The following is a 72,089-nucleotide window of genomic DNA, read 5'->3' as shown; positions in this document are numbered from 1 at the left end:
GTGTGTGTGTGTGCGCGCGCGGGGTGTGTGTGTGTGCGGGGTGTGTGTGTGTGCGGGGTGTGTGTGTGTGCGGGGTGTGTGTGTGCGGGTGTGTGTGCGGGTGTGTGTGCGGGGTGTGTGTGTGTGCGGGGTGTGTGTGTGTGCGGGGTGTGTGTGTGCGGGTGTGTGTGCGGGTGTGTGTGCGGGCAGACATAGGCCGATGTGACACTACTACTCCCATCGGCCTATGTCTGTCCCCCGTCCACTCCTGCCAGCAGGATCAGCTCGATGGGAGCAGTAGTTCCCATCAGCCTGATCCTGCTATATAAATTGCCCTACTGTGTCCCCAATAAATGTTAGATACATGTCATTGGTGGCCAGTGGTTACCTAAAAGAAATTAGTTCATACATTACCTGTCCCCGCCGATCGCCACCTGAAATAAAGTAAAAAATAAAAAACTGCACCTATACTCACCTAGACACCTAATTCCCCGAAGCCATCGATCTCCTGTAATAAAATATAAAATAATAAACCACAACCTTATCCTTACCCCTCCGTAGCAGTCCACGAGTGTCCCACGAAGATCTCCAGTTCAGAGCAGCCACATAGAATGTGACCGCTCTGAACCGCTGCCGCCGCTAGAATGACGGGGCCGTAAGGGTTCACCGGAGTTCAGGCAGCGCTGCTCCGGTTAGCTCCTTTACGGCACTGCTGTATCGTGAGAAATTCCCACGGTACAGCACTGCCGTAAAGGAGGTCTCCGGAGCTGCGCTGCCTGAATGCACTCCGGTGACCTCAGTCAGTGGCTCCCGCTGCCGGGAGCGGACGTGTTCCCGGCAGCGTGAGCTTACAGCAGCCATGCACAGCTGTCACCATCTCCAGATGTGACAGCTGTGCATGGGAGATCAGCGCAGGAACGTGGACAGGTAACTATTTTTTTTTTAGTAAACTAAGAATTAAATAAAATGGTGTTTTATTTCAAATAAATTATTTTTTCTGGGTGTAGTGTGTTTTTTCTTTTTAACACTTTGTAGGTTAGTAATGGGGGTGTCATATAGACGGCCATCATTACTAACCTGGGCTTCATGGCAGCTGGCGCTGACATGAACCCCACCACTATTACCCCCTGCCACCGCACCAGGGCAGCGTGGAAGAGCGAGGCTAAGTGCCAGAATTGGCGCATCCTATGGATGCGCCATTTCTGGGGCGGCTGACGGCTGGTGTTTCTAGCCTGGGAGGGGGCCAATATTCATGGCACCCTTCCTGAGCTATTAATATCAGCCCCCAGCTGTCTGCCTAGCCTTTGCTAGCTATTAAAATAGAGGGGACCCCACGTCATTTTTTTTTGGGGGGGTCCCCCATTTTAATAGCTAGTAAAGGCTAGGTATTCAGCTGGGGGCTGATATTAGTAGCCTGGGAAGCTCCGTGGGTTTTACCCCCTTCCCAGGCTTCAAACATCTGCCCCAGCCGTCTGCTTAACCTCCGCTAGAGACTAAAATTATGGGGGATCCCACGCCATTTTTTTTTTAAATAAATCCTTTATTTTAACACTAAATGACATTTGAGGACTTAATAAAGATGCAGTCCCTAAATTATTATTTATTTTTTAATAAATTTTTCCCAAAACTTTTGACGTGGGCTTCGCCATATTTTTGTATGCCAGCCAGGTACAGCATCCAGCTTCTATGAACGCGCCATTTTCCGGGGCGGCCGCGGACTGCAATTTTCAGCGGGGGGGGGGAGGGCAAAAAGCTTGGGCCTCCCTGCGCTGCAGATTCCATCCCCCAGCTGCCTAGTTGTACCTGGCTGGACACAAAAATAGGGAGAAGCTCCACGTTTTTTTTTTTTTAATTATTTCATGAAATTCATGGAATAATTAAGAAAAAAAGGGCTTCCCTATATTGTTGTGTCCGGCTAGGTACAAATAGGCAGCTGGTGGTTGGGGGCAGCCCGTTCCTGCCTGCTGTACCTGGCTGGACACAAATATAGTGTGAAGCCCCACGTCAATTTTTTTTTAATTATTTCAGGAAATTCATGAAATAATTAAAAAAAAATTATGTGGGGCTTCGCCCTATAATTGTGTCCAGCCAGGTACAGCAGGCAGGAACGGGCTGCCCCCAACCACCAGCTGCCTATTTGTACCTAGCCGGACACAACAATATAGGGAAGCCCTTTTTTTCTTAATTATTCCATGAATTTCATGAAATAATTAAAAAAAAAAATGTGTGGCGCTTCGCCCTATTTTTGTGTCCAGCCAGGTACAACTAGGCAGCTGGGGGCTGGAATCTGCAGCGCAGGGAGACCCAAGCTTTCTGGGTCCCACCCGCTGCAAATTGCAGTCCGCAGCCGCCCCGGAAAATGGCGCGTTCATAGAAGCGCCATCTTCTGGCGCTGTACCCAACTCATCCAGGGCCCTGGTGCGGTGGCTCACTGGGTAATAAAGGGGTTAAGGCCAGCTTGGCATTATCAGCTGGCCCTAAGCCCGAAATTCATGGGGTCACGCCAATATTAGACATGACCGCCATGAATTTCTAGTAAAGTATTTAAAAAAAACACAAACACCCAGAAAAAAGTCCTTTAATTGAAATAAAGACACAATTCTTTATTGTTCTAAATTAAACCATACTTACCGCCACACCCATTCCAGCTGAAGCCAACGATCTCCTGCAATAAAAGTAAAATAATAAAGCAACCTCATCCTTACCTTTCCATGGTTCCCAGGACAGCTTCAGCTCTGCTACATCGAGATGACAGGCTGGACCGCAGCAGAACGCTGCCATCCAGCCTGTCATCCCGCGGACACTGAGAAGCGCAGGCATGCTTGCGCTCCTCAGTGTCTTTCTGTGACGTCATCCAGATGAGCCGAGGTCATGTCCAATGAACTCAGCTCACCTCATGCACGTCACTGACAGCGTGGGAAAATTCTCCTGCACTCAGCGCTTCAGCGTGAGAATTCTCCCACGCTGTCAGTGACGTGCATGAGGTGCGCCGAGTTCATGGGACATGACCTCACCTCATGCACGTCACTGACAGCGTGGGAAAATTCTCACGCTGAAGCGCTGAGTGCAGGAGAATTCTCCCACGCTGTCAGTGACGTACATGAGGTGAGCCGAGTTCATTGTCGGCTCATCTGGATGCCGTCACAGCCAGACACTGAGGAGTGGAAGTATGCCTGCGCTTCTCAGTGTCTGCGGGATGACAGGCTGGATGGCAGCGTTCTGCTGCGGTCCAGCCTGTCATCTCGATGTAGCAGAGCTGGAGCTGTCCTGGGAACCATGGAAAGGTAAGGATGAGGTTGCTTTATTATTTTTCTTTTATTGCAGGAGATCGTTGGCTTCAGCTGGAATGGGCGTGATGGTAAGTATGGTTTAATTTAGAACAATAAAGAATTGTGTGTTTATTTCAATTAAAGGACTTTTTTCTGGGTGTTTGTGTTTTTTTTAAATACTTTACTAGAAATTCATGGTGGTCATGTCTAATATTGGCGTGACCCCATGAATTTCGGGCTTAGGGCCAGCTGATAATGCCAAGCTGGCCTTAACCCCTTTATTACCCAGTGAGCCACCGCATCAGGGCCCTGGATGAGTTGGGTACAGCGCCAGAAGATGGCGCTTCTATGAACGCGCCATTTTCCGGGGCGGCTGCGGACTGCAATTTGCAGCGGGTGGGGCCCAGAAAGCTTGGGCCTCCCTGCGCTGCAGATTCCAGCCCCCAGCTGCCTAGTTGTACCTGGCTGGACACAAAAATAGGGCGAAGCTCCACGTTTTTTTTTTTTTAAATTCATGAAATTCATGGAATAATTCAGAAAAAAAGGGCTTCCCTATATTGTTGTGTCCGGCTAGGTACAAATAGGCTGCTGGTGGTTGGGGGCAGCCCGTTCCTGCCTGCTGTACCTGACTGGACACAAATATAGGGCGAAGCCCCACATCAATTTTTTTAAATTATTTCATGAATTTCCTGAAATGATTTAAAAAAAATTGACGTGGGGCTTCGCACTATATTTGTGTCCAGCCAGGTACAGCAGGCAGGAACGGGCTGCCCCCAACCACCAGCTGCCTATTTGTACCTGGTTGGACACAACAATATAGGGAAGCCCTTTTTTTCTTAATTATTTCATGAATTTCATGAAATAATTAAAAAAAAAAAATACGTGAAGCTTCTCCCTATTTTTGTGTCCAGCCAGGTACAACTAGGCAGCTGGGGGATGGAATCTGCAGCGCAGGGAGGCCCAAGCTTTCTGCCCCCCCCCCTCCCCCCGCTGAAAATTGCAGTGCGCAGCCACCCCGGAAAATGGCGCGTTCATAGAAGCTGGATGCTGTACCTGGCTGGCATACAAAAATATGGCGAAGCCCACGTCAAAAGTTTTGGGAAAAATTAATTAAAAAATAAATAATAATTTAGGGACTGCATCTTTATTAACTCCTCAAATGTCATTTAGTGTTAAAATAAAGGACTTATTTTAAAAAAAATTGACGTGGGGCTTCGCCCTATATTTGTGTCCAGCCAGGTACAGCAGGCAGGAACAGGCTGCCCCCAACCACCAGCTGCCTATTTGTACCTGGCCGGACACAACAATATAGGGAAGCCCTTTTTTTCTTAATTATTCCATGAATTTCATGAAATAATTTTAAAAAAAAATGCGTGGGGCTTCGCCCTATTTTTGTGCCCAGCCAGATACAACTAGGCAGCTGGGGGCTGGAATCCGCAGCGCAGGGAGACCCAAGCTTTCTGGGCCACCCCCGCTGCAAATTGCAGTCCGCAGCCGCCCCAGAAAATGGCGCGTTCATAGAAGCGCCATCTTCTGGCGCTGTACCCAACTCATCCAGGGCCCTGGTGCGGTGGCTCACTGGGTAATAAAGGGGTTAAGGCCAGCTTGGCATTATCAGCTGGCCCTAAGCCCAAAATTCATGGGGTCACGCCAATATTAGACATGACCACCATGAATTTCTAGTAAAGTATTTAAAAAAACACAAACACCCAGAAAAAAGTCCTTTAATTGAAATAAACACACAATTCTTTATTGTTCTAAATTAAACCATACTTACCATCACGCCCATTCCAGCTGAAGCCAACGATCTCCTGCAATAAAAGTAAAATAATAAAGCAACCTCATCCTTACCTTTCCATGGTTCCCACGACAGCTCCAGCTCTGCTACATCGAGATGACAGGCTGGACCGCAGCAGAACGCCGCCATCCAGTCTGTCATCCCGCAGACACTGAGAAGCGCAGGCATACTTCCACTCCTCAGTGTCTGGATGTGACGGCATCCAGATGAGCCGAGGTCATGTCCAATGAACTCCGCTCACTTCATGTACGTCACTGACAGCGTGGGAAAATTCTCCTGCACTCAGCACTTCAGCGTGAGAATTTTCCCACGCTGTCAGTGACGTGCATGAGGTGAGCTGAGTTCATTGGACATGACCTCACCTCATGTATGTCACTGACAGCGTGGGAGAATTCTCACGCTGAAGCGCTGAGTGCAGGAGAATTTTCCCACGCTGTCAGTGACGTGCATGAGGTGAGCTGAGTTCATTGGACATGAACTCGGCTCATCTGGATGACGTCACAGAGAGACACTGAGGAGCGCAAGCATGCCTGCTCTTCTCAGTGTCTGCGGGATGACAGGCTGGATGGCGGCGTTCTGCTGCGGTCCAGCCTGTCATCTCGATGTAGCAGAGCTGGAGCTGTCCTGGGAACCATCGAAAGGTAAGGATGAGGTTGCTTTATTATTTTACTTTTATTGCAGGAGATCGTTGGCTTCAGCTGGAATGGGCGTGATGGTAAGTATGGTTTAATTTAGAACAATAAAGAATTGTGTCTTTATTTCAATTAAAGGACTTTACTCTGGGTGTTTGTGTTTTCTTTTAACTTTGACTATGGGGTTAGTAATGGGGGTGTCTTATAGACGCCTCTCCATTACTAACCTGGGCTTGATGTCAGCTGGCATTATAAGCTGACATCAACCCCAGCCCTATTACCCCCTGCCACCGCACCAGGGCAGCGTGGAAGAGCGAGGCTAAGTGCCAGAATTGGCGCATCCTATGGATGCGCCATTTCTGGGGCGGCTGACGGCTGGTGTTTATAGCCTGGGAGGGGGCCAATATTCATGGCACCCTTCCTGGGCTATTAATATCAGCCCCCAGCTGTCTGCCTAGCCTGTGCTAGCTATTAAATTAGGGGGGACCCCACGTCATTTTTTTGGGGGGGTCCCCCATTTTAATAGCTAGTAAAGGCTAGGTATTCAGCTGGGGGCTGATATTAGTAGCCTGGGAAGCTCCGTGGGTATTACCCCCTTCCCAGGCTTCAAACATCTGCCCCAGCTGTCTGCTTAACCTCCGCTAGAGCCTAAAATTAAGGGGAACCCCACGCCAATTTTTTTTTAAATAAATCCTTTATTTTAACACTAAATGACAAGTACAGTAATCAACACTGTCACTGTACTTCATATATATGTGACTGACATGTTTCTATCTATCTAATCTATGTGTGATTCTCTATTCCTTCTATTCTAAATTGTCGGGTACAGATGCTGAATTGCCGGCCGGCTTTCTTAAAGAGACGGTGCATGAAAACACTATTATTTTTTTAAATAAATCCTTTACACTAAATGACAAGTTCTGTAAGCAACATTGTCACTGTACTTCATATATATGTGACTGACATGTTTCTATCTATCTAATCTATGTGTGAAGCTCTATTCTGTCTGTTATAAATTGTCGGGTACCGCTGCTGAATTGCCGGCCGGCTTTTTTAAAGAGACGGTGCACGAAAACACTAATATTTTTTTTAATAAATCCTTTACACTAAATGACAAGTACAGTAAGCAACACTGTCACTGTACTTCATATATATGTGACTGACATGTTTCTATCTATCTAATCTATGTGTGAAGCTCTATTCTTTCTGTTGTAAATTGTCGGGTACCGGTGAATGCCGCTGATGAATTGCCGGCTTTTCATGTCATTCTACATTATTCTTAGTTGTTTTACTTCATGTAGAATTAACCTACAAGGAAAGAAAGGGTTTATTTTCATTCCGATATTTGTGTCCCATTGACTTGCATTGGTTTCCGGTATCGGAATCGGCGATATCCGATACTTTTTGGGTATCGGCCCGATCCAATCCGATACGATATTTCCTGATATCGGAAGGTATCGCTCAACACTATTCCTCACTAGTTTGGCTGCTACCATGCGCCCTGGTAAAACCATCTCCCCCACCCTCACATGCCTGCCGCCTTGGTGCTGCCGACCGTCTGGACCTTGCAGATGTTAGCCCTTCCGCATACAACTCCTCCTCCTCTACTTCCTCCACCTCCTCTTGTGCCACCACCTGACTCCGAATTCTGTTTAACATGTGCTCCAGCATGTAAATCACCGGAATAGTCATGCTGATAATGGCATCGTCAGCACTAAACATCTTCGTCGCCATTTCAAAACTGTGCAGAAGGGTGCATAGGTTCCTGATCTGAGACCACTCCTCCAGCGTGATTTGCCCCACCTCTGAATCTCGTTGGCCCAGGCTATACGTCAGAACGTATTGCACCAGGGCTTGTCGGTGCTGCCACAGTCGCTGCAACATGTGCAGAGTTGAATTCCACCGGGTAGGCACATCGCATTTTAGCCGGTGAAGTGGCAGGCCCAACGACTTCTGTAGAGATGTAAGTCGCTGAGCTGCGGGATGCGAACGGCGGAAGTGAGCACACAGCGACCGTGCCCTCTGCAGAAGGCCATCTAGTCTGGGATAGTGGGCTAAAAATTGCTGGACAACCAGTTTCAACACGTGAGCCATACAAGGCACGTGTGTGACATTGCCCCGGCGAAGGGCCGCACCCAGGTTTGCAGCATTGTCGCACACGGCCTTCCCTGGTTTCAGGTCCAGTGGAGACAACCATTCATGAAATTGGTTCTCCAGAGCTGACCACAACTCCTCAGCTGTGTGACTCACATTTCCCAGACATTTCAATGTAAAAACCGCCTGATGACGTTGAGCCCTACTGCCAGCATAGTAAGGAGGTGTGCAGGATCCCTTCTGCGCAGTTAGAAAGCTTGTGGCATGACCAGACAGGCTTTGGGTGCAGGTGGAAGACCGAGAGGAGGTTAAGGAGGCAGAAGCAGTGGAGGAACTTTGACATAAAGAGGATTGACGCACAACTCGTGGGGACGGCAAGACTTGGACAGCAGCCCCTTGTCCTGCTGTCACCATAGTTACCCAGTGCCCAGTCAGCGACATGTAACGCCCCTGTCCATGCCTACTCGTCCAAGTGTCTGTGGTGAAATGCACCCTGTCACACACAAAGTTTCTCAAAGAAGCGGTGATGTTGTGTGCGACATGCTGGTGGAGCGCAGGCACACCTTTCTTTGAGAAGTAGTGCCGACTGGGCATCTGGTACTGGGGCACTGCGACGGACATAAGGTCTCGAAAATCATCTGTGTCCACCAGGCGGAAAGGCAGCATTTCTGTAGCCAAGAGCTTGCAGATGGTGAAATTCAACCTCTTAGCTTTCTCATGGCTAGGAGGAAATGGTCTTTTACTTGTCCACATCTGAGGGACCGAGGGCTGGCTATTGTGCTTAGACGGGGTTGATAAGGGTGTCCCCGGCAAACTGCCGGTCTGTGAGGAAGATGCAGGCGGACATGTTAGGTTGCCTTGATCCAAAGGTGGTGCTATCGATGTCGGACAGCGCTCAACACCAGCTGGTGTTACCACCTCCAAAGAAAATGATGACCTGCCAATCACGCTGGCTGTTGCGGGTAAAGAGGTGGCAGGTCTGCGCCCCAAAACAGGTGTGACTGGTGTCCCCCCAGTCACAGAGGATGAAGAGGCCGCGGATGCACAAGATATGGCAGACGGTGATTGGCCTGGCCGGCTAGGCCGCATTGTAGCACACTGAGCTTCCCACTGCAACTTATGCTTCATGTCCATGTGCCGGTTCATGCATGAAGTACTCAAACTATGTATTTTTTGGCCTCTACTTAGCTTTTGCTGACAAATGTTACAGATAACACGAGTTGGGTCATCTTTATCGATCTGAAAAAATGCCCAGGCTATGCAAGGCTTAGCACCCATGCGACCTGAAGAGCCACCACGACTTGTGGTGAGAGGCAGAGTTGTGTTTGAGGATGCAGTTGTTGACGTGCTTCCAGTACTACGTCTCTGTCCAGGAAGGCGCAACCTGACCTCGTCGTCACTAGCATCTTCCTCCACCTCCTCTGCTGACCTCATCTCTTGGCTGACTGTGGGTTGACAGTAAGTGGGATCTCCGACCTCATCATCATCACCCTGTGCGTTATCACACCCGTCGTCCTCAGAGCCAACCTGTTCCTGCCCTGACAAAAAACTAAAGTTGTCGCTCCAATCAGGTATTTGAGTCTTATCATCGTCTTCCTCATTGTCTCCACCAACAGGAGTTACAGTTTGGGAATGAGGGTCTACATTATGGTCAGAACCTTCTGCGTCTGGTCCTGGATCCGACTCATAAAGATTCTGGGCATCAGTGCAGATCATTTCCTCGTCTGGATTCACAGAAGCGCTGGAGTCGACCTCTGATTCCCAGGCTATAGTATGAGTAAACAGCTCTGCAGACTCAACCATCTGTTCTACCTCATACTCAGACGGGCAGCTGGAGATTTGGGAGCTGTGAGGAAGCAAGTGCGATTTGGGTGACACCTTTGAGGACTGGAGTATTTGTGATGTTGAAGTTGATGTGGAGGAGAGCCCACTTAAAGGAGCACTTGATATCCGTTGAAGCACCTGCTGTTTTTGTGCCTCATCTGGAATTTGTAGCGATTGGCGTGGCCGTAAGAAAGGGATCTTATCACATTGTCCGCTAAAAGAAGTAGACATTTTAGTTTGGCTGGAAGATGGTCTTTCTTCTGCACCTACCCCACGGACACAACCTTTTTTCCCCTTCCCAACACGCCTATTCCCCTTTCCACCAGCAGCAGGCCTTTTTCCACTCATTTTGGTGGTTAACTAATTCACAACTCTGGAGTTGTTTGCACAAAAAAACAATGGATGGTAACCGAGCAGAGCTGAGTGGCCAAACTGTGGTATTAGGCCAAAACTATTGGCTGGGTTAGATGCAGAAAAAAATTATTTTTAATTTGCAACCTGATGGAGGTCAGTATAGATGGACTAATAGACCAAGTCCCACACACCGCTAGAAGCCCAAATATTTTTTCAGAGCTAGATGCAGAAAATTTTTTTATTCAATTTGCAACCTGATGGAGGTCAGTATAGATGGACTAATAGACCAAGTCCCACACACCGCTAGAAGCCCAAATATTTTTTCAGAGCTAGATGCAGAAAAAAATTATATTCAGTTTGCAACCTGATGGAGGTCAGTATAGATGGACTAATAGAATGATGCTATGCCCAAAAGATTTTACTTCACTAGGTGCAGTAAAAAAATTGGTATTCTATACACAGGTGGTATATCTTGCAACACAGATAGGCTACTCCACTGACTAACACACTCTGCAATAGGCCAAAAAGGATTAGCTTTGCTAGATTCAGCCAAATGCTGTGAAAAAAACTTGCACAGCACTGGCACAGACCTGCCTGGCAAAAACTGATAGGAACTGATGTAACCTAGTCCTGAAAAGGACTCCAATTACAATTAGTCTTTACTCCCACAATCTATCTATTTAAGAGCACAGACCTGCCTGATAAAAGTCGTAGGAAATGCTGTAACCTAGTCCTTAAAAGGACTGCAATCACAACTATTCCCTACTCCCAAGCTATCTGTATATTTGTGCGAAAATTGGCTTGAAATTAACAAGGTATAGCGCACACAGCAACAGCGGTGCCGTCTAACACGCAGCTGCAGCAGTGAGAAAATGGTGGCGACGGGGAAAATGGCTTGGTCTTATAGGGCAAGGACATGTGACATACACTGCCAATCACACATGCCCTTGCTTGTGTGAAAAAAAGCACTTCGCTCCGTGTGTGCGCTGCTGATAGGCTGACAGATTGCACCTCCCCACTGCAAATGCGGGAAAGAGAAAAAAAAATGGAGATCTTCATTGTTCCTGCAGAGATCCATCCCCTGCCCCTCCCCCCGCCCCGCTGTACACTCAAACTGCGTATTAACATTAATTTTCATCATTACTGAGAAAAAATCCAGTTATGATTTTGGTGCACGAACAGTTATCGAACATAACCTCGAACAGCCGAATTTTTCTCAAATTGTTCGTGTTCGCCGACCGGCTCGAACACCGCCCAAAACAGCTTGAATTTGAGATTGGCGAACAGTTCGAGTAGAACAACGCTCATCTCTACATAGGACCCCTTGTTCGAAAGGAGCTTCTGAACTCTCTCGTCCATTGAATTTGTCAGGTTTTGGATGGTTTCTGCTTCAATTGTTTTGCATGAGGACAGAATTCCCTCCCAGAGCTGTTGCTTAGATGTGAACTGCCTCCCGCCATCATAGACATTCCTTTTGATGATGCTCCAGAGGTTCTCAATGGGGTTGAGGTCAGGGGAGCATGGGTGCCACACCATAAGTTTTTCCCCTTTTATGCCCATAGCAGCCAGAGATGCAGATGTGTTATGTGCAGCATGAGACGGTGCATTATCATGCATGAAAATGATCTTGCTGCGGAATGCACGGTTCTTGTTCTTGATCCATGGCAGGAAGTGCTGTTTGAGAAACTCAACGTACATTATGGAGTTCATCTTTACCCCTTCAGGGATCCTAAAGGGGCCGACAATCTCTCTCCCCATGATTCCAGCCCAAAACATTACTCCACCTCCTCCTTGTTGGCGCCATAGCCGTGTTTGCATGGGGTGTCCATCAACCAACCATCCTCCACTCCATCCATCTGGACCATCGAGCATTGCACGGCACTCATCAGTGAACAAAACAGTTTTGAAGTCAGTCTTCATGTATTGTTTGGCCCACTGGAGCCATTTCTGCTTGTGTGCAGTGGATAGAGGAGGTCGACAGGATGGCTTACGCACAGCTGCAAACCTCTGAAGGACCCTGCATCTTGTTGTTCGGGGGACGTTGGAGGCACCAGCAGCTTCAAAAACTTGTCTGCTGCTATGACAAGGCTTTTTTGCCGCTGCTCTTTTAACCTGACGTAATTGCCTGTAGGAAAGAGTCCTCAATTTTCCCTTATCAGCACGCACACGTGTGTACTGTGAATCAGCTACATACTTCTTGATTGTGCGATGATCACGATGAAGTGTCTTGGCAATGTTGATTGTAGTCATGCCTTGACCTAAACACTCCACAATTTGTTGCTTCTCAGCAGCCGACACATCCTTTTTCTTTCCCATTTTGCCAGAAAATGTAGGCTGCTTAATAATGTGGGACAGCCTTCTTAAGTAGTCTTGCCTTTCATTGTACACACCTGCCAAACGAATTAGCACAGGTGTCTGCAATTGCTTACAGTGATATAAAGAGCCCTGATACACATCACCATCAATGAGTTTAACTGACAAACAAAAAAATTCTTACCTTATCACTCCTAAACACTTTTTGCATAATAATTTGGAACACAGTGTAGGTAACAGAAAAATGAAACTGAGAAAAAAAAAGTGCCCACCTAGCTTGACGGGCATTCAACCGCTTGGCAGCATCCAGTTAGATCAAATTCTTATGATCTGTGAAAACCTGAATAGGAATCGTAGGCCACTGGGCCGTATTCGCACCTTTCCTGGTGAGATCGGTTAGAGGCTTAACAATTACAGAAAAATTCTTAATGAATTTCCTGTAATAATTGGCAAAACGCAAATATCTCTGTATAGATTTCAAACCAATAGGCCTAGGCCATTTCTGAACATCCTGAACCTTCACCGGGTCCATCTCAAAGCCCTCGCTGGAAACAATGTAGCCGAAAAAACTAATTTTCTGCACAGCGAACTGACATTTCTCCAGCTTAGCAAAGAGTGAATTATCACTCAATAGATACAAAACTTCACGTACACTCTGCCAATGGGACTCAAGATCTGGAGAATAAATCATAATGTCATCCAAATACACAACCACATTCTTACCAATCAAAGGTCTCAGGATGTCATTAATAAGGTTCTGAAAAAATGCAGGTACATTGGTAAGACCAAAAGGCATCACCAGATTCTCAAAATGACCTACCGGAATGTTAAAAGCAGTTTTCCATTCATCACCCTCCTTCACTTGTAACAAATTGTATGCCCCCCGGAGATAAATCTTAGAGAACCACTTGGCCCCCACTAACTGGTTAAACAAGTCAGGAATTAACGGCAATGGGTAGGAATTGCGTACAGTAATCTTATTAATTTCACGAAAATCCAGACATGGACGTAAACCACCGTCCTTTTTTTTAACAAAGCAAAATCCAACTGCCACAGGCGACTTAGAAGGTCTAATGTGACCAGCAGCCAGGCTAGTCTGTATGTACTCCTCCAAGGCCTTTCTTTCAGGGATAGTCAGATTAAACAAGTGACTCTTGGGAAGAGTAGCTCCCGAAACAAACTCAATGGCGCAATCATTATCCCTATAAGGAGGTAAAACTTGCGACTCCTCCTCCGAAAAAACCCTCCAAATATCTTGAATAGGTACAGGTAATTTCCCTTTTTTCACAGCCGCAATGCGACCATTACAACATTTATCATAGCACTTCGGACTCCAAGACTATATCATATTAGTAGACCAGTCCAGCAAAGGATTGTGCAGTTTTAACCAAGGCAATCCTAGAACGACCGGAGAGGGTAAATTATCTAATACAACCAAGTCCAAAATTTCTTGGTGAAGTCCATTGATAGTGAGGGGAAATGCAGCAACCTTGTGAATAATACATTTCAAGGGAGTGTTATCAATTGCAATCACAGAAATAGGTGATGACAAAGGTTTGGATTTCAGTTTAAGTTTTTCCAAAAACCCTTTATCAATCACATTAAGTGTTGAACCACAATCCACAAATACCTGAAATTCAATCACATTTTCCAACAAAGTAGTACTCCCTGAAAGAAATATTTCTGCTGAGCGTAAACAAGCTATACGGGCGTAACTGACCTTTTTTTTTTCTTTACTTAAACGAAGCTCACAATACTTAATCAAATGGTCAGCTTTACCACAATAAAGACACAATCCCTCTGCGAACCTCCGGTCTCTTTCCTGAGAGGGGAGCGACTTTGCCCCAACCTCCATTGGTTCTCCGCCGTCTGACTAGATTTTCTGGGGACTAGGACCTGGCATTACAGAAGTCTTTACCTCATTCTGCCTAAATCTCAGCCTCCTATCCACATGAACAGCTAATTGCATGGCATCCTGCAGAGTCTCGTTTGCGGGGGAATGCAATTAGCAAATCCTTAACCCTTTCACTCAGACCAGCAAGAAATAGACATTTCAGAGCAGGATCATTCCATTTTACTTCTGAAGCCCATCTTCTAAAGTGTGTGCAATAATTTTCAAAATCACCTGACCCCTGATTCAAACGCCTGAGTTCTGCCTCAGCAGATGAGATTCAATCAGGATCGTCATATAATAGACCCACAGATAAAAATTCTTCTACCGACCTTAAACATGGATCATTAGGTTGAAGAGAAAAGGCCCACCTTTGTGGTTCATTGTGCAAAAGTGACATAATAAAACCAATGCACTGTGATTCATTCCCTGAGGACCTAGCTGTCAAACAAAAATATAACAAACAAATATTTTTAAATTGAAAAAAATTTTGCTGTTTACCATAAAAAACATCAGGCAGTCCTACCTTGGGTTCCACAAGATGCGCTCCAGAACAGCTACTCACATGTTGCTGGAGCTCGGCCACGTCCAGAGACAATCCCTGCAAACGTTGAGCCAAAACTAGGACGGAAGCCATACTGATCCCCGAATTTCTTTCCTTTTAGTTTTTTGGGCTGGACTTACTGTTATGATCTGCAACAAGTACTAAGGAAAGAGAGGGGATAGCTATCCCTACAGTAAGACTAAGCTGAATCCCTACGATGTAGCGGGCTGCCTGTTCCTAGCGAACAGACTCACCTTAGTCCTCGGCTAGTCTGAGTGAAGACCTATGGCATAAGAGGAGGGGTCCCTAAAAAAACTAAGGACTGGAACAAAAATGGGAGTCCTCCTAAACAGAGAAGTTGTTGCAGAACACAAAAAGATAAACTGACAAAAAGGTACTAGAGGTCCCAGAAGGACCAAGAAACTGACAGAGAAAGGCACAGAAGCACCTGGCTAGCAAAACAGTCAAAAAACATTGAAGTCCAGCACAGTCAAAAGGGCAGAGCTGGAATATAAAGGCAGATGGTCACGTGACCGCAAAACACAAGATGGAAAAAACAAACAGGAGGATTCTAACAATAGCAGCATAACATAAACTTAAATCCAGTGTCTTTTTTTGGGAGGTGTATTCCCATGCACCTTTTCACACCCACACATGGGTATACGCTTCCTGATTTTGGCTACTTGCTCTTGTCCTCCTCCTTCTCCTCATCCTCATCCTCCACCACCATATCACCAGGGTGACCGTGGTCTGTGATGCAACACCCACATCATTTTTATAAAGGGAGTTTATGATGCCCGTAAAAATTTTTTTTTGATACAATGTGTACATGTATACCCCCCAGGGGTAAATGTTTGTCAGTCCATACACATAGTGCATGGGCATTACAAGTATAGGAGACCCGCTCCTTTCTAATGGGAGCATTTTTTGATGAGGCCCTCCTCCACGTCTTTTCCAAGGTGCATTGGAGTGCCTCCCAATTTTTTTTAAGTCCTTGCATTCACTGCATAGGCCAACACTATGGGAGACCTACTTCCTAATAATGGGAACATTTTTTCATAAGGCCCTCTACGTCTCTTCCAAGGGGCATTGGAGTGCCTCACAGTTTTTGGCAGCCCTTGCATTCACTGCACAGGCCAACAGCATGGGCGACCCACTTCCTAATAATGGGAACATTATTTTCAGGAGGCCCTCTGACCTCCACGTCTCTTCCAAGAGGCATTAAAGTGCCTCCAAATTTTTGGCAACCATTGCATTCACTGCATAGGCAAACACAATGGGAGACCCACTTCCTAATAATGGGAACTTTTTTTTTCAGGAGACCCTCTCTACGTCTCTTCCAAGGGGCATTGGAGTAGGTCCAATTTTTTGGCAGCCCTTGCATTCACTGCATAGGCAAACAATATGGGAGACCCACTTCCTAATAATGGGAACATTGTTTTCAGGAGGCCCTCCTCTAAGTCTCTTCAAAGGGGTATTGGGGTGCGTCCAAATTTTCAAAGGGGTATTGGGGTGCATCCAAATTTTGGGCAGCCCTGCCACTCACTGCATACGCAATAACAGTATAGGAGACCCACTCCTTAATAATGGGAACAACAAACCATAGCCTGCTGATGGCTCTCTAAGAATAGTGAGGGCCGACTGCTGGCCCTTTAAGGATAGTAAAGGCCGCCTGATGGCCCTATTAAAATATCCTTTGTGACTTTCAGAGTCTCTCCTTCATAAATGAAACAGGATGTGTCTGATCATGTCTCACACACCACATGGCCAAATAAGGTTGTAAAATGTTAAAATGACATTTCCTGGTGAAGGCATTTGTCATAGTTGAAAGCAATGCCAAAGTGCAAAAACGCATCAAAAATGCTGCATGTGAACATAGCCCAAGGTGTAGAGGAGTATTTTTGTCTTTGGTTATTTATTTTGCCTTATATACAAGTCATTACCCTGGAAAAGATGTTCCTTAACATATTTCCCAGGAAAATCCACTTTGGTTTCGTTTTTGTATGTTTTATTGTGAGTCCGTAAAAGTGGCGTAATACCTCTGACAACGTTGTTCACAGTAATGACCTTGGAGTCAGAAATGCTTCCAGGGGTCTTCTCCATGCTGTTCCCATGTCATTTGAGCACTGTTCCCATCGATTTGGGCAATTTTTAGGCCCTCTGCAGGCCCTCTGCAGACTGCCCTGGGGAGCCGCTGGAAAAATACTCGAGTTTCCTATAGACTTACATTGGGCTCGTCGGACCGAGCACTCGAGAATTCCAATTTGCTCGACTTGAACAACGAGTAACCATAATAACTTTATTGTACAGGTCATTACAATTATAGAGATATATTATTATATTTGTACTTTTATTTATTTATTCATTTATTTTTCTCACTTATATGTTTTATGACTTTTGTTTAATGAAAACTCTTTTATGAGAACAAAAATATAATGTTTCTTCTTTTTTAACTTATTTTGTCACTGTTATTTTATTTTAATGACCTTTTTTGTCCCATTAAAGAATTTTTTTATTTTGATTTTAAATTTTAGACTTTAATGAATGCATTGGAAAACATTGTCTATATAGAAAACAGTTATGGTATGTCTAAAGAAGTACTACCCTAAAGGCCAATGTACGCCCCAGGATATATATAAATCTCGGCCTTAAGTTGCGGTAATGTGTCATTTTTACTTTGAAACTCTATAAAGCCCTAGCCTAACTTTAGCTGACTGTAAGAAAAAAAATAGCAATTGGCAATAGTGTACTGTAACTTTTTCACTTACACTTTAATCTGATAAAGAATTCAGCCTAAGGCCTGGTTTATGAAAAGTCTCAGGTATAAAATCACTGCATCAAAATGATGACACTGGTCAAAAAATATACAGTGGATTTCTTCTAATGCAAGACATTGCTGCCATTTTTTTGAGATTGGAAATTGTGCCTCCTGTGTCTTAGTTTTTATAGTAGAGTTGGGCAAATGTATTTTATTGGATTGAATTCTACTGGAACGTAAAAAAAATCTGATTTCTCCATAATGCTGTTTCCTCCACTGCTGGCTCTTCCCTTACGGTCCTCACCACCATTTCCTGCCACCATTGTGTGCAAGAAACCCGGTATCTTCAAGCTAGGCTGGGATTTCCAGGCGAGTATTCCGTCACTGCTCATTTCCGAGCCTAGCTGGGACCAGAAGTCTTTACGTTGTGCATGTATAGAGACATCCCAGGCCTTGCTTGACTAGGCCAAGGATGTCTGTAGACATGTGTGATTTATGGTTGCTGCAATGCTGTAACGTCATGACGTGTGCCACGACCTTACAGTGTGCATTTTAGGCTGGGTTTTCAGATGTGATTACGCACAGATATGCACAGTGACTTCCCGGGCCTAGTTGCAGACCGAAGTCCCGATCTAGTGTGATGATGGCTGGATTTTCAATGCGCATTGGCAGTAAGAAGAGGCTGCTGAGGACCCTACAGCGGACCGTGAACAAAGGAAGTGAGTGGGTAGTACTGTTTTTATAATGTGTTTTTTTTCTTCATCTTACCTTTATTATCCACCCGGGTCTTTCCATGCCCCAGAGTATAATAAAGGACATCCAAATGACAGAGAATTAATTCACTGCATATTGAATTCGTGCAATTTGAATCTCGACAGATTCGCTCATGTCTACTCCTTAGTTATGAATAGTGAGTGGTGGACATACCATGTATATAAGATTTGCAGCTGCAGAGGGTTCAGTAAGTGAGGGTCTCATGACCACCCAATCAGCAGCCTGCTGTTGTCTGTTAGATCACATGTGAGGAACTAAAGCTAATGAATTCCACAACTTTCTGCTTCTAAATAGCAAGGGGCCCATGTACTGTTTTTGCACAGGGGCCATCTGCTTTTTGCCTCTATTCCTGGCAATAGTGATGAATGATGCTAAAAAATCATCTCATCAGCAGCTTGACAGCAAATCTCTATATCAGAAATTTGCTGATTGATAAAAAAAAAATGTAACCCCGTTTTTGTGGTATGAGAAAAAAGCTCACAAAACATGATTTTTGCAGGTCAAAAACTCGTTAATGAGTTAAATTTTTAAATTTTGCTTTTTTTTTACTAATTAACATAAATAAAAATTTTTATTCTACATTCAAAGAAAATTAAATGTTCCATATTATACCTTTTTATGCTTTTTTTTTAGATTTTTTTTAATCACAGAATATAGTCTTCTCCATTGTTCATATGATTGAAGATATGAATAGGACATTTTCATAGGGTAAAACAATAGTTGTGGGATATTAAAAAACAGGACGTGGATGGAAATAAAGAAATGAGCATAGCGTACAAAATTACAGGACCAGAAAAGTTCATAAACAAATTTTTTAACTTTATTCTGGTTCTGCTGGAGTAAAATTTGTGGTGTAGCGAACACTACCATTTTTCATGAATTTGATGCCTGGCGGTCACGCCCCATTCTGCCCCAGCTCCGCTCATTTTGATGGAGCTGGGAGAATGTGGAGTGTGGAGGTTTCCTTGCTTTCTCAAGGGAAGTTGAAATGTCCTAGAAGATATAATTAACAATGACAACCCTGCCTGTCCATATGTAGGTAGAAAGAGAAAATAATAAGATTTAGCAGTGATTAAAGAATATTCCAGGATTTTAGTAAATTTAATGCAATACCCAGCAATGAAAACACAACTGAACATTCTCATTAGTAATTTAGGTCATTGATACAATGGCATTGGTAGTTCTGCTGTCAAATTAACAAAGCTTAATGTAGATTCCTTTACATTTTTTGTAATTTTCTGCATCAGGATTTATGGCAAAAAGTGACAGATGGTTTTTCTTCGTGAAACTTTCTTTCGTCTCTCAAGGGAAGGCAGACCCAATTATAAGAAAAGCAATTGACCTGGAGAATTGAGTTACGTAGAAGAAGGCAATGGAGTAGAAAATATTTAACTTTGTCATAGTTTATATTTCAAAACTACATCGTTACCATGTTCCTATTGTTATAAAACATGTAATAAAAATCAGTGCGATACCCTAATAGAGTTATACTCATGGCTAAATTAAAACCCACTAAACTTAGTCACTGAAGGAAAGATGTGATTTCAGAAAACCTTTAAAATAATTAACATTTGATGTTAGTGTGGCTGAATGAAGCACATTCTAGAATGCAAGTGCAGCACAAGAGAAGTCTTGAAGATATGAATAGGACATTTTCATAGGGTAAAACAATAGTTGTGGGATATTAAAAACAGGACGTGGATGGAAATAAATAAATGAGCATAGCGTACAAAATTACAGGACCAGAAAAGTTCATAAACAAATGTTTTAACTTTATTCTGGTTCTGCTGGAGTAAAATTTGTGGTGTAGCGAACACTACCATTTTTCATGAATTCGATGCCTGGCGGTCACACCCCATTTCGCCCCAGCTCCGCTCATTTTGATGGAGCTGGGAGATTGTGGAGTGTGGAGGTTTCCTTGCTTTCTCAAGGGAAGTTGAAACGCGCATCGGGAAGCCCACCAACCCATCCCCAAATAGCCTGCCTGCTTTATTTAGGGGTAAGTAGTGCCTATACACCAACCCCTTTTTTCTGGTTGATTACGATTTAATTTACGATTTAATTTACGCACTACTACACTTTTGGGAGTTGGAGACATATGTAGTGGTCTAGGTATCATATCGGTACTGCCTTACCTAATTACTCAGATTTTTTGACAAACTGCATATCTCTCCTACCCACATTATGCTAAACCCCTTCCTTATTTGTCCCAATCTATATACCTCACTAGAGTATTTTTCAGTACATTAACCATTAGGGAAATATTATTACGTGGCTTGCTGTGTTTTTGGGGAGGCCCCTGTTCTTCCTTACAAACATCCTGTTTTTATCTACTTGTATTTGTGATGTCCCTTTATGTACTTGACTTTTTGCATTGAATAAAATTGTTATATATTTAAATGAAAAAATCCTCCTCGCTATTGTATCATAATGAATATTAAATATTTGTTAAAGTATATATTTTATTTTAGGTAACCTTTCAGAATAATCTGTCGTGTGTGTACATGAGGTACACCAATATTTCTGGCTAATATATGACTTGTATCCTCCATTTTTAACCACTTTTTCCCTCTGCAGGCTCTATCTTTAATTTCAGTTCGTTCTTATATCGTGGATGGAGATTGACTGGTATGATGTCTACCATGCCCAACACACACATACAGTACAGACCAAAAGTTTGGACACACCTTCTCATTTAAAGATTTTTCTGTATTTTCATGACTATGAAAATTGTACATTCACACTGAAGGCATCAAAACTATGAATTAACACATGTGAAATTATATACTTAACAAAAAAGTGTGAAACAACTGAAAATATGTCTTATATTCTAGGTTCTTCAAAGTAGCCACCTTTTGCTTTGATGACTGCTTTGCACACTCTTGGCATTCTCTTGATGAGCTTCAAGAGGTAGTCACCGGAAATAGTTTTCACTTCACAGGTGTGCCCTGTCGGGTTTAAAAAGTGGGATTTCTTGCCTTATAAATGGGGTTGGGACCATCAGTTGTGTTGTGCAGAAGTCTGGTGGATACACAGCTGATAGTCCTACTGAATAGACTGTTAGAATTTGTATTATGGCAAGAAAAAAGCAGCTAAGTAAAGAAAAACGAGTGGCCATCACTACTTTAAGAAATGAAGGTCAGTCAGTGCGAAAAATTGGGAAATCTTTGAAAGTGTCCCCAAGTGCAGTTGCAAAAACCATCAAGTGCTACAAAGAAACTGGCTCACATGAGGACCGCCCCAGGAAAGGAAGACCAGGAGTCACCACTGCTTCTGAGGATAAGTTTATCCGAGTCGCCAGCCTCAGAAATCGCAGGTTAACAGCAGCTCAGATTAGAGACCAGGTCAATGCCACACAGAGTTCTAGCAGTAGACACATCTCGTCAACAACTATTAAGAGGAGACTTTGTGCAGCAGGCTTTCATGGTAAAATAGCTGCTAGGAAACCACTGCTAAGGACAGGCAACAAGCAGAAGAAACTTGTTTGGGCTAAAGAACATAAGGAATGGACATTAGACCAGTGGAAATGTGTGCTTTGGTCTGATGAGTCCAAATTTGAGATCTTTGGTTCCAACAACCGTGTCTTTGTGCGACGCAGAAAAGGTGAACGGATGGACACTACATGCCTGGTTCCCACCATGAAGCATGGAGGAGGAGGTGTGATGGTGTGGGGGTGCTTTGCTGGTGACACTGTTGGGGATTTATTCAAAATTGAAGGCATACTGAACCAGCATGGCTACCACAGCATCTTGCAGCGGCATGCTATTCCATCCGGTTTGCGTTTAGTTGGACCATCATTTATTTTTCAACAGAACAATGACCCCAAACACACCTCCAGGCTATGTAAGGGCTATTTGACCAAGGAGGAGAGTGATGGGGTGCTACGCCGGATGACCTGGCCTCCACAGTCACCAGACCTGAACCCAATCGAGATGGTTTGGGGTGAGCTGTACCGCAGAGTGAAAGCAAAAGGGCCAACAAGTGCTAAGCATCTCTGGGAACTCCTTCAAGATTGTTGGAAGACCATTTCCGGTGACTATCTCTTGAAGCTCATCAAGAGAATGCCAAGAGTGTGCAAAGCAGTCATCAAAGCATAAGGTGGCTACTTTGAAGAACCTAGAATATAAGACATATTTTCAGTTGTTTCACACTTTTTTGTTAAGTATATAATTCCACATGTGTTAATTCATAGTTTTGATGCCTTCGGTGTGAATGTACAATTTTCATAGTCATGAATATACAGAAAAATCTTTAAATGAGAAGGTGTGTCCAAACTTTTGGTCTGTACTGTATGCCTGTGTCTGCCTGGTCTCTCACTGTACTGAGTGCTCCTTGCACCTCTCCTCTCCCTAATCTGTAGTGTATAAAAGGATATGAAGCACGACACCTCAGTAGGCTGAAAGTCTATCTTGCTTTGACCAAGTCGTATTTAAGCTGTTTTTTCGGAGTGGATGCAAGTGACTCATAAATGGAGAAAGGAGAAGATTTATCTGATAAGATATAATATAATGTTTTATGCATTAGCTTGTACAATGGATTTATGTAAAGTTTGTTGAAATGACACACCAGAGGAAGGGGACTGTTAGGATACAAGTGGGTGGGTGGAAAGTTGGTCCAAAAGACAAAGAAATCTTGCAGAAGATGGAATAAACTATAATCTTTCTTTGCTTGGAAGAGGAGTCATTATTATATGGGACCTTCAGAGAGAGAGGATCCAATCCTCTTTGTTCCAATCTCCTTTGCTACTGATTGAGATGAACCTGGTAAAGACTCCTTTGTCAAAAGGACCTGCATTGTTAGAAAACCAGGTGTTAAATTACTCTGAAAGTCACAAAAAGGAGGTAACAGGAAAGAAACTCTTAACTATTAACTTTTTTGAAGGGAGCAAGGTGGGGGCATTTTCAAATTTTGTCTATACGGCACACTTTCTGTCAAATGCATGTTAGAACATATTGCTGCAACGCACGCCCTGGTCACTAGGTAGTGCAGCAATAATATCATGTTTACTGATGGACACTTGTGTTTTGCTGCAGTAAGCTCATAATAGATCACAGACTGAACATAAGTCAACAGTGTGATGCAGCAGCAAAAGCCAAACACAATTCTGGGTTGTATTATTAGAAATATACAGTCTAGATCACATGAAGTAATTATTCCTCTCTACTCCTCTTTGTTCAGGCCTCATCTGGAATACTGTGTCCAGTTCTGGGCACCACAACTTAAAAAAGACGTGAAGAAACTGGAGGGAGTTCAGAGAAGAGCGACCAGAATGGTGACCGGTCTGCAAACAATGTCTTATGAGGAACGGTTAGAGAATTTGGGAATGTTTAGCTTGCAAAAGAAAAGACTGAGAGGAGACTTAATAGCTGTCTACAAATATCTCAAGGGCTGTCACACTGTAGAGCAGGGATGTCAAAGTCAAGCACACAGAGGGCCAAAATTAAAAACTTGGACAAAGTCGCAGGCCAACCAGTATACAATATAATGGGCCCCACAAAGTCCTCCATACAGAATAAGGGGCCCCACATAGTCCTCCATACAGTATAATGGCCCCACATAGCCCTCCATACAGTATAATGGCCCCACATAGTCCTCCATACAGTATAATGGACCCCACATAGTCCTCCATACAGTATAATGGCCCCACATAGTCCTCTATACAGAAGAATGGGCCCACATAACCTTCCATACAGAATAATGGCCAAACATAAGGGTGGTGGTTTTGGTGTCGAGGGCCAAATAAAACCACCCTGCAAGCCATATTTGGCCCACTGGCTGGAGTTTGACATGTGTGCTGTAGAAGGATTAGCTTTATTCTCATCTGCACAAAGAAAGACTAGAGGTCCCTTCCAACTCTAACATTCTATGATTCCTATGATTCTATGTAATTAGATCTCTGCCAGGAACCATGGATTTGCTAAGTCTTTATGCCCACCTCAATTAGGCGTATATATGACCAAAAATGATTCATGGCAGAGCGCACTGTGTTTCCGTCTGTATCAATTTTATTCATATGCTCGGACCCCATTTTGCAGGGTGTCATTTTTTTGTTCTTGGTCTTAGACAATGGTCTCATAATCTTTGACCATTATTGACTATCGTCAATTTATCAATATCACTTTAAAGAATCAGTATCCTCTGCCACTCATCCCTAACTTCTACAACCAGCTGATGGCTATAGATGCATAAAAAGATACACATTTATTGCGCAATTTTCCATTTTTCTGCAGGGTGTGCCTAGGCCTCTTAGTGTTGGATGGGTGAATCGGGGTGTTTGTCCTTGTGGGGTACACGTATGTAGTACTGGGCAGCCCACCTTACCAAATAGTATATGCGTTAATAGGCTATAAGTCAGACACTGTGCATCACACGTATGTGTGTAACTGGTATCCTATGCAAGCCTCATCTGTGTGCATTTTTAATAGTACGTAACCACTCCCTCCATGTATGGTAGGTTTGTGAATGGCTGTTTAAATCAGTATTTTGCACCTGTGCTGCTCCACCTTTATCATGAGGGTCTGCTGCATCATGTATTAATGCATTGGCATTCTGACCTGGTGTTGGGAAGGTTGTTTTTTTCTGTAATATTGAGAGGGTCCCTACAATTCTAGGTGCATTGGAAAAGTTAATGGCCAGTTGAGAGATTTTGGTTCCTGGCCGGTGATATTAATACAAACACCTTACTCAGATTGTTTCATCAGTCTTTCCCTGAAAAACCTGGCTGTAAGGGTCTGGGGGCACTTCCTTAAGAGGAAAGAGGTATGGTCTCATCTATGTCTGAATATACTGCAGAAATCCATGCCCTGGTCACTAGCTGTCACTGAACTTATATCACTGCTACTGCCGGCAGCATCTGGGAGTTTATATTTTAGATTGCTGAGACTAGCTGCCCCTTTCCTGTCCACCTCTGTTTTACTGCAGTGAGCTGATATGTAATTAATAGTGTTGAGCGAGCATGTGTGGCGCCCCTGAGGGTTCGACCACCACAGGGATGCTGCACTTCTTTAATGGAGTGTGGTGTTCCTCCTCTGAGGTAAGAACAGTGCGATGGTCAGGACCCTTCCTTCACATTCAACACCACACTACTCCCACCAGAGGGGGCTAGAAGGCACTAGGTGCTGCCCCTGCTGGAAGTTGGGAGACTGGGGAACCAAGAGACAGGGGAACCAAATTAGTGGGTGAGGGTGGAGGATTCACATTTTAGTGACACTTTAAATTTCAGATTTAATACACAGCCATCTTGGCTCTTGGTTCTTTTGACTGTTCCCTATCGTGACCTTCCTCCCTGAGCGTGGATCCTGTGTGGACCTGCAGAGGACAGAGACACGGCCCTAGTACCCCGGCCTTGGGTCGAGGGGCAGGCTGCAGACAATGTGTGTCTCAGCCCAGTCAGGGACCATGACCAAGAAGGCCCGGAGCTTAGGAGTGTAGCTCCACCGCAAATGGATCCCAGGGAGGATGCAGACGGAGCGGTGTACGCCACCTGTCCTCTCCAACCTGATCTATTCAGAGGGATTCCGGCTGCAAGAGGGGTACCGGCCCCCGACACGTGACCTTGCTACTCAGCGTCCTGGTCAGGGAAGCCCGGTAAGCCCTGAGGATCCCACCGGGTATCGGAAGGAGCGGAGCTGCCACCCGTACCCTTTTTCTGAGAGAACTTCAGAGGGAGACCCGGCCTATCTACACACACACAGACAGGAAAGGACCCGGTCTGAAGTCTAGGAACACTCTGGTGCGGGGTCCTGATTGAACACTGGACTTACTCGGAGGTTGTCGGACCCCCCCGTCTCTGGTGACCGCAGAACTCCGCGAGGAGCAGGGAGATGCCTTCCTACTGTCATCTCCATCGTGAGTAAGAACCCTGGAAGTTAACCCCTATGGCCTCCTGACTCTTTATTCTGCATTACACCGCGTTACACAGCACCAGATCTCCCGGACTACTACCCCCTCCATCCTGTCCATCTGCCCTGAGGCCCTGGTCCGCCTGTGGGGAGTAGTAACAACGACGGCTGCGATGACACCATGCCTCAGCGGACTGCAGCAGCGCTGGTGGCCTTCACCAGGTGCCACAGGTGGCGTAGTCGAGATCAGCCACTCAACCCGGATAAGCCCGTACCATCTCTTTGTTTTAGTGTGACGACCCTGGGCACGGAGAGGGTCCGGGCCACGGCTGCACCGCATCTACATCACAGGACCCGACTCCGAGTCCCCCATCTCCCAGGGTAGGGCTTACAGAAGGCGCACGTGAGTCACACACATGCTCGACACTGCTCGGTATTCGCCCGAGCATCTCACTACTCGGAATGTTCAGCGAGCACCGAGCATTTCAGAGTTTCTCGGGCGGGAGCTCGGGTCTCCACCCTGCACGTTTGGTGGTCTTTACAGAGCCAATGAACATGCAGGGATTGCCAGCCAGTCACTGTAATGCCGCAGCCATGTTGTTAGTGGGCATTATAGTGATTGGCTGGCCGCACAGCGTCTCCTCGAGTATTTAAAACCAGGCGCCGCCATCTTGGACACAGTCGCTCCGGATCAGCCAGTGTAGGGTCAGTGCTGCTGAGCTAGGGAGAGATTTATACTCCAAAATAGTTAGTGTAGGGTCTCTAAAGCCTGCCAAATCAAACAAACAGTCTTTCTCAGGACTAATGTCCATCCCAGTTATCAGGCAGGCAGGCTGTATAGGAGACGCAGTGGTTATACCAACAAACGCTGCATTAAAGTCCTGTGTGCTCCTGCTGGTCAAATTGCTAGACTTATTCCCCGGTCTCAGGGGACAGGAAAAATCCTTTTTTTTTTTCATCTAAATCCTGTATTTTTTTTTTCCTCAGTCAGACGGTACAAATACGTGCCTTATTAACCTTTTGGTATTAGCACCCCACCCCCCCCCAAAAAAAAAATAAGTGTGTCTGTGACTGTTCAGACACAAATATATCTGTTTAAAAGAGTCTGGTGTAGGCAAGATAGCTAGAACTTTGGTTTTGCAGTTCCAAGGTTCAAATCTCTGTATTATCCTGCTTTTGGCATTTTTTCCGTAAAAAAAAACAGTAATAGTGTCTCCCTGACTGTTCAGACACAAATATATCTGTTTAAAAGAGTCTGGTGTAGGCCAGATAACCACAACTGTGGTTTTGCTGTTCCACGGTTCAAATCTCTGCATTATTCTGATTTTGGCATTTTTCCGTAAAATAAACAGTAATAGTGTCTCCCTGACTGTTCAGACACAAATATATCTGTTAAAAAGAGTCTGGTGTAGGCCAAATAACTGGAACTGTGGTTTTGCAGTTCCACGGTTTCAAATCTCTGTATTATCCTACTTTTAGCATTTTTTCCGTAAAAAAAACAGTAATAGTGTCTCCCTGATGGTTCAGACACAAATATACAATACAGACCAAAAGTTTGGACACACCTTCTCATTTAAAGGTTTTTCTGTATTTTCATGACTATAAAAATTGTACATTCACACTGAAGGCATCAAAACTATGAATTAACCCATGTGTAATTATATACTTAACAAAAAAGTGTGAAACAACTGAAAATATGTCTTATATTCTAGGTTCTTCAAAGTAGCCACCTTTTGCTTTGATGACTGCTTTGCACACTCTTGGCATTCTCTTGATGAGCTTCAAGAGGTAGTCACCGGTAATGGTCTTCCAACGATCTTGAAGGAGTTCCCAGAGATGCTTAGCACTTGTTGGCCCTTTTGCTCTCACTCTGCGGTCCAGCTCACTCCAAACCATCTCGATTGGGTTAAGGCTTGGTGACTGTGGAGGCCAGGTCATCTGGCGCAGCACCCCATCACTCTCCTTCTTGGTCAAATAAAGTGTTGAGCCACCCCTATAGTGTTCAGGTTCGGTTCGGTTCATTGAACACTGGGATGTTCGTGGAACTGTTCGTCGAACACCTTAGAACACCGTCGAACACCGTCGAACACCATTAAAACCAATGGCAGGCAAACAAAAACACATAGAAACACATAGAAAACACCTTCAACGGTGTCCAAAAGCTGACAAACTGCTCAGAAGACACTCTCTTTAAAAAAGCCGGCCGGCAATTCAGCAGCGGCATACACCGGTACCCGACAATTTATACAAGAAGGAATAGAGCATCACACATAGATTAGATAGGTAGAAACATGTCAGTCACATATATAAGAAGTACAGTGACAGTGTTGGTTACTGTACTTGTCATTTAGTGTTAAAGGATTTATTAAAGAAAATATTAGTGTTTTCATGCACCGTCTCTTTAAAAATGCCGGCCGGCAATTCAGCATCGGTACCCGACAATTTATAACAGAAAGAATAGAGCATCACACATAGATTAGATAGATAGAAACATGTCAGTCACATATATAAGAAGTACAGTGATAGTGTTGATTACTGTACTTGTCATTTAGGGTTAAAATAAAGGATTTATTAAAAAAAAAAATTGGCGTGGGGTTCCCCGTAATTTTAGTCTCTAGCGGAGGTTAAGCAGACGGCTGGGGCAGATGTTTGAAGCCTGGGAAGGGTGTAATACCCACGGAGCTTCCCAGGCTACTAATATCAGCCCCCAGCTGAATACCTAGCCTTTACTAGCTATTAAAATGGGGGACCCCAAAAAAAATGACGTGGGACCCCCCTATTTTAATAACTAGCAAAGGCTAGGCAGACAGCTGGGGGCTGATATTAATAGCCCAGGAAGGGTGCCATGAATATTGGCCCCCTCCCAGGCTAGAAACACCAGCCGTCAGCCGCCCCAGAAATGGCGCATCCATAGGATGCGCCAATTCTGGCACTTAGCCTCGCTCTTCCCACTGCCCTGTAGCGGTGTCAGTGGGGTAATAGGGCTGGGGTTGATGTCAGCTTATAATGCCAGCTGACATCAAGCCCAGGTTAGTAATGGAGAGGCGTCTATAAGACACCCCCATTACTAACCCCATAGTCAAAGTTAAAAAAAAACACAAACACCCAGAATAAAGTCCTTTAATTGAAATAAAGACACAATTCTTTATTGTTCTAAATTAAACCATACTTACCATCACGCCCATTCCAGCTGAAGCCAACTATCTCCTGCAATAAAAGTAAAATAATAAAGCAACATCATCCTTACCTTTCCATGGTTCCCACGACAGCTTCAGCTCTGCTACATTCACATAACAGGCTGGACCGCAGCAGAACGATGCCATCCAGCTTGCCATGCGGCAGACACTGAGAAGCGCAGGCATGCTTGCGCTCCTCAGTGTCTGGCTGTGACGGCATCCACATGAGCAGAGTTCATGTCCAATGAACTCAGCTCACCTCATGCACGTCACTGACAGCGTGGAAAAATTCTCCTGTGCATGCGGTGAGTGCAGGAGAATTTTCCCACGCTGTCAGTGACGTGCATGAGGTGAGCTCATGTCCAATGAGCTCAGCTCACCTCATGCACGTCACTGACAGCGTGGGAAAACTCAGCGCTCAGCGCAAGCATGCCTGCGCTCTGCAGTGCCTATGAAGGATGGCATGATGGATGGCAACACTCAGCTGTGATCCAGCCTGTCATCTCAATGCCATCCCAGCGTGGGAGAATTCACCTGCTCAAGCGCTGAGCGCCGAGAATTTTCCCACGCTGTCAGTGCCGTGCATGAGGTGAGCTGAGTTCATTGGACATGAACTCGGCTCATCTTTATGCCTTCACAGCCAGACACTGAGGAGCACAAGCATGCCTGCGCTTCTCAGTCTCTGCGGCATGGCAAGCTGGATGGCAGCGTTCTGCTGCGGTCCAGTCTGTCATGTGAATGTAGCAGAGCTGAAGCTGTCGTGGGAACCATGGAAAGGTAAGGATGATGTTGCTTTATTATTTTACTTTTATTGCAGGAGATCGTTGGCTTCAGCTGGAAGGGGCGTGATGGTAAGTATGGTTTAATTTAGAACAATAAAGAATTGTGTGTTTATTTCAATTAAAGGACTTTATTCTGGGTGTTTGTGGTTTTTTTTTAACTTTGACTATGGGGTTAGTAATGGGGGTGTCTTATAGACACCTCTCCATTACTAACCTGGACTTGATGTCAGCTGGCATTATAAGCTGACATTAACCCCAGCCCTATTACCCCACCGCCACCGCTACAGGGCAGTGGGAAGAGCGAGGCTAAGTGCCAGAATTGGCGCATCCTATGGATGCGCCATTTCTGGTGCTGCTGACAGCTGGTGTTTCTAGCCTGGGAGGGGGCCAATATTCATGGCACCCTTCCTGGGCTATTAATATCAGCCCCCAGCTGTCTGCCTAGCCTTTGCTAGTTATTAAAATAGGGGGGACCCCACATAATTTTTTTGGGGTCCCCCATTTTAATAGCTAGTAAAGGCTAGGTATTCAGCTGGGGGCTGATATTAGTAGTCTGGGAAGCTCCGTGGGTATTACCCCCTTCCCAGGCTTCAAACAACTGCCCCAGCCATCTGCTTAACCTCCGCTAGAGACAAAAACTATGGGGAACCCCACGCCAATTTTTTTTTTAATAAATCCTTTATTTTAACACTAAATGACAAGTACAGTAATCAACACTATCACTGTACTTCTTATATATGTGACTGACATGTTTCTATCTATCTAATCTATATGTGATGCTCTATTCTTTCTGTTATAAATTGTCAGGTACCGATGCTGAATTGCGGCTGGCTTTTTTAAAGAGACGGTGCATGAGAACACTAATTTTTTTTTAATAAATCCTTTATCACTAAATGACAAGTACAGTAACCAACACTGTCACTGTACTTCTTATATATGTGACTGACATGTTTCTATCTATCTAATCTATGTGTGATACTCTATTCTTTCGGTTCTAAATTGTCGGGTACCGGTGTATGCCGCTGCTGAATTTCCGGCTTTTCATGTTTCACTGTGAGCACTGTTTCCATCGATTTGGGCAACCACTGTAATGCCACAACCACTATGGCTGTGGCATTACCGTGAGTGGCAGACAATCCCTGCATGATTGGTGCTCTAAATAGCGCAAGACATGCAGGACACGCTTTTGTTGCACGAACAGTTATCGAACATAACCTCGAACAGCCGAATTTTTTGCAAATCGTTCGCGTTCGTCGAACGACTCGAACACCGCCCAAAACAGCTCGAATTTGAGATTGGCGAACAGTTCTAGTCGAACACTGCTCATCTCTAGTCAAATAGCCCTTACACAGCCTGGAGGTGTGTTTGCGGCCATTGTCCTGTTGAAAAATAAATGATGGTCCAACTAAACGCAAACCGGATGGAATAGCATGCCGTTGCAAGATGCTGTCGTAGCCATGCTGGTTCAGTATGCCTTAAATTTTGAATAAATCCCCAACAGTGTCACCAGCAAAGCACCCCCACACCATCACACCTCCTCCTCCATGCTTCATGGTGGGAACCAGGCATGTAGAGTCCATCCGTTCACCTTTTCTGCGTCGCACAAAGACACAGTGGTTGGAACCAAAGATCTCAAATTTGGATTGATCAGACCAAAGCACACATTTCCACTGGTCTAATGTCCATTCCTTGTGTTCTTTAGCCCAAACAAGTCTCTTCTGCTTGTTGCCTGTCCTTAGCAGTGGTTTCCTAGCAGCTATTTTACCATGAAGGCCTACTGCACAAAGTCTCCTCTTAACAATTGTTGGCGAGATGTGTCTGCTGCTAGAACTCTGTGTGGCATTGACCTGGTCTCTAATCTGAGCTGCTGTTAACCTGCGATTTCTGAGGCTGGTGACTTGGATAAACTTATCCTCAGAAGGAGAGGTGACTCTTGGTCTTCCTTTCCTGGGGCGGTCCTCAAGTGAGCCAGTTTCTTTGTAGCGCTTGATAGTTTTTGCAACTGCACTTGGGGAAACTTTCAAAGTTTCCCCAATTTTTCAGACTGACTGACCTTCATTTCTTAAAGTAATAATGGCCACTCGTTTTTTTTTACTTAGCTGCTTTTTTCTTGGCATAATACAAATTCCAACAGTCTATTCAGTAGGACTATCAGCTGTGTATCCACCAGACTTCTGCACAACACAACTGATGGTCCCAACCCCATTTATAAGGCAAGAAATCCCACTTATTAAACCTGACAGGGCACACCTGTGAAGTGAAAATCATTTCCGGTGACTATATCTTGAAGCTCATCAAGAGAATGCCAAGAGTGTGCAAAGCAGTCATCAAAGCAAAAGGTGGCTACTTTGAAGTACCTTGAATATAAGACATATTTTCAGTTGTTTCACACTTTTTTGCTAAGTATATAATTCCACATGTGTTAATTCATAGTTTTGATGCCTTCAGTGTGAATGTACAATTTTCAAAGTCATGAAAATACAGAAAAATCTTTAAATGAGAAGGTGTGTGCAAACTTTTGGTTTGTACTGTATATTTGTGTCTGAACAGTCAGCGAGACACTATTACTGTTTTTTACTGTGTAGGCCAGATAACTGGAACTGTGGTTTTGCAGTTCCACGGTTCAAATCTCTGTATTATCCTGCTTTTGCCATTTTTCCATAACAAAAACAGTAATAGTGTCTTCCTGACTGTTCAGACACAAATATATCTGTTTAAAAGAGTCTGGTGTAGGCCACATAACTATAACTGTGGTTTTGCAGTTCCATGGTTGAAATCTCTGCATTATCCACCTTTTTGCCTTTTTTACATAAAAAATAAAAAAATTGATTGTCTCGCTCAGTGTTAGGCACAAACATATCTGTTTAATAGATTCTGATGTAGGCCAGAGAAATAGAACTGTGGTTTTCCTCTTCCACGGTTCTAATCTCCTTTTTATTACCCTTTTTCCATTGATAGTGTGAGTGTAAGCTATGTTACTTCATTTTCAAGGGCAAGGCGCGTGGCAAGGGACGTGGAACTGGACGTTCTGGTGATGGTACGTGTAGAGGACGGGGCCGTGGCCAAGGCGAAAATGTGCCACAACCAACAGCCACATCTTCTCGCTCCCACTTTTTGACTGAATTACTAGGGAAGCACACTACAACACCAGTATTGCGAACTGATCAGTGTGAACAGGTTATTAATTGGATAGCAGATAATACTTCCTGTTACCTGGGCACCACCACCTCCGGTCTGTCTTCCACACGGTCAAGTTTTAGTAGCCGTGAGTCTCGACCGCATACTCCTCCTCACCCTGATGCTCCTTCCTCCCACCATGCCGAGTGTCGCCATACAGTAACTGATCCCACACTTGGACACTCTGAAGAGCTGTTCACTGGTCCATTTCCATATTTGCGCCCCTCGCCTGCTCCGCTTGAAGTGGTGGAAGAGGAGATCCCATGTAGCGATGCCCAAATATTTTAACAGCCACGACCACAGGAAGTCAACGCGGGCAATTTGTCACAAGAGGTGGACGATGACGATACACAATTGCCACGAAGTGAGGAGGAGGATCGTTGTGCGCAAGTGGAAGAGGAGGAAGTGGTGGATGATCTAGTAACTGACCCAACGTGGCAGGAGGAAAAGCAGAGCGAGGCCAGCAGCACACAGGGGGAGGGAGGCAGAGTACCCCAACAGGCAGGAAGAAGCAGTGTGGTGGCCGCACACAGAAGGCGGGCAACAGTTCCCCGTAACACCAACACGAGGGACGTTGCCATTACAACCGGTAGGACTTCCAGAGTCTGGAATTTTTATAAAGACTCTGCTGATAACCCCAAAAAGGCCATTTGTACCACCTGCCATGCCAGCATCAGCAGGGGTGACAAAACTACCAGCCTGACCACCACCAGAATGATCAGGCACATGGCAGCAAAGCACCCGACTTTGTGGGGCTAACCCCAGGGTCCACGACCAGTGTCAGTGGGTGTCACCACTGCTTCTTCCGCTGTTGTGCGTGTAATAGAACCCCCTTTTGTGCGTGCCAGGCAATCCCCTGTCCATACTGCATGCAAAGATGTCCCCTCCTCTCAGTCTTCACTTGTTATGGCAGTTTCTCAAGAAACAGCATCAAAGTCCACGTCCACGTCCCACCGCAGCGTTCAATTGTCCATATCCCAGACCTTTGAACGAAAGAGCAAATTCGCAGCCAATGCCTCACAGGCCACAGTCCTAAATTTGCACATTTCACGACTGCTTATGTTGGAAATGCTGCCTTTGAGGCTGGTGGAGACGGAATCCTTCCGCAACTTTATGGCGGTGGCCGTCCCTTGGTACTAGGTCCCCAGCCAACACTATTTTGCCTGGTGTGCCATCCCCGCACTACACAAGCACGTGTCCCAAAACATCTGCCGTGCCCTCAACAACGCAGTTACTGGGAGAGTCCACCTGACAACGGACACGCGGACAAGTGCTTGTGGCCAGGGATGGTATATCTCCCTGACGGCACACTGGGTAAACATAGCGGAAGCCGGGACCCAGTCGGACCTTGGAACAGAACACAACCTCCTCACATTGAGGATTGCGGGCCCTATGTCAGTCAGAGTTGCCCCCACAGTGTACAGCTCCTGCGCATCATCCTCCTCCTCCTCATGTTCAGCCTCCATCTCAGATATCACCACATCAGTTACAAGCTGGAAGCACTGCAGTACTGCAAAAAGGCCGTCGATAATCAGGTCAGACTCCACACATAAGACCTCAGGAGTGGACCTGGATGTCTGACATATGTACCATCCTGACAAACTTTGAGGATTCCACCAAGATGGTGAGTGGCAATGACGCCATCATTAGCGTCAGCATCCCACTTGTCTGTCTTTTGAAATGCTCTCTGCAGAGAATTAAAGAGGAGGCATTGCAGCCAGAGTATGATGAGTTGAATCAAGAAGCCATAATGGGCGATTACACACAGCCCAACCTCATCTCATACCAATGTGCATTGGGGGACAATGAGTGAGAGGAGGAGGAGGAAGAAGAACAGGAGCTGGTATCAAACGCTGTAGACGGTAGTACCTGTACAAGTGTCATACCGTCGGTTCAGCGTGGGTGGCCTGAGGACAGGGGGGAGGAGGAGGAGGAGGAGAGCATGGTCAGTCGTCATCTTGGTGAGGACACGGAAGTCTTGCCTGTTACCAGTCTGGCACGCATGGCTGACCTTATGTTACGCTGCCTTAACCATGACCCTCGCGTTGTCAAAATGTTGGGTGACAGTCATTACTGGTTGGTGACACTTTTAGACCCCCGCTACAAGGAGAACTTTCACTCTCTTATACCTGAGGTTGAGAGGTCTACAAAAATGTGGCAGTACCAGAAGGCCCTTGCTGCAGAACTGTTAAAAAAATTCCCATCTAAACACGCTAGCGGCAGAGGTCACAGTTCTCTGACCAACCAAGGCGTACAGGCGAGAGAGACGCAACTCCAATCCAGCAGAGGCAGGGGAGCACTGTCAACATTCTGGGACAGTTTTCTGAGACCCGCCCAGCTTACAGGCCCTGAGGCGCAGGGTATTCTCACAAGGAGTGGAAAGTTTCAAAAGATAGTGAGGGAGTACCTTGCCGACCGTACCAGCGTCGTCCGTGATTCCTCTGTGCCTTTTAATTATTGGGTATCCAAGCTGGACACTTGGAATGAACTCGCTCTGTATGCCTTGGAGGTCCTGGCTTGCCCTGCCGCTAGCGTGTTATCGGAGCGTGTTTTTAGTGCCGCTGGGGGAATTATAACTGATAAGCGCATTCGCCTGTCAATTGACAATGCTGACAAGCTGACCCTTATCAAAATGAACAAGGGCTGGATTGGGCCAGACTTCTCATCACCACCAAATGACAGCAGAGTAACATAAAGTCAAATCCACTGTGTTATTTCGGGAGGTGTATTCCCATGCACCGCTTCACACCCACACATGGGTATATGCTTCCTCATTTCGGCTGTATTTTGCTCTTCTCCTTATCCTCAGCCTTCTCCCCCACTATACCACCAGGGTGACCGTGGTCAGTGTTGCCAGCATTGCAAGTTCCTCCATCCTAATTTTTGGCAGCTTTTGCTTGGAAGCCATAGGCAAAGACTATGGGAGACCCACTCCCCAATAATGGTAATAATATTTTTAATATACTGTACTGCATGGCTCTTGTAAGGGGCATTAAAACTGTCTTGTTAAGCTACTGTGACCTCCACCACTCTTCCAAGGGGCATTAAAACCATTTTGTTAATCTACTGTGACCTCCACGTCTCTTCCAAGGGGCATTAAAACTGTCTTGTTAAGCTACTGTGACCTCCAATACTCTTCCAAGGGGCATTAAATCCTTCTTGTTAAGCTACTGTGACCTTCACGTCTCTTCCAAGGGGCATTAAAACCATCTTGTTAAGCTACTGTGACCTCCACCACTCTACCAAGGGACATTAAAACCATCTTGTTAATCTACTGTGACCTCCACTACTCTTCCAAGGGGCATTAAAACTGTCTTGTTAATCTACTGTGACCTCCACCACTCTTCCAAGGGGCATTAAAACTGTCTTGCTAAACCACTCTGACCTCCACGTCTCTTCCAAGGGGCATCAAAAGCGTCTTGTTAAACCACTATGAACTCCACAGCTCTGCCAAGGGGCATTGAAATGTTGTTTTTAATTAACTCTAACCTCCACGACTCTTCCAACGGGCATTGCATTTCCTCCTAATTTTAGTCAGCTTTTGCTTTTCAATGTATAAGCATACACTAAGGGAGACCCACTCCCCAATAATTGGTAGAAGGTTTTTAGTACGCTGTAATCCACGTCTGTTTCAAGGGGCATTGCAGTTCCTCATAATTTTTTGAGTGCCTTCCATTCACTGCTTAGGCCAACAGTGTACAGGAGACCCAGTTGCTATAAATGAAAAAAACGGTTTAGTTAAGGCCCTCTGACCTCCATGTCACTTCCAAGGGGCATTGGAGTGCCTCAAAATTTTTGGTAGGCATTGCACTCACTGCATGCCCTATAACTGTGTAGCCGAACCGCTCCTTTTGGTACAGAAACATATCCTACAAGACATGTGTGGTTGACTGGCCTGATATTGATGTGAATGGTCCCTGTTCCTCCTGCTCTTTCTCCTTTGCCACCACCTCATCCATCATTCATTACCTGAAGCTTTGTTTTAACGGGAGTCATAGAACTGGGATAGTAGCAGGAAAACATCCAGCAATCCTCGGAGGAGGTAGGATGTGCGCCAAAACGCTGACCACCTCAGGCCTAGCCCCTACTACATACATTCCAAAGAACAGAAAGCTAAGGAGATGGATGGCCTCATGATCATGAATAATTTACTCGTTGTGTAGGAGGTCGACCACTGCTGCTGTCTACCTTCTGAACTTTGTGTTGAAGCCTGATTGACCCATTGTCCAACTGTGTCCCGGCTTCCACAATATTAACCCAGTGTGAAGGCGTCAGTGAGATAGACCATTCCTGGCCACATTCACTTGTCCACGTGTTTGTGGTTAGGCTGTTCTTCAAATAGGGGCGGCTGGGGACCGTTTATGGACACCCGGCCGCCCCCTGGCGGCTGGGGACCAATCGTGGACACCCGGCCGCCGGGCAGCTGGGGACTGAGTATGGATACCCGGCTGCCTGACGCAGCCATGACGTGGTGGCCAGATTCCGCCTCCACATGCCTAAAAGGCCCAATTTCAAGTGCAAGCAAGCAGTATGGTATTGTAGCTTGGGGGTCGGTGGGTGGCAGGCTGCATACTTGCGCTTACATTGCAAGGATTGGGGGAGGTACAATTGAACACTGCCCTGGGACAAGGACTTGCATGGGGATAGTTGCCAGTCTGCATCTTCTGATGCGGCAAGGATGACTTCTGATGGGCACACTTTTAGGCAGTGACCTGGGTGTCAGAGATGCTTCCAGGGGTCTTCCCCATGTTGTTCCCATGTCTTTTCAGCACTGTATGCATGTGTCACACAGCACATGGCCAGATAAGGTTGTAAAATGTTAAAATGACATTTCCCGGTGAATGCATTTGTCATGGTTGAAAGCAATACAAAAGTGCAAAAACGCATACAAAATGCTACTTGTGAACATAGCCCAAGGTGTGGAGGAGTATTTTTGTTTTTGGTTATTTATTTTACCTTATACATATGTCTTTAGCCTGGAAAGGATGTTCCTTAACATATTTCACAGGAAAACAGTTTCAGTTTCGTTTTTGAACATTTTATTGTGAGCCCATTAAAGTGGCTTAATACCTCTGACCACTTTGTTGACAGCAGTGACCCGGGGGTCAGAAAAGCTTCCTGGGGCGATCCCTATGCTGTCCCCATGTCATTTAAGCACTGTCACTATCGTTTTGGGCACTTTTTAGGCTTTCTACAGACTGCCGGGGGTGCCGCCGCAAAAATGCTCTGGTCTCCCATAGACTAACATTGGGCTCGTTGCTCGGGTCGAGCACCCGAGTATCACGGTGAGCTCGGCTCTAGCTTCGAGCACCCGAGCATTTTAGTGCTCGCTCAACACTAGTAATTAACTCTCTGCTGGGAGCCTTGACCAGGGCTCTCTATGTAAACCCCATCAGACAGTCTCTAGCTGTCAGTTAGGTAATTCAGTTTCACTTGATCCATTGCTCTTGTGTGATATTTTTCATATACTGTTGTCTGACCTTGTACTTGTACTTTGACCATCTGCTCACTTATCCCTGGTGTGCCTTGGTATTAACAACGCATGATGACCCCACTTACCTCTGTCTTGCTTCTCTGACCAGCAGCCTTTCCATGGAAATAATCCAGTGAACCCTATTGTAAGACCAAATCCCTGTATAGGGGCTTTAAAAGGGTGAAGGCTGGGGTTCCTCTGGGGTTTATTATGCCAAATCTGCCCAAGGTAGCCATTTTGAGCTTTTGGCCTTCAAAAGATGTAACACTTTCACTGTTGAGTGGCAGAAACTTGTAAAACCCTCCTTTACAAAGATACTGCATTGTTAGCAAACAAGCTTGAAGAATTAGTCATTGAAAGGATGTGGAATGGGAAACAATCTCCAATCTTTCTCCTCTTGGTGGGGGCACCATTTTTACATTTTGGATATAGCCACCATTTCTTGTAGACCAGTGGTGAGAAATGTCGATTAAGAATAGGGAGAGGTCTATAATATTTTTGTTTACACACCAACCTGGCAAATTTAGCCATTGGAGAGTTCTTCATCCTATTGCCTCAATGAGCTCCAGATACATTGCAAAAGGCTGAATTTAAAGATATAACCAGTTTTCTCACATGTGCAACAAAGTAAAATATTCGAGTTAAATCTCTGGTTTACAAAACCTAAACGATATACATAAGGCAAGCTATTTCTCAAGCAATTTGTGGATGCCTCACGAAAAAAAAGAAACATAGCAACCTTTGAAAATCTACAATTCATCCAGCTTATTCGACATAGGAATGTCAATTTGATATCTGTCATCTGTATATTGACCTGTGTACTCACTCTGAGGTATTAACACTTGTACATAGGGAGTAACCAATTGTATTTGATATTGATCTTGATGCTTGGGTCTCTTGAGGTTCCATTGACTGACACGCTTATCTTTCAAAATTCACATTGTTACAGAAAAATGGAGACATTATGTAGCAGAAACCCATTACACTCTCCCAGAGAACATTTTGTGATAATTTAGCATTTATACCTTGCGGTTTTAAAACCTACTAACAGCTTGATACATTTCGCTTTTCTTAAATAAAGAGGAACTGCCTATCTCCACCACAGAGAGGGAATTTAATCTCATCAGTGACCTGCCATCATAACTGGGCAATTTTTTGCTTACAGGCATGAAAACTTATAGTGAACAGCATGTCACCACTGGGGTTGTGTACTGAGAAATTCTCTATCAAACCTTTTTTTTTGTTAAGCCGCTGTATCCTGCATTTAAATGTTTTTGTGGTCAAATCGATAAAGTGCACCATCGCGAACATTCAGAAAGATTTATAACTAATGAGGAGTCACAAACAACGACTTGGTTTTTACAGCATTGCTCTTGGTTCTGTATTTAAGTACATCCCCTGCTATGATGGATGAACAATAACTACAATTCCCGGAAGCAAGTAACATATCTATTATTCTCTAGACCTTCTCAACTAAAGACTACCTCAAGTGATCTTCTATTATGTGTCCTTTAGAATAAGTGGTGATAGGTCTTAAAATAAACATTGATGGATAGTGTCTTATTGAAATGATCATATTTAACAGGATAGTGTTCAAGGGAGGTATTGATTTGGTTCTTATACTAAGGCTAGAGGACATAGAATATATATCCCTTCCTGATGGTTCATGTTATATTACATTTCAAAGTTAAAGTGAATGTCTAGTTTAAAAACTTCATTTTTAAATACCCTGTTAGGAAATTCCAAAGAGAATCTTCCATTCGGGATGCTCATCTATTAACCAGAGGAGAGAAAAGCTACAGAAAATGTCTCCCGCTCTGGAGGACCAGGTACAGCTGAAGCCTCACTTTTTTCCTTGAATTTTCGCTGTGCCACGCCGGGCAAAAATGGCTCTCTCCATGCTAAGAACCCTGCAGTTGCCTTCATAGAGGTGAGCTGGCAATCATCATTTTATCTTTTTTGTACAACTGCGTATTACACAGATATATAATTCACGAATTTCAGGTTGAATTTTTAATGCCTTATTTGTCCTGTGGTGGCGCTGCAGCAGAACTCAACACTTTCTGCTGAATGACAGATTATAGCTGATCATCAATAATTGATGATCAGTTTATTATCAGGATTCCTTACTAAATAAAGAAAGATTTTCTTATTGTCTAACCTTCTTTGGGTAAAATTTAGTGTTGAGCGAGCATGCTCGACACTGCTCGGTACTCGCCCGAGCATCACACTACTCGGGATGTTCGGTGAGCACCGAGCATTTCTGGGTTACTCGGCCGGGAGCTCGGGTCTCCGCCCTGCACGTTTGGCGGTCTTTACAGAGCCAATGAACATGCAGGGATTGCCAGGCAGTCACTGTAATGCCGCAGCCATGTTGTTTGTGGGCATTACAGTGACTGGCTGGCCGCACAGCGTCACCTTGAGTATTTAAAAACGGGCGTCGCCATCTTGGACACAGTCGCCCGGGATCAGACAGTGTAGGGTCAGTGCTGCTGAGTTAAGGAGAGATATATAGTGCGAAATAGGTAGTGTAGGGTCTCTAAAGCTTGCCAAATCAAACAAACAGTCCTTCTCAGGACTAATATATATCCCAGATATCAGGCATGCATGCTGTTTAGGAGACGCAGTCTTTATACCAACAAACACTGCATTACAGTCCTGTGTGCTCCTGCAGGTCAAATTGCTAGACTTATCCCCCGGTCTCAGGGGCCAGGAAAAATCCTTTTTTTTTCATCTAAATCCTGTATTTTTTTTCCTCAGTCAGACTGTACAAATACGCATCTTGTTAACCTTTTGGTATCCCCCCCCCAAAAAAAAAAAAAAATTGAGTGTGTCTGTGACTGTTCAGACACCAATATATCTGCTTAAAATATTCTGGTGTAGGCCAGATAACTATAACTGTGGTTTTGCAGTTCCACAATTCAAATCTCTGTATTATCCAGCTTTTGGCCTTTTTTCCATGAAAAAAAAACAGAAATAGTGTCTCGCTGACAGTTCAGACACAAATATATCTGTTTAAAAGATTCTGGTGTAGGCCAGATAACTAAAACTGTGGTTTTGCAGTTTCACGGTTCAAATCTCTGTATTATCCTGCTTTTGGCCTTTTTCCGTAAAAAAAAACAGTAACAGTGTCTCCTTGACTGTTCAGACACAAATATATCTGTTTAAAAGATTCTGGTGAAGGCCAGATAACTAGAACTGTGGTTTTGCAGTTCCACGGTTTGAATCGCTGTATTATCCAGCTTTTGGCCCTTTTTCCGTAAAAAAAACAGTAATAGTGTCTCGCTGACTGTTCAGACACAAATATATCTGTTTAAAAGATTCTGGTGTAGGCCAGATAACTAGAACTGTGATTTTGCAGTTCCACGGTTCAAATCTCTGTATTATCCAGCTTTTGGTCTTTTTTCCGTAAAAAAAACAGTAATAGTGTCTCGCTGACTGTTCACACACAAATATACAGTACAAACCAAAAGTTTGGACACACCTTCTCATTTAAAGATTTTTCTGTATGTTCATGACTATGAAAATTATACATTCACACTGAAGGCATCAAAACTATGAATTAACACATGTGGAATTATATACTTAACAAAAAAGTGTGAAACAACTGAAAATATGTCTTATATTCTAGGTTCTTCAAAGTAGCCACCTTTAGCTTTGATGACTGCTTTTCACGCTCTTGGCATTCTCTTGATGAGCTTCAAGAGGTAGTCACCGGAAATGGTTTTCACTTCACAGGTGTGCCCTGTCAGGTTTAATAAGTGGGATTTCTTTCCTTATAAATGGGGTTGGGACCATCAGTTGTGTTGTGCAGAAGTCTGGTGGATACACAGCTGATAGTCCTACTGAATAGACTGTTAGAATTTATATTATGGCAAGAAAAAAGCAGCCAAGTAAAGAAAAACGAGTGGCCATCATTACTTTAAGAACGAAGGTCAGTCAGTGCGAAAAATTGGGCAAAATCTGAAAGTGTCCCCAAGTGCAGTTGCAAAAACTATCAAGCGCTACAAAGAAACTGGCTCACATGAGGACCGCCCCAGGAAAGGAAGACCAGGAGTCACCTCTGCTTCTGAGGATAAGTTTATCCGAGTCATCAGCCTCAGAAATCACAGGTTAACAGCAGCTCAGATTAGAGACCAGGTCAATGCCACACAGAGTTCTAGCGGCAGACACATCTCTACAACAACTGTTAAGAGGAGACTTTGTGCAGCAGGCCTTCATGGTAAAATAGCTGCTAGGAAACCACTGCTAAGGACAGGCAACAAGCAGAAGAGACTTGTTTGGGCTAAAAAACACAAGGAATGGACATTAGACCAGTGGAAATCTGTGCTTTGGTCTGATGAGTCCAAATTTGAGATCTTTGTTTCCAACCACCATGTCTTTGTGCGACGCAGAAAAGGTGAACGGATGGACTCTACATGCCTGGTTCCCAGCGTGAAGCATGGAGGAGGAGGTTTGATGTTGTGGGGGTGCTTTGCTGGTGACTGTTATGCACATGCCCGGACTGACTGGCGTGTGCGTGTTTAGTGACCCCACTGGACCATGAACCGGAGAGTGCCTGGAGGGGCGTAACTAAGTATCTGCCCGATCCGACCAAGGTCGCACGATGGCATACGACGCCAGTGCACCAGGGAGGAACCAAGCAGAGGGACCAGGTGCTACTCCAGGTCAGACCCCGGACACGGCTGTTGACCCACACCGAGGAATACAGGAACAGGCATGCTCGGCTGGCACACCGACTGGGGGAACAGGCAGGCACGACTGGCATGCAGACAGGCGGGTATGCAGGCAGGCGGGTATGCAGGCAGGGGGTACAGGCAAGCACGGCTAGAGAGCAGATAGGGAGGCACAAGCAGGTTGGAGCACAGACGGGAGAAGGTCCAATACAGATTGGGACTCAGGAACAGAACCGCGGATGCGGTAGACAAACAGAGCAGAGCGAGGCCGCCGGAGCGGTGAGCAAGAGCAGAGCGGGGCGAGACCGCCTGGAGTGGTGAGCAAGAGCAGAGCGGGGCGAGACCGCCTGGAGCGGTGAGCAAGAGTAGAGCAGGACGTGGCCGCCTGGAGCGGTGAGCAAGAGCAGAGCGGGGCGAGACCGTCGGAGCGGTGAGCAAGAGCAAAGCGGGGCGAGACCGCCGGAGCGGTGAGCAAAGGCGGAGCAGAGCGGAAACCGCAAGAGCGGTGAGCAAGGCAGAGCAGAGCGGAAACCGCAGGAGCGGTGAGCAAGGCAGAGCAGTGCGGAAACCGCATGAGCGGTGAGCAAGGCAGAGCAGAGCGGAAACCGCAGGAGCGGTGAGCAAGGCAGAGCAGAGCAGAAACCGCAGGAGCGGTGAGCAAGGCAGAGCAGGCAAGAACCGCCGGAGTGGTGAGCAAGGCAGAGCAGGCAAGAACCGCCGGAGCGGTGAGCAAGGCAGAGCAGGCAAGAACCTCCAGAGCGGTGAGCAAGGCAGAGCAGGCAAGAACCGCCGGAGCGGTGAGCAAGGCAGAGCAGGCAAGAACCGCCGGAGCGGTGAGCAAGGCAGAGCAGGCAAGAACCGCCGGAGTGGTGAGCAAGGCAGAGCAGGCAATAACCGCCAGAGCAGTGAGCAAGGCAGAGCAGGCAAGAACCGTCAGAGTGGTGAGCAAGGCAGAGCAGGCAAGAACCGCCGGAGCGGTGAGCAAGGTAGAGCGGGCAGAGACAGCCGGAGCGGTGAGCAAGGCAAAGCAGGCAAGAACCGCCGGAGCGGTGAGCAAGGCAGAGCAGGCAAGAACCGCCGGAGTGGTGAGCAAGGCAGAGCAGGCAAGAACCGTCGGAGCGGTGGGCAAGGCAGAGCAGGCAAGAACCGCCGGAACGGTGAGCGAAGGCAGAGTAGAGGGGACAGGGCTCTGTTCACACAGAACAGACTGGAAGGGAAAGGCAGAACCAGATACACCCAAGGTACTTGCAATGAAGTAACGAGTGGACTCTAAACTCACAAACGGGAGTACAGTGACAGCGAGTAGTAGTTAGGTGCAGGTTCAGACAATGCAGGAAAAGGGAAGGGATGGACATAGAGACAAAACAGGTCAATGGCTAGGAGAGTGTTCAGACAGGAACTGAGTGTTCGGACAGGAACCGACACTGCAGCAAGAAACAGGAGCGAGTCTGGGTATGCGGTCCCCAGAATGGCGGGACGAACAGGCTAGGAGTTTGTTCAGACTGGCCTGGAAATACAGCCTCCAGGAAGGTGGACAGACAGGCAAGAAAACACAGATAACAGGTCTAGGTATGCAGCCCCTAGAAGGCGGAACGAACAGGCAAGGAGCGTGTTCAGACTGGCCTGGAAATACAGCCTCTGGGAGGCGGACAGACAACAGGCTAGGAGATAGTTCAGACAGGACCTGGCACATCAGGAGCAAGAAGCCCTCTGAAGGAACGAGATGCTAAGGCACTAGCTTCCAGGTGAAGCTGGTTTAAATACCCAGTGACAGACAACAATAGGCTGAGGACGCATTAGGGGTGCGCCCACAGCAGCTATAAGAAGCAGGAAGTGATCTGGCGCCGCCCTTAAGCAGCCAGAGCAGAGGCAAACAGACAGCATGGAGGGAAGCCAGGCTAGCAGACTGGACTGGTGATCAAGTTTGCGATCTTGCATAGTGGGAGATGGAGCACTATGCAAGAATGACACCAGGTATGTTACATTACCCCCCCCCCTTTACGCCCCCTCTTCTTCAAGCCTGCAAGGGTGTTCCGCAGAGAATTTGGAGGCCAATCCTTCTCTTCAAGAGGACTACCTCTTCTGTCCACCAGAGGAAACGAACCTGGTCTCATTATCCTGGTAACTAGGATGCTTCCTCCCATCAAACCATCCTTAGGAACAGATGAAATGGGTGAAGCACCGGGAACAGCACACAGAAAAGTCTCTCTCCATTTATTATCAGATAGCACCCCGGTGAATTCAGGAGACAACTGGAGGTCCTCCGGCTGGTTGGAGGGGTGCAGAGACTCAGGGGTAACCGTTGCTTCAGACAGCACTTGGTCCAGCTCACTGGATGAAGTGGGCGAAGCACCAGGTACAGAGTGTAAGAAAGTCTTTGTCCATTTGCTATCAGGTAGCATCCCGGAGGGTTCAGGAGAGAACTGAAGGTCCTCCGCCTGGTGGGAGGAGTGCAGAGACTCGGGGGTAACCACTGCTTTGAAGTACCCATTGTCAAGCTCACTGGACGGAGCGGGCGAAGTATCGGGTACCGGGTGTAGGAAGGTCTCTCTCCATTTGCCATCATGTGGTACCCCGAAGGATTCAGGAGACAACAGGGGGTCCTCCGCCAGGTTGGAGGGGTGCAGGGACTCGGGGGTAACCACTGCTTTGAAGTACCCATTGTCAAGCTCACTGGACGGAGCAGGCGAAGTATCGGGTACCGGGTGTAGGAAAGTCTCGCTCCATTTGCCATCAGGTAGTACCCCGGAGGATTCAGGAGGCAACTGGAGGTCCTCCGCCTGGTCAGAGGAGTGCAGAGACTTGGGAGTATCCTCCGCCTCGATGGACGTATCACCAGATTCATTAAAGATGGAGAGTCCCTGCTTTGGGACCATCTTCAGTCCGGTTTCTGAGTGGGCAGCAGTCTCTTCGTGCAGGAGAACTGGTGAGCTACCCACACACATCACCCATCAGGGCTGCTCCGGGACACTAGGAAGGGAAGCTTCAGCAGAGGCCCCAGGATTAGAGTCATCGAAGACCATTAGAAAGCCCACCAGGAAGGTCTGCAGGTCAAGGATGATGGGATCCTGTGCTTCCCATAGGGGGGTGATCCATTTCAAGGCATCACCCGCTAGGTAGGACATCATAAATCCCACTTTAATCCGATCGGTAGGAAAAGCGGGCGCATAGAACTGGAACAGCAGCATGCATTGCCATACAAACGCACGGCTTTGTTTGGGATCCCCATAGTACCGTGGCGGATCCGCGGGAACGGGTGCAGAAAGTTCCATCTGTTAGAACTCTCCTGTTAGGTTTTTTCTATCTTGCTGGTCACATGACCTTGTTTGCCTATTTAGTCCTGCTCCGCCCTCCTGGCCTTGCTGGACTTCATTGTAATTTCTACTCTTAAGTTAGCCTGGTGCTTAGTTTCCTTTCTCAGTCAGTTTAGCTTGGTCTTCGGACCTTTATGTTCTATGTTGTGTGTTTGTCTTTTACTGCTACAATTTCTGCTAGGATGTGCCCAACTTTATCCCAGTCCTTAGTTCTTGTAGGGATCCCTCCCTTGCATCTATAGGTCTTCGTACAGACTAGCCGAGGACTTTAGCGGGTCTGATCGCAGGATCAGGTTCCCCGTTACATCGTAGGGATCTAGCTTAGTTCTATTGTAGGGACAGATCTCCTTTCTTTCATAACAGTAAGTCCAGCCCAAAAATATCTCTAAGGAAAGACTTCCAGTTTCCATCATGGTGTCGGTTCAGGATTTGGCTCAACGCCTGCAGGGACTCTCTCTGGAGGTGGCCGAGCTCCAACAACACGTGAGTAGCTGTTCTGGAGCACATTTTGTGGAGCCTAAGGTACGTTTGCCTGATTTATTCTTTGGTGATCAACAGGAATTTTTTTCCTTTAAAAATGCTTGTTTATTGTATTTTCGTTTGAGACCCAGATCCTCTGGCGATGAATCACAGCGCATAGGGTTCATAATGTCACTTTTGCGCAAAGAACCTCAGGGATGGGCCTTTTCTCTCCAACCTAGTGATCCATGCTTTAGATCAGTGGATAGTTTTTTTTCTGCTTTGTGTTTGTTGTATGATGATCCTGATCGTGTCTCTTCAGCTGAGACTGAATTAAGACATTTGAGGCAGGGATCAGGTAATGTGGAAAAATATTGTTCTCACTTCCGTCGGTGGTCTGCTCAGGTGGGGTGGAACGATTCAGCTTTGAAAAGTTTGTTTCTTGCGGGGCTAGGTGAAAGGGTTAAGGATTTGCTGATTGCTTATCCCACACCTGGAAACTTGCAGGAGGCAATGCAATTAGCTATACGGGTGGACAGGAGACTGCGTGCAAGGGTTAATGAAAGTAAATCCTCTGCCATGTCAGCTCCGAGTCTTGAGAGGGTCTGTACTGACATTGGAGAGCTGATGGAGATTGGGGCGATGGCACCCCGCTCTCAGGAAAAAGACCGCAGATCTTCTGAAGGTTTGTGCTTTTATTGCGGGAAATCTGACCATTTTATTAAGAACTGTGTGCTTCGTATGAACAAAGAAAAAAAAAAGGTCAGTTACGCCCGTATTGCCTGTTTAAATTCTAAGGGGGTATTTCTTTCTGCTACTACTGCTGCTCAGGAAGAATTAATTGAATTTCGGATATTTGTGGATTGTGGTTCTACTCTGAATGTGATTGATGGGGGATTCTTGGAAAAACTTAAATTAAAACCCAAACCTTTGTCATCCCCTATTGCTGTGGTTTCTGTCGATGGCTCCCCCTTGAAGAGTGTTACTCACAAGTAGAGATGAGCGTTGTTCTACTCGAACTGTTCGCCAATCTCAAATTCGAGCTGTTTTGGGCGGTGTTCGAGCCGTTCGGCGAACACGAACAAGTTGATAAAAATTCGGCTGTTCGAGGTTATGTTCGATAACTGTTCGTGCACCAAAATCATAACTGGATTTTTTCTCAGTAATGATGAAAATTAATGTTAATACGCAGTTTGAGTGTACAGCGGGGTGGGGGGAGGGGCAGGGGATGGATCTCTGCAGGAACAATGAAGATCTCCATTTTTTTTTCTCTTTCCCGCATTTGCAGTGGGGAGGTGCAATCTGTCAGCCTATCAGCAGCGCACACACGGAGCGAAGTGCTTTTTTTCACACAAGCAAGGGCATGTGTCATTGGCAGTGTATGTCACATGTCCTTGCCCTATAAGACCAAGCCATTTTCCCCGTCGCCACCATTTTCTCACTGCTGCAGCTGCGTGTTAGACGGCACCGCTGTTGCTGTGTGCGCTATACCTTGTTAATTTCAAGCCAATTTTCGCACAAATATACAGATAGCTTGGGAGTAGGGAATAGTTGTGATTGCAGTCCTTTTAAGGACTAGGTTACAGCATTTCCTACGACTTTTATCAGGGAGGTCTGTGCTCTTAAATAGATAGGTTGTGGGAGTAAAGACTAATTGTAATTGGAGTCCTTTTCAGGACTAGGTTACATCAGTTCCTATCAGTTTTTGCCAGGCAGGTCTGTGCCAGGGCTGTGCAAGTTTTTTTCACAGCATTTGGCTGAATCTAGCAAAGCTAATCCTTTTTGGCCTATTGCAGAGTGTGTTAGTCAGTGGAGTAGCCTATCTGTGCTGCAAGATATACCACCTGTGTATAGAATACCAATTTTTTTACTGCACCTAGTGAAGTAAAATCTTTTGGGCATAGCATCATTCTATTAGTCCATCTATACTGACCTCCATCAGGTTGCAAATTAAAACTAATTTTTATCTGCATCTACAGTACCTCTGAAAAAATATTTGGGCTTCTAGCTGTGTGTGGGACTTGTTGTATTAGTCCATCTATACTGACCTCCATCAGGTTGCAAACTGAATATATTTTTTTCTGCATCTACCTCTGAAAAAATATTTGGGCTTCTAGCTGTGTGTGGGTCTTGTTCTATTAATCCATCTATACTGACCTCCATCAGGTTGCAAACTGAATATAATTTTTTTCTGCATCTAGCTCTGAAAAAATATTTGGCCTTCTAGCAGTGTGTCGGACTTTCTCTATTAGTCCATCTATACTGACCTCCATCAGGTTGCAAATTAAAAATAATTTGTATCTGCATCTACAGTACCTCTGAAAAAATATTTGGGCTTCTAGCTGTGTGTGGGACTTGTTGTATTAGTCCATCTATACTGACCTCCATCAGGTTGAAAATTAAAAATAATTTTTATCTGCATCTACAGTACCTCTGAAAAAATATTTGGGCTTCTAGCTGTGTGTGGGACTTGTTGTATTAGTCCATCTATACTGACCTCCATCAGGTTGCAAACTGAATATATTTTTTTCTGCATCTACCTCTGAAAAAATATTTGGGCTTCTAGCTGTGTGTGGGACTTGTTGTATTAGTCCATCTATACTGACCTCCATCAGGTTGCAAATTAAAAATAATTTGTATCTGCATCTACAGTACCTCTGAAAAAATATTTGGGCTTCTAGCTGTGTGTGGGACTTGTTGTATTAGTCCATCTATACTGACCTCCATCAGGTTGCAAACTGAATATATTTTTTTCTGCATCTACCTCTGAAAAAATATTGGGCTTCTAGCTGTGTGTGGGTCTTGTTCTATTAATCCATCTATACTGACCTCCATCAGGTTGCAAACTGAATATAATTTTTTTCTGCATCTAGCTCTGAAAAAATATTTGGCCTTCTAGCAGTGTGTCGGACTTTCTCTATTAGTCCATCTATACTGACCTCCATCAGGTTGTAAATTAAAAATAATTTTTATCTGCATCTACAGTACCTCTGAAAAAATATTTGGGCTTCTAGCTGTGTGTGGGACTTGTTGTATTAGTCCATCTATACTGACCTCCATCAGGTTGCAAATTAAAAATAATTTTTATCTGCATCTACAGTACCTCTGAATTTTTTTCCTTTAAAAATGCTTGTTTATTGTATTTTCATTTGAGACCCAGATCCTCTGGCGATGAATCACAGCGCATAGGGTTCATAATGTCACTTTTGCGCAAAGAACCTCAGGGATGGGCCTTTTCTCTCCAACCTAGTGATCCATGCTTTAGATCAGTGGATAGTTTTTTTTCTGCTTTGTGTTTGTTGTATGATGATCCTGATCGTGTCTCTTCAGCTGAGACTGAATTAAGACATTTGAGGCAGGGATCAGGTAATGTGGAAAAATATTGTTCTCACTTCCGTCGGTGGTCTGCTCAGGTGGGGTGGAACGATTCAGCTTTGAAAAGTTTGTTTCTTGCGGGGCTAGGTGAAAGGGTTAAGGATTTGCTGATTGCTTATCCCACACCTGGAAACTTGCAGGAGGCAATGCAATTAGCTATACGGGTGGACAGGAGACTGCGTGCAAGGGTTAATGAAAGTAAATCCTCTGCCATGTCAGCTCCGAGTCTTGAGAGGGTCTGTACTGACATTGGAGAGCTGATGGAGATTGGGGCGATGGCACCCCGCTCTCAGGAAAAAGACCGCAGATCTTCTGAAGGTTTGTGCTTTTATTGCGGGAAATCTGACCATTTTATTAAGAACTGTGTGCTTCGTATGAACAAAGAAAAAAAAAGGTCAGTTACGCCCGTATTGCCTGTTTAAATTCTAAGGGGGTATTTCTTTCTGCTACTACTGCTGCTCAGGAAGAATTAATTGAATTTCGGATATTTGTGGATTGTGGTTCTACTCTGAATGTGATTGATGGGGGATTCTTGGAAAAACTTAAATTAAAACCCAAACCTTTGTCATCCCCTATTGCTGTGGTTTCTGTCGATGGCTCCCCCTTGAAGAGTGTTACTCACAAGTAGAGATGAGCGTTGTTCTACTCGAACTGTTCGCCAATCTCAAATTCGAGCTGTTTTGGGCGGTGTTCGAGCCGTTCGGCGAACACGAACAATTTGATAAAAATTCGGCTGTTCGAGGTTATGTTCGATAACTGTTCGTGCACCAAAATCATAACTGGATTTTTTCTCAGTAATGATGAAAATTAATGTTAATACGCAGTTTGAGTGTACAGCGGGGCGGGGGGAGGGGCAGGGGATGGATCTCTGCAGGAACAATGAAGATCTCCATTTTTTTTTCTCTTTCCCCCATTTGCAGTGGGGAGGTGCAATCTGTCAGCCTATCAGCAGCGCACACACGGAGCGAAGTGCTTTTTTTCACACAAGCAAGGGCATGTGTCATTGGCAGTGTATGTCACATGTCCTTGCCCTATAAGACCAAGCCATTTTCCCCGTCGCCACCATTTTCTCACTGCTGCAGCTGCGTGTTAGACGGCACCACTGTTGCTGTGTGCGCTATACCTTGTTAATTTCAAGCCAATTTTCGCACAAATATACAGATAGCTTTGGAGTAGGGAATAGTTGTGATTGCAGTCCTTTTAAGGACTAGGTTACAGCATTTCCTACGACTTTTATCAGGGAGGTCTGTGCTCTTAAATAGATAGGTTGTGGGAGTAAAGACTAATTGTAATTGGAGTCCTTTTCAGGACTAGGTTACATCAGTTCCTATCAGTTTTTGCCAGGCAGGTCTGTGCCAGGGCTGTGCAAGTTTTTTTCACAGCATTTGGCTGAATCTAGCAAAGCTAATCCTTTTTGGCCTATTACAGAGTGTGTTAGTCAGTGGAGTAGCCTATCTGTGCTGCAAGATATACCACCTGTGTATAGAATACCAATTTTTTTACTGCACCTAGTGAAGTAAAATCTTTTGGGCACAGCATCATTCTATTAGTCCATCTATACTGACCTCCATCAGGTTGCAAATTAAAACTAATTTTTATCTGCATCTACAGTACCTCTGAAAAAATATTTGGGCTTCTAGCTGTGTGTGGGACTTGTTGTATTAGTCCATCTATACTAACCTCCATCAGGTTGCAAACTGAATATATTTTTTTCTGCATCTACCTCTGAAAAAATATTTGGGCTTCTAGCTGTGTGTGGGTCTTGTTCTATTAATCCATCTATACTGACCTCCATCAGGTTGCAAACTGAATATAATTTTTTTCTGCATCTAGCTCTGAAAAAATATTTGGCCTTCTACCAGTGTGTCGGACTTTCTCTATTAGTCCATCTATACTGACCTCCATCAGGTTGCAAATTAAAAATAATTTGTATCTGCATCTACAGTACCTCTGAAAAAATATTTGGGCTTCTAGCTGTGTGTGGGACTTGTTGTATTAGTCCATCTATACTGACCTCCATCAGGTTGCAAATTAAAAATAATTTTTATCTGCATCTACAGTACCTCTGAAAAAATATTTGGGCTTCTAGCTGTGTGTGGGACTTGTTGTATTAGTCCATCTATACTGACCTCCATCAGGTTGCAAACTGAATATATTTTTTTCTGCATCTACCTCTGAAAAAATATTTGGGCTTCTAGCTGTGTGTGGGACTTGTTGTATTAGTCCATCTATACTGACCTCCATCAGGTTGCAAATTAAAAATAATTTGTATCTGCATCTACAGTACCTCTGAAAAAATATTTGGGCTTCTAGCTGTGTGTGGGACTTGTTGTATTAGTCCATCTATACTGACCTCCATCAGGTTGCAAACTGAATATATTTTTTTATGCATCTACCTCTGAAAAAATATTGGGCTTCTAGCTGTGTGTGGGTCTTGTTCTATTAATCCATCTATACTGACCTCCATCAGGTTGCAAACTGAATATAATTTTTTTCTGCATCTAGCTCTGAAAAAATATTTGGCCTTCTAGCAGTGTGTTGGACTTTCTCTATTAGTCCATCTATACTGACCTCCATCAGGTTGCAAATTAAAAATAATTTTTATCTGCATCTACAGTACCTCTGAAAAAATATTTGGGCTTCTAGCTGTGTGTGGGACTTGTTGTATTAGTCCATCTATACTGACCTCCATCAGGTTGCAAATTAAAACTAATTTTTTTCTGCATCTACAGTACCTCTGAAAAATATTTGGGCTTCTAGCTGTGTGTGGGACTTGTTGTATTAGTCCATCTATACTGACCTCCATCAGGTTGCAAATTAAAACTAATTTTTATCTGCATCTACAGTACCTCTGAAAAAATATTTGGGCTTCTAGCTGTGTGTGGGACTTGTTGTATTAGTCCATCAATACTGACCTCCATCAGGTTGCAAACTGAATATATTTTTTTCTGCATCTACCTCTGAAAAAATTTTGGGCTTCTAGCTGTGTGTGGGTCTTGTTCTATTAATCCATCTATACTGACCTCCATCAGGTTGCAAACTGAATATAATTTTTTTCTGCATCTAGCTCTGAAAAAATATTTGGCCTTCTAGCAGTGTGTTGGACTTTCTCTATTAGTCCATCTATACTGACCTCCATCAGGTTGCAAATTAAAAATAATTTTTATCTGCATCTACAGTACCTCTGAAAAAATATTTGGGCTTCTAGCTGTGTGTGGGACTTTTTGTATTAGTCCATCTATACTGACCTCCATCAGGTTGCAAATTAAAAATAATTTTTATCTGCATATACAGTACCTCTGAAAAAATATTTGGGCTTCTAGCTGTGTGTGGGACTTGTTGTATTAGTCCATCTATACTGACCTCCATCAGGTTGCAAACTGAATATATTTTTTTCTGCATCTACCTCTGAAAAAATATTGGGCTTCTAGCTGTGTGTGGGACTTGTTGTATTAGTCCATCTATACTGACCTCCATCAGGTTGCAAACTGAATATATTTTTTTCTGCATCTACCTCTGAAAAAATATTGGGCTTCTAGCTGTGTGTGGGTCTTGTTCTATTAATCCATCTATACAGACCTCCATCAGGTTGCAAACTGAATATAATTTTTTTCTGCATCTACCTCTGAAAAAATATTTGGCCTTGTAGCAGTGTGTCGGACTTTCTCTATTAGTCCATCTATACTGACCTCCATCAGGTTGCAAACTGAATATATTTTTTTCTGCATCTAACCAAGCCAATAGTTTTGGCCTAATACCACAGTTTGGCCACTCAGCTCTGCTCGGTTACCATCCATTGTTTTTTTGTGAAAACAACTCCAGAGTTGTGAATTAGATAACCACCAAAATGAGTGGAAAAAGGCCTGCTGCTGGTGGAAAGGGGAATAGGCGTGTTGGGAAGGGGAAAAAAGGTTGTGTCCGTGGGGTAGGTGTTAAATAGAGATGAGCGTTGTTCTACTCGAACTGTTCGCCAATCTCAAATTCGAGCTGTTTTGGGCGGTGTTCGAGCCGGTCGGCGAACACGAACAATTTGAGAAAAATTCGGCTGTTCGAGGTTATGTTCGATAACTGTTCGTGCACCAAAATCATAACTGGATTTTTTCTCAGTAATGATGAAAATTAATGTTAATACGCAGTTTGAGTGTACAGCGGGGCGGGGGGAGGGGCAGGGGATGGATCTCTGCAGGAACAATGAAGATCTCCATTTTTTTTTCTCTTTCCCGCATTTGCAGTGGGGAGGTGCAATCTGTCAGCCTATCAGCAGCGCACACACGGAGCGAAGTGCTTTTTTCACACAAGCAAGGGCATGTGTGATTGGCAGTGTATGTCACATGTCCTTGCCCTATAAGACCAAGCCATTTTCCCCGTCGCCACCATTTTCTCACTGCTGCAGCTGCGTGTTAGACGGCACCGCTGTTGCTGTGTGCGCTATACCTTGTTAATTTCAAGCCAATTTTCGCACAAATATACAGATAGCTTGGGAGTAGGGAATAGTTGTGATTGCAGTCCTTTTAAGGACTAGGTTACAGCATTTCCTACGACTTTTATCAGGCAGGTCTGTGCTCTTAAATAGATAGATTGTGGGAGTAAAGACTAATTGTAATTGGAGTCCTTTTCAGGACTAGGTTACATCAGTTCCTATCAGTTTTTGCCAGGCAGGTCTGTGCCAGTGCTGTGCAAGTTTTTTTCACAGCATTTGGCTGAATCTAGCAAAGCTAATCCTTTTTGGCCTATTGCAGAGTGTGTTAGTCAGTGGAGTAGCCTATCTGTGTTGCAAGATATACCACCTGTGTATAGAATACCAATTTTTTTACTGCACCTAGTGAAGTAAAATCTTTTGGGCACAGCATCATTCTATTAGTCCATCTATACTGACCTCCATCAGGTTGCAAACTGAATATAATTTTTTTCTGCATCTAGCTCTGAAAAAATATTTGGGCTTCTAGCAGTGTGTGGGACTTGGTCTATTAGTCCATCTATACTGACCTCCATCAGGTTGCAAATTAAAAATAATTTTTTTCTTCATTTAGCTCTGAAAAAATATTTGGGCTTCTAGCAGTGTGTGGGACTTGTTCTATTAGTCCTTCTATACTGACCTCCAGCAGGTTGCAAATTGAATATAATTTTTTTCTGCATCTAGCTCTGAAAAAATATTTGGGCTTCTAGCGGTGTGTGGGACTTGGTCTATTAGTCCATCTATACTGACCTCCATCAGGTTGCAAATTAAAAATAATTTTTTTCTGCATCTAGCTCTGAAAAAATATTTGGGCTTCTAGCAGTGTGTGGGACTTGGTCTATTAGTCCATCTATACTGACCTCCATCAGGTTGCAAATTAAAAATAATTTTTTTCTTCATTTATCTCTGAAAAAATATTTGGGCTTCTAGCAGCGTGTGGGACTTGTTCTATTAGTCCATCTATACTGACCTCCATCAGGTTGCAAATTAAAAATAATTTTTTTCTGCATCTAGCTCTGAAAAAATATTTGGGCTTCTAGCAGTGTGTGGGACTTGGTCTATTAGTCCATCTATACTGACCTCCATCAGGTTGCAAATTAAAAATAATTTTTTTCTGCATCTAGCTCTGAAAAAATATTTGGGCTTCTAGCAGTGTGTGGGACTTGGTCTATTAGTCCATCTATACTGACCTCCATCAGGTTGCAAATTGAATAAAAAATTTTTCTGCATCTAGCTCTGAAAAAATATTTGGGCTTCTATCGGTGTGTGGGACTTGGTCTATTAGTCCATCTATACTGACCTCCATCAGGTTGCAAATTAAAAATAATTTTTTTCTGCATCTAGCTCTGAAAAAATATTTGGGCTTCTAGCAGTGTGTGGGACTTGGTCTATTAGTCCATCTATACTGACCTCCATCAGGTTGCAAATTAAAAATAATTTTTTTCTTCATTTAGCTCTGAAAAAATATTTGGGCTTCTAGCAGTGTGTGGGACTTGTTCTATTAGTCCTTCTATACTGACCTCCAGCAGGTTGCAAATTGAATATAATTTTTTTCTGCATCTAGCTCTGAAAAAATATTTGGGCTTCTAGCAGTGTGTGGGACTTGGTCTATTAGTCCATCTATACTGACCTCCATCAGGTTGCAAATTAAAAATAATTTTTTTCTGCATCTAACCCAGCCAATAGTTTTGGCCTAATACCACAGTTTGGCCACTCAGCTCTGCTCGGTTACCATCCATTGTTTTTTTGTGCAAACAACTCCAGAGTTGTGAATTAGTTAACCACCAAAATGAGTGGAAAAAGGCCTGCTGCTGGTGGAAAGGGGAATAGGCGTGTTGGGAAGGGGAAAAAAGGTTGTGTCCGTGGGGTAGGTGCAGAAGAAAGACCATCTTCCAGCCAAACTAAAATGTCTACTTCTTTTAGCGGACAATGTGATAAGATCCCTTTCTTACGGCCACGCCAATCGCTACAAATTCCAGATGAGGCACAAAAACAGCAGGTGCTTCAACGGATATCAAGTGCTCCTTTAAGTGGGCTCTCCTCCACATCAACTTCAACATCACAAATACTCCAGTCCTCAAAGGTGTCACCCAAATCGCACTTGCTTCCTCACAGCTCCCAAATCTCCAGCTGCCCGTCTGAGTATGAGGTAGAACAGATGGTTGAGTCTGCAGAGCTGTTTACTCATACTATAGCCTGGGAATCAGAGGTCGACTCCAGCGCTTCTGTGAATCCAGACGAGGAAATGATCTGCACTGATGCCCAGAATCTTTATGAGTCGGATCCAGGACCAGACGCAGAAGGTTCTGACCATAATGTAGACCCTCATTCCCAAACTGTAACTCCTGTTGGTGGAGACAATGAGGAAGACGATGATAAGACTCAAATACCTGATTGGAGCGATAACTTTAGTTTTTTGTCAGGGCAGGAACAGGTTGGCTCTGAGGACGACGGGTGTGATAACGCACAGGGTGATGATGATGAGGTCGGAGATCCCACTTACTGTCAACCCACAGTCAGCCAAGAGATGAGGTCAGCAGAGGAGGTGGAGGAAGATGCTAGTGACGACGAGGTCAGGTTGCGCCTTCCTGGACAGAGACGTAGTACTGGAAGCACGTCAACAACTGCATCCTCAAACACAACTCTGCCTCTCACCACAAGTCGTGGTGGCTCTTCAGGTCGCATGGGTGCTAAGCCTTGCATAGCCTGGGCATTTTTTCAGATCGATAAAGATGACCCAACTCGTGTTATCTGTAACATTTGTCAGCAAAAGCTAAGTAGAGGCCAAAAAATACATAGTTTGAGTACTTCATGCATGAACCGGCACATGGACATGAAGCATAAGTTGCAGTGGGAAGCTCAGTGTGCTACAATGCGGTCTAGCCGGCCGGGCCAACCACCGTCTGCCATATCTTGTGCATCCGCGGCCTCTTCATCCTCTGTGACTGGGGGGACAGCAGTCACACCTGTTTTGGGGCGCAGACCTGCCACCTCTTTACCCGCAACAGCCAGCGTGATTGGCAGGTCATCATTTTCTTTGGAGGTGGTAACACCAGCTGGTCTTGAGCGCTGTCCGACATCGATAGCACCACCTTTGGATCAAGGCAACCTAACATGTCCGCCTGCATCTTCCTCACAGACCGGCAGTTTGCCGGGGACACCCTTATCAACCCCGTCTAAGCACAATAGCCAGCCCTCGGTCCCTCAGATGTGGACAAGTAAAAGACCATTTCCTCCTAGCCATGAGAAAGCTAAGAGGTTGAATTTCACCATCTGCAAGCTCTTGGCTACAGAAATGCTGCCTTTCCGCCTGGTGGACACAGAGGATTTTCGAGACCTTATGTCCGTCGCAGTGCCCCAGTACCAGATGCCCAGTCGGCACTACTTCTCAAAGAAAGGTGTGCCTGCGCTCCACCAGCATGTCGCACACAACATCACCGCTTCTTTGAGAAACTCTGTGTGTGACAGGGTGCATTTCACCACAGACACTTGGACGAGTAGGCATGGACAGGGGCGTTACATGTCGCTGACTGGGCACTGGGTAACTATGGTGACAGCAGGACAAGGGGCTGCTGTCCAAGTCTTGCCGTCCCCACGAGTTGTGCGTCAATCCTCTTTATGTCATTTTTCCTCCACTGCTTCTGCCTCCTCAACCTCCTCTCGGTCTTCCACCTGCACCCAAAGCCTGTCTGGTCATGCCACAAGCTTTCTAACTGCGCAGAAGGGATCCTGCACACCTCCTTACTATGCTGGCAGTAGGGCTCAACGTCATCAGGCGGTTTTTACATTGAAATGTCTGGGAAATGTGAGTCACACAGCTGAAGAGTTGTGGTCAGCTCTGGTTGTCTCCACTGGACCTGAAACCAGGGAAGGCCGTGTGCGACAATGCTGCAAACCTGGGTGCGGCCCTTCGCCGGGGCAATGTCACACACGTGCCTTGTATGGCTCACGTGTTGAACCTGGTTGTCCAGCAATTTTTAGCCCACTATCCCAGACTAGATGGCCTTCTGCAGAGGGCACGGTCGCTGTGTGCTCACTTCCGCCGTTCGCATCCCGCAGCTCAGCGACTTACATCTCTACAGAAGTCGTTGGGCCTGCCACTTCACCGGCTAAAATGCGATGTGCCTACCCGGTGGAATTCAACTCTGCACATGTTGCAGCGACTGTGGCAGCACCGACAAGCCCTGGTGCAATACGTTCTGACGTATAGCCTGGGCCAACGAGATTCAGAGGTGGGGCAAATCACGCTGGAGGAGTGGTCTCAGATCAGGGACCTATGCACCCTTCTGCACAGTTTTGAAATGGCGACGAAGATGTTTAGTGCTGACAATGCCATTATCAGCATGACTATTCCGGTGATTTACATGCTGGAGCACATGTTAAACAGAATTCGGAGTCAGGTGGTGGCACAAGAGGAGGTGGAGGAAGTAGAGGAGGAGGAGTTGTATGCGGAAGGGCTAACATCTGCAAGGTCCAGACGGTCGGCAGCACCAAGGCGGCAGGCATGTGAGGGTGGGGGAGATGGTTTTACCAGGGCGCATGGTAGCAGCCAAACTAGTGAGGAAGGTGCAGGAGCCCAGGAAGAAGTGGAGGACGAACTGATGAAAGACTCATCAGATGAGGGAGACCTTGATCACATTTCTGTTGTGCGAGGTTGGGGGGATGAGGACAGAGGAAGGAAGCATGATTGTTACCTCGCCACCAACACAACAGGGACTTGGTGCTCCTGGATGCGCAACACACATGAGTGCCTTCTTGCTGCACTACCTGCAACATGACCCTCGAATTGTGAGAATTAGAAATAATCCTGACTACTGGGTTGCCACACTGTTAGATCCCCGGTACAAAAGTAAATTTGCAGAAATTATTCCTGCCATAGAAAGGGATGCACGCATGCAGGAGTATAAGCAGAGACTGTTGCAGAATCTTACATGTGCTTTTCCACAAAATACCAGTGGTGCACGTAGTGAATCTCACAGTTCCAACTTGCCAACCGTGGGACCGTCAAGTGTTCAGCACTCAAACCGTAACAGAACCACAGTATCTGGTGGTAACATCAATTTTGCGGAATCATTTCACCACTTTTTTAGCCCATCCTTTGCAAGGCCACAGGAGACAAGAAGTCTGACACATAGTCAACGCCTAGAGACGATGGTACAGGAGTATCTCCAAGTAAACATTGAAGCCACGATTGTGTCACTGGACCCTTGCTCTTTTTGGGCTTCCAATCTGGATAAATGGCCGGAGCTAGCCACTTACGCCTTGGAGATCTTGTCATGCCCCGCAGCCAGCGTTCTGTCTGAACGTGTGTTCAGCGCTGCTGGTGGTGTGCTGACAGATAAGCGCACGCGGCTCTCCACTGATAATGTAGACAGACTCACGTTCATAAAGATGAACAAATCATGGATCCGAAACGACTTTTCTACCCCTGTGTCATCCTGGGGAGAGTAAAAGCTTGATGATTGTTTAAAATCACCCTACCAACCGTTTTAAGCTTTCAAATTACTAATCATGTTTATCTGTATCTTGACTGGAAAATAATTTGGGCTTTGTAGCAGTGTGCAGCACTGATCCTATTAGGCCATCTATAATAAGCTCCACCAGATTTAAAATTAAAAATAATTTTTAGCTGCATCTAGCCCGGAAAATAATTTTGGGGCTCCGAGATGCGCAAGACACATAAGTGCCTTCTTGCTGCACTACCTGCAGCATGATCCTCATATTGTCAGAATTCGAAGTAATCATGACTACTGGGTTGCCACACTCTTAGATCCCCCAAACTTTTCGATCAACCTTTTCATTTTAATAAAGACCAAAAATATGGTCATTTTTGAAATTATAAGCATTAGCAGGTTGTTAGAAACTGAAATCAAACAGTTTTCAACTCAAAACTTTATTCTAGGTGATGTTACATTTTCACATAGGACCCCTTGTTCGAAAGGAGCTTCTGAACTCTCTCGTCCATTGAATTTGTCAGGTTTTGGATGGTTTCTGCTTCAATTGTTTTGCATGAGGACAGAATACCCTCCCAGAGCTGTTGCTTAGATGTGAACTGCCTCCCGCCATCATAGACACGCCTTTTAATGATGCTCCAAAGGTTCTCAATGGGGTAGAGGTCAGGGGAGCATGGGGGTCACACCATAAGTTTGTCCCCTTTTATGCCCATATCAGCCAGAGATGCAGATGTTTTATGTGCAGCATGAGATGGTGCATTATCATGCAGAAAAATGATCTTGCTGTGAAATACACGGTTCTTCTTCTTGAACCATGGCAGGAAGTGCTGTTTGAGAAAATCCACATACATTATGGAGTTCATCTTTAGCGCCTTCAGGGATCCTAAAGGGGCCGACAATCTCTCTCCCCATGATTCCAGCCCAAAACATTACTCCACCTCCTCCTTGTTGGCGCTGTAGCCGTGTTTGCGTGGGGTGTCCATCAACCAGCCATCCTCCACTCCATCCATCTGGACCATCGAGCGCTGCATGGCACTCATCCGTGAACAAAACAGTTTTGAAATCAGTCTTCATGTAATGTTTGGCCCACTGGAGCCGTTTCTGCTTGTGTGAAGTGGATAGAGGAGGTCGACAGGATGGCGTATGCACAGCTGCAAACCTCTGAAGGACCCTGCATCTTGTTGTTCGGGGGACGTTGGAGGCACAAGCAGCTTCAAAAACTTGTCTGCTGCTATGACAAGGCTTTTTTGCCGCTGCTCTTTCAACCTGACGTAATTGCCTGTAGGAAAGAGTCCTCAATTTGCCCTTATCAGCACGCACACGTGTGTATTGTGAATCAGCTACATACTTCTTGATTGCCAAGACACTTCATCCTGATCATCGCACAATGTTGATTGTAGTCATGCCTTGACCTAAACACTCCACAATTTGTTGCTTCTCAGCAGCCGACACATCCTTTTTCTTTCCCATTTTGGCAGAAAATGTAGGCTGCTGAATAATGTGAGAGAGCCTTCTTAAGTAGTCTTGCCTTTCATTGGACACACCTGCCAAACTAATTAGCACTGGTGTCTGCAATTGCTTACAGTGATATAAAGAGCCCTGACACACATCACCATCAATGAGTTTAACTGAGAAACAAACAAATTCTTCCCTTATCACTCCTAAACACTTTTTGCATAATAATTTGGAACACAGTGTACATGTGCTTTTCCACAAAACACCAGTGGTTCACGTAGTGGATCTTACAGTTCTAACTTGCCAACCGTGGTCTGTATGGAGTTGTTCAATAAAGGGCCCAAAATTAAGATAACATAGATGGGAGATGTCTCTATGAATAGGAATTCCTAAGTATTTGATACCCTGTGAGGGCCAGGCAAAGGGAAAGTTGGACTGGATGGAATCCTATATGGATTTAGGGAGGGAGACATCGAGGGCCTCAGACTTCGCTGCATTGATTTTAAAATTTGACCATGTAACAAAGTGATCTATTTCAGCCATAACAGCAGGGATGGATATATGTGATTGAGTGATATATACTAGGATATCATCAGCAAATAGAGAGCACTTGTACTCGGTGCCTCCCACCTCAATCCACCTAATATTGGGGTTATGGCGAATTGATGAGAGCAGGTTCTCCGTCACTAGGATGTATAAGAGAGGGGACAGAGAACATCCCTGCCTTGTCCCATTGGTGATTGTGAAAGGTGATGAAAATGTTCTGACGCGCCCCCTGGCCTTGGGACACCCGGAGCCGGACCCTTTTTGGTGGATGCTGGTGGTTGTAGTCTCCGTGGCGGCAACCCGGTTCCGTGGCTCAGGGCGGTCAAACCAGTGGCGGAACTATTTATGTGGTTTTGATGTTTAAATGTCCGACTACGCCACCCGTGGATTGCGGTCAGAGTGAACCGCCGCTCCAGGGCAGACCGCTGAGGCTGGTGTTGTGGGTGCAGCAGAGCGTAGCATAACTCCCCACGGGAGGAGTATAGCCTCAGGGCAGTGTGTGCGGAGGATGGGGGTGATGGTGCAGGGCAGCAGCAGTAATGACACGGAGTCAGTGATGCAGTCCAGGGCCTTTACTCACAGTTCTTATTATCCAGACCACGTCTGCAGGTAACGGCTGCCCACGTCGTACTGTGCTCACCAGGTGAGGGGCTCAGACAACTCCCAGATAACTTTGGAGCGCTTCACAGGACCCCCTTTGTGTGTCCTTTGTCTGGCCTTTCTTACCAACCCTTCTGTCCGGCTGCCTCGGGCCTCCTCTTGGTAAACTTGGCGCCAGTTTCCCTGACCCTATGTGGTGCCTTCCTAGCGGGTGTAGCGAGGGGCTGCGCCACATAAAATGTCACAGCCTCCTGTTTCTAGCTGAGGGTCGTTTCCTGCCTCCACTAGTTTCGGGGACCGGTCTCCCCCTTTGGCCTGACCCCTCCACGCAGGTGGATTCTGGCGTGCGGTGGCGACTCGCCCGTCCGCACCCCTGAGATCCCTTCGTTCCTCGTTCCTGGAGCCTTCTCCGCTCCTCTTCCTTCCTTCTCCCTCTTCCAGGCCTGGGCCTCTGTTACTAGGCCCGCCTCCGGAGCAGAGCTCATGCAGAGCCCCTGCTCCCTGCCACTTCTGCTCAGACTTCTCTGCACTGAACTAAGATGGTGCCCACCTTTTATACTCCCTTCTCAATGCACCCAGGAACTGCTTCCTCCCTGCTCCTGCACTACAGGGTTCCCCTTCCTCAGTGTTCCCTCCCCCCACTCCAGCCAGGGACAGGGACTGTCGTGCCCATCTCAGGGGCATATTGGTCGCCCTGCCCCACGGCAATGTGGTGTAATGCATGCAGGTGTCGGGTCCTGATCCACACTACATCCTTACCTGAGAGTGAGATATCACACCTCTGGGTGAGGTGCAATACCTCTGTAGCAACCGAGCCCTCAGGGTGCTACAGTTCCATTTATCTTCAGCCTAGGTGACGTATTGCGATACAGGGCCGTGATTTTGGCTTTAAAAGGGTCCCCTAGACCCCTTCCCCAAGCTTTTTAAGAGAATCATATATGGCGTGCCAGGAGACTCTATGGAATACTTTCTCAGCATCCAACGAGAGTATCTAATTACAAATTTTTAACTGCATCTAGCCCAGGAAATACTTTGTGCCTAGTAGCAGGGTCTGCTAGTCAGCGGATTATCCCGGCTGTTAAGCAAGCTACACCACCTGTAGTTTGGACACTTCATTTTTTCAAAGGAAATGCTTCGGGACCACGGGATACTCAGTGAAGAGCATCAGGAAGCACCCCAAGGCATAGGGGCTGTGACTGGCAGTAGGATGCCTTGCGGTGGACAGCCGAGCTCGATCCTTATAAAAGCTTTTTAACTGCAGCAGCTTTAGTGGACGCTACTGGAGCTGGAATTACGCGGCTGCTGGCATGAGACTTGCCCTCCAATAGATCCTTGTAAATGGATTTAAAGTGTATTCATTTAAATTAGAGAGACAATTTAAATTAAAAAGCTTAGAGCTGCCTCCACCACAGGGGGGCTCGCTCGACCCACCAGCGGACAGGCACCAGTATTGGGAGAGGGGGGCTGGCCATCAGGGTTCACCGCGGCTCTGGCACAAACCCGGCGACACGGAGGTGGCACGGGCAGGAGCGGACTGGCCGTGTCGGCTTCTCACTTTTTGGATTTTAGAAGGGCATGACATGCCTATATCTGTGTCTCCCCCTCCTTTTACTCCTCCACCTCTTTTATTTTCGCATGACTATATGTACTTGTCACTTTTCCATGTGTTAGTTATGTCTTCTGAGCAGTTTGTCAGCTTTTGGACACCTTTGAAGGTGTTTTCTATGTGTTTCTATGTGTTTTTGTTTGCCTGCCATTGGTTTTAACGGTGTTCGAAGGTGTTCGACGAACAGTTCGACGAACAGTTCGGCGAACACACGGGTGTTCGACGAACCGAACCGAACTCGAACACTACGGGGGTGGCTCAACACTACTCACAAGGTCTGTGAATTTCCCCTCACTATTAATGGTATTCACCAAGAAAATTTGGATTTGGTGGTATTAAATAATTTGCCTTCTCCAGTAATTTTGGGGTTACCCTGGTTAAAATTGCACAATCCTGTACTGGATTGGTCTACCAATGAAATTAAGTCCTGGAGTCCTAAGTGTTATGACAAGTGTTGTAACGGACGTATTGCTGCGGTGGAAAAAGGGGAATTACCTGTACCTATTCAGGATTTTTGGAGAGTTTTTTCTGAGGAGGAGTCACAAATATTGCCTCCCCATAGAGACTATGATTGTACCCTTGAATTTGTCCCTGGAGCTACTCTTCCTAAAAGTCGTTTATTTAATCTTACTATTCCTGAGAGAAAGGCTTTGGAGGAATACATACAGACAAGCTTGGCCGCCGGTCACATTAGGCCTTCCAAGTCTCCTGTGGCTGTTGGATTTTTTTTTGTTAAAAAAAAGGACGGCGGTTTACGTCCTTGTCTGGATTTTCGTGAGATTAATAAAATTACTGTACGCAATCCTTACCTACTGCCATTGATTCCTGATTTGTTCAACTAGTTAGTGGGGGCCAAGTGGTTCTCTAAAATTGATCTCCGGGGGGCATACAATTTGTTGCGCATGAAGGAGGGTGATGAATGGAAGACTGCTTTTAACACTCCTGTGGGTCATTTTGAGAATCTGGTTATGCCTTTTGGTCTTACCAATGCTCCAGCATTTTTTCAGAATCTTATTAATGACATCCTTAGACCTTTGATCGGCAAAAATGTGGTTGTGTATTTGGATGACATTTTGATTTATTCGCCTGATCTGGAGTCTCATTGGCAGAGCGTACGTGAGGTATTACAGTTATTAATTGACAATTCGCTTTTTGCTAAGCTGGAGAAATGTGAGTTTGCTGTACAGAGAATTAGTTTTTTGGGCTACATTATCTCCAGCGAGGGCTTTGAGATGGACCCTGTGAAGGTTCAGGCGGTTCAGGAATGGCCTAGGCCTATTGGTTTGAAATCGATACAGAGGTTTTTGGGTTTCGCCAATTATTACAGAAAATTCATTAAAAAAATTTCTATTATTGTCAAACCACTGACCGATCTCACCAGGAAAGGTGCTAATGCGGTTCAGTGGACTACTGAGGCCATTGAAGCTTTTGTGTTTCTAAAGGAGAGGTTCAGCTCTGCTCCCATCCTTATGCAGCCTGATATGACTAAGCCGTTTTTGGTTGAGGTTGATGCTTCTTCGGTGGGGGTAGGTGCGGTGTTGTCTCAGAAAAACAAGGATGGAGTACATCCCTGTGCTTTTTTTTCAAAAAAATTTTCTGAGACTGAACTTAATTACGATATTGGTAATCGGGAATTGATGGCTATTAAACTCGCATTTGAACATTGCCGTCATTTCTTGGAAGGTGCTGAATTTCCCATTCAGGTTTTCACTGATCATAAAAATCTGATCTATCTTGATGCTGCCAAGTGCTTGAATGCCCGTCAGGCTAGGTGGGCACTTTTTTTCTCGCGGTTTCATTTTTCCGTTACTTACATCCCGGGTACCAAGAATGTTAAAGCTGATGCTTTGTCTCGCAAAGGAGGAGGGGAGCATTTTACAAGAAGGTGTTGTGATTGCTGCATTGGACTCCGTTTTGGAAGATGAGATTCTTAAAGCACAGGAGAATGCCCCATCTAACACTCCCCATGGGAGGTTGTTTGTGCCTAGGACCTTTAAGAGAGATTTGTTTGTTGAGTGTCATGACTCTCGGTTGGCAGGTCATCCAGGAATTTCTGAGACCAAGAGAATTGTGGGTCGCAGTTTTTGGTCGGCCTGGATGGCAGAAGGAAGTCATTAAGTGGGTTCGTCAATGTACAGTGTGTGCTAGATCTAAGTCTTCACATACTCCTGCAGCGGGGTTGCTTTGCCCTCTGGAGGTTTCTAGTGCACTTTGGACACATCAGGCTATGGACTTTATTACTGACCTTCCCCCCTCTGAGGGTTTCACAGTCATCTGGGTGGTCGTGGATCGTTTTAGCAAGATGTGTCACTTGGTTCCTTTCATCAAACTGCCCTGCGCTAAGACACTCGCTAAGGCCTTTGTCAAGGAAATTGTCAGACTACATGGCGTTCCTACTGACATTGTTTCGGATAGGGGACCTCAGTTCGTGGCTTGTTTTTGGTGTGCTTTTTGTGACAGGTTGGGAGTTCATTTGTCGTTTTCATCCGGAGTCTAATGGCCAGACAGAAAGGAAGAATCAGGATGTTGAGCAGTTCTTGCGTTGTTTTGTGGCAGACAATCAGGAGGGGTGGTCTGAGTTTCTGCCACTTGCTGAGTTTGCTCTTAACAACCATACATCCTCTTCTGCTGGTTGTTCGCCTTTTTTTTGTTGTTCTGGGAGACATCCGTCTTTTGGGTCATTCTCCAAATTGGTATCGGCTGTGCCTGAGGAGGAGAGTTTTTCCGGTGACTTGGAGAGAGTTTGGACGGATGTGCGTGGTAATCTTCAGGAGGCTAACAAAAAATCTAAGAGGTACTTTGATAGGAAACGGCAAGAGGTTTTGTTTGCTATTGGTGACATGGTTTGGTTGTCCTCAGAGAATCTGCGGTTGAGGATTCCTTCTAAAAAATTGGGTCCCAAGTTTGTAGGGCCCTTTAAGGTGCTTCAGGTAGTTAACCAATCTGCTGTTAGGTTGGAGGTTCCTACCTCCTGGAAGATTAATCCGGTGTTTCATGTTTCTCTGTTGAAAAGAGCTTATGTGTCGGATGGAGACGTCTCTGCCACTGTTCCTCCGGTGGTGGAGGACGGGGAATACGAAATTTCCCGCATCCTAAATTCTAGACGGTATAGAGGGAGTTTGCAGTATCTCGTCGCTTGGAAAGGTTTCGGACCCGAGGATAACTCATGGGTGAGGGCGGATGATGTTTCTGCTTCCAGACTTGTCAGAGCGTTTCACAAGAGGTTTCCTGATAAGCATGGGCCTAGGGGATCCGGAGGATCCTCATAGAAGAGGGGGTACTGTTAGAACTCTCCTGTTAGGTTTTTTCTATCTTGCTGGTCACATGACCTTGTTTGCCTATATAATCCTGCTCCGCCCTCCTGGCCTTGCTGGACTTCATTGTAATTTCTACTCTTAAGTTAGCCTGGTGCTTAGTTTCCTTTCTCAGTCAGTTTAGCTTGATCTTCGGACCTTTATGTTCTATGTTGTGTGTTTGTCTTTTACTGCTACAATTTCTGCTAGGAGGTGCCCAACTTTATCCCAGTCCCTAGTTCTTGTAGGGATCCCTCCCTTGCATCTATAGGTCTTCGTACAGACTAGTCGAGGACTTTAGCGGGTCTGATCGCAGGATCAGGTTCCCCGTTACATCGTAGGGATCTAGCTTAGTTCTATTGTAGGGACAGATCTCCTTTCTTTCCTTAGTGCTTGTAGCAGATCATAACACCATCTGGATGGATGCGTAACTCGCTTGGACCTCGGCTAGAGGAAAAAAAAATTTTTTCATGATGCACGTATTTGCCGGACCCGGATTCAAAAAGGTCTCTGAGGGCGAAAGGCCGTGGGGCTCAACGGGAACGATGGCCTGAGCGTACTGTTATGCACACGCCCGGACTGACTGGCGTGTGGTGTTTAGTGATCCCACTGGACCATGAACTGGAGAGTACCTGGAGGGGCGTAACTGAGTATCTGCCCGATCCGACCAAGGTCGCACGATGGCATACGACGTCAGTGCACCAGAGAGGAACCGAGCAGAGGGACCAGGTCCTACTCCAGGTCAGACCCCGGACACGGCTGTTGACCCACACCGGGGAATACAGGAACAGGCAGGCTCAGCTGGCACACCGACTGGGGGCACAGGCAGGCACAACTGGTATGCAGGCAGGTGGGTATGCAGGCAGGGGGTACAGGCAAGCATGGCTAGAGTGCAGACAGGGAGGCACAAGCAGGTTGGAGCACAGACGGGATAAGGTCCAATACATTTTGGGACTCAGGAACAGAACCGCGGATGCGGTAGACGAACAGAGCAGAGCGAGGCCGCCGGAGCGGTGAGCAAGAGCAGAGCGGGGCAAGACCGCTTGGAGCGGTGAGCAAGAGTAGAGCAGGACATGGCCGCCTGGAGCGGTGAGCAAGAGCAAAGCGGGGCGAGACCGCAGGAGCGGTGAGCAAAGGCAGAGCGGAAACCGCAGGAGCGGTGAGCAAGGCAGAGCAGAGTGGAAACCGCAGGAGCGGAGAGCAAGGCAGAGCAGAGCGGAAACCGCAGGAGCGGTGAGCAAGGCAGAGCAGAGCGGAAACCACAGGAGCGGTGAGCAAGGCAGAGCAGAGCAGAAACCGCAGGAGCGGTGAGCAAGGCAGAGCAGGCAAGAACCGCCAGAGCGGTGAGCAAGGCAGAGCAGGCAAGAACCGCTGGAGCGGTGAGCAAGGCAGAGCAGGCAAGAACCGCTGGAGCGGTGAGCAAGGCAGAGCAGGCAAGAACTGCCGGAGCGGTGAGCAAGGCAGAGCAGGCAAGAACCGCCGGAGCGGTGAGCAAGGCAGAGCAGGCAAGAACCGCCGGAGCGGTGAGCAAGGCAGAGCAGGCAAGAACCGCCGGAGCGGTGAGCAAGGCAGAGCAGGCAAGAACCGCCGGAGCGGTGAGCAAGGCAGAGCAGACAAGAACCGCCAGAGCGGTGAGCAAGGTAGAGCAGGCAAGAACCGCCAGAGCGGTGAGCAAGGCAGAGCAGGCAAGAACCGCCGGAGCGGTGAGCAAAGGAAGAGCAGAGGGGACAGGGCTCTGTTCACACGGAACAGACTGGAAGGGAAAGGCAGAACCAGATACACACAAGGTACTTGCAATGAAGTAGCGAGTGGACTCTAAACTCACAAACGGGAGTACAGTGACAGCGAGTAGGAGTTAGATGCAGGTTCAGACAATGCAGGAAAAGGGAAGGGATGAACATAGAGACAAAACAGGTAAAAGGCTAGGAGAGTGTTCAGACAGGCTCTGAGTGTTGGGACAGGAACCGACACTGCAGTGAGAAACAGGAGCGAGTCTGGGTATGTGACCCCCAGAATTGCGGGACGAACAGGCTAGGAGCGTGTTCAGACTGGCCTGGAAATACAGCCTCCAGGAAGGTGGACAGACAGGCAAGAAAACACAGATAACAGGTCTAGGTATGCAGCCCCTAGAAGGCGGAACAAACAGGTAAGGAGCATGTTCAGACTGGCCTGGAAATACAGCCTCAGGAAGGCGGACAGACAACAGGCTAGGAGATAGTTCAGACAGGACCTGGCACATCAGAGGCAAGAAGCCCTCTGAAGGAACGAGATGCTCAGGCACTATCTTCCAGGTGAAGCTGGTTTAAATACCCAGTGACAGACAGCAATAGGCTGAGGACGCATTAGGGGTGCGCCCACAGCAGTTATAAGAAGCAGGAAGCGATCGGGCGCCGCCCTTAAGCAGCCAGAACAGAGGCAAGCAGACAGCATGGAGGGAAGCCAGGCTAGCAGACTGGACTGGTGATCAAGTTTGCGATCTTGCATAGTGGGGGATGGAGCACTATGCACGAACGCCACCAGGTATGTTACAGTGACACTGTTGGGGATTTATTCAAAATTGAAGGCATACTGAACCAGCATGGCTACTACAGCATCTTGCAGCGGCATGCTATTCCATCCGATTTGTGTTTAGTTGGACCATCATTTATTTTTCAACAGGACAATGATCCCAAATACACCTCCAGGCTGTGTAAGAGCTAATTGACCAAAAAGGAGAGTGATGGAGTGCTACGCCAGATGACCTGGCCTCCACAGTCACAAGACTTGAACCCAATCAAGATGGTTTGGGGTGAGCTGGACCGCAGAGTGAATGAACTCCTTCAAGATTGTTGGAAGACCATTTCCGGTGACTACCTCTTGAAGCTCATCAAGAGAATGCCAAGAGTGTGCAAAGCAGTCATCAAAGCAAAAGGTGGCTACTTTGAAGAACCTAGAATATAAGACATATTTTCAGTTGTTTCACACTTTGTTAAGTATATAATTCCACATGTGTTAATTCATAGTGTTGATGCCTTCAGTGTGAATGTACAATTTTCATAGTTATGAAAATACAGAAAAATCTTTAAATGAGAAGGTGTGTCCAAACTTTTGGTCTGTACTGTATCTATTTAAAAGATTCTGGTGTAGGCCAGATAACTAGTACTGTGGTTTTGCAGTTCCACAGTTCAAATCTCTGTATTATCCAGCTTTTGGCCTTTTTTCCGTAAAAAAAAACAGTAACAGTGTCTCCCTGACTGTTCAGACAGAAATATATCTATTTAAAAGATTCTGGTGCAGGCCGGATAACTAGAACTGTGATTTTGCAGTTCCACGATTCAAATCTCTGTATTATCAAGCTTTTGGTCTTTTTTCCGTTAAAAAAAACAGTCATAGTGTCTCGCTGACTGTTCAGACACAAATATATCTGTTTAAAAGATTCTGGTTAGTGTTGAGCGAACATGCTCGACACTGCTCGGTACTCGCCCGAGCATCATGCTACTCGGGATGTTCGGTGAGCATCGAGCATTTCCGGGTTACTCGGGCGGGAGCTCGGGTCTCCGCCCTGCATGTTTGGCGCTCTTTACAGAGCCAATGAACATGCAGGGATTGCCAGCCAGTCACTGTAATGCCGCACCCATGTTGTTTGTGGGCATTACAGTGATTGGCTGGCCGCACAGCGTCACCTCGAGTATTTAAAACCGGGCGCCGCCATCTTGGACACAGTCGCTCCGGATCAGACAGTGTAGGGACAGCGCTGCTGATTTAGGGAGAGATATATCCTGCAAAATAGTTAGTGTAGGGTCTGTAAAGGCTGCCAGATCAAACAAACAGTCCTTCTCAGGACTAATATCCATCCCAGGTATATCAGGCAGGCAGGCAGGCTGTATAGGAGACGCAGTGGTTATACCAGCAAACGCTGCATTACAGTCCTGTGTGCTGCTCCTGTTGTTGAAATTGCTGGACTTAGCTCCAGGTCCCGGGGGCCAGGAAAAATCCTTTTTTTTCATCTAAATCCTCTTTTTTTTTTTCCTCCTTCACAATGTACAAATACCCATCTTATTAACCTTTTGGTGCCCCCCCCCCCAAAAAAAAAGTGTGCCTCTGATTTTTCAGACACAAATATATCTGTTGAAAATAGTCTGGTGTAGGCCAGAGAAATAGAAGTGTGGTTTTGCAGTTCTATGGACCATTTGTATCT

Source organism: Phyllobates terribilis, unplaced genomic scaffold (genome assembly GCF_046119375.1).
Source record: "Phyllobates terribilis strain yellow unplaced genomic scaffold, ASM4611937v1 Scaffold_2__4_contigs__length_985480577, whole genome shotgun sequence".
Lineage (NCBI taxonomy): Eukaryota > Metazoa > Chordata > Amphibia > Anura > Dendrobatidae > Phyllobates > Phyllobates terribilis.
This window is presented reverse-complemented; position numbering follows the sequence as displayed.